At 48.7% G+C, this 66,657-nt stretch overlaps 2 long non-coding RNA genes across 2 annotated transcripts; one reads left to right on the top strand and one right to left on the bottom strand.

Moving 5' to 3' along the window:
* Positions 1-13,928: 13,928 nt before the first annotated feature.
* Positions 13,929-39,397, top strand: LOC144260080 (uncharacterized). The gene is made up of 6 exons (XR_013344996.1): positions 13,929-13,989; positions 20,030-20,240; positions 20,814-21,343; positions 25,837-25,970; positions 26,602-26,753; positions 38,093-39,397. It is a non-coding gene; the product is annotated as an uncharacterized LOC144260080 (long non-coding RNA).
* Positions 39,398-40,268: 871 nt separating this feature from the next.
* Positions 40,269-58,295, bottom strand: LOC144260083 (uncharacterized). The gene is made up of 3 exons (XR_013344998.1): positions 58,125-58,295; positions 56,091-56,189; positions 40,269-41,044 (listed from the first exon to the last, which is right to left on the bottom strand). It is a non-coding gene; the product is annotated as an uncharacterized LOC144260083 (long non-coding RNA).
* Between the last annotated feature and the right edge of the window lie 8,362 nt (positions 58,296-66,657).

Raw genomic sequence — 66,657 nt, 5'->3', positions numbered from 1 at the left:
AATGGTTTAGCATGAAATGGACAATCTTAAAATATCACAAGTAATTGCTTAACATTATGGTTACAATCTCTCCAGGTCTGTCCACACGGCAATGTGAGGCTCAACCCTAACCCCCCTTGAGTCCACACACCAATTATGTTAACCGAGGGCTCAAGCCTAGGGTCCCAAGGCCCTGCAGGGCTGGAGGGTCCAAGTCTCTGTTAAGATGGGACCTGGGGTCTGAGCTTTATTGCTGTCCTGTGTGCACATGTCCCCAGGATGACGCAGGTCCCAGAAGTCTTCTGAATGTATCCCAGAGTTCCTTGGAGCAACTTCCTTAGTCCTCTCTATGCCAACAAGCTGAAATCCATTATAGTTCCTCTAAACCCTGCATTCAGTGGCCACAGTCTGGCTGTTGACTATGTCTAAGAGTTTTCTCTTCACCTGTTCCGAGGCGTATCACAGGATGAGGCATTTGATTGGCGGAACAAGACCGATCGTTGACATAGAGAGCCCTAGATCTCATTTATAAGACAAATGTACAGTTTGGGGTGACGGCCAGGCGGTTTGGATTTCTTGGGGACTAGGCAGTTTGCCCCATTTGACCTTTGCTTTTCTGGGCCTCACAGCAAGTTATTCCAAACTCGTTTAAACTTACATTTTCTACCCCGTTAAAGCTGTAGCTTAATTAAGGCTCCTCGTTGGGATGGGCCTATTGACTCTCATTGTCTTTTCCTCCAAGAGGAAGCCAAAGGTTTGGAAGATGCATAAAGGTGATTGATGGCAATCTGAGAACAGATTGAGACAGAGTGAGAACCACCACTCTTAGTAATATATTTTCAGGAGAGACAAGGTGGGGGAGGTGACATCTTTTATTGGCTGAACTTCTGTTGGTGAGAGAGACAAGCTTTCGAGCTACACACAGCTCCTCTTCAGGTCTGGGAAAGATACTCTGAGCAATCACTCTGTATCTGACCTATCAGTCCTCACCCTCATCCTCAAAGGAAACCTGCACAACACTTTCAAAAGATGAGCCTGGGAGCGTAAATTCACAATTCTGCTAGACACTACAATCATGGGCTGAACAGAGACACGGGTGTCCTGGCTTATTACAACCATCTGTAACCCACGAACCCCTGCTGTTTTACCCGATGGCTGCAGAGTTGTTAATGGGCCACTCTGCCTTGAATGGTCCCTTGGAAGGTGTGTTAACTACCGATGCTAAACAATTTGTTCTACCTGGCATTTAGCTGTGATGCTCGGGGTACCCTTTTAAAAAAAGTGTTGATATGTTGAACATTTTAAGATCTTGTTGGATTGTATCTATGATCATTGTAGGTGACCTTATGAAGTACTGCGATATGTGCTACTGAAATGAAAAATGTGAGGTTGGGAGATGCCCACAGCTGGCCTTTCCATATGGACAAAGGAGCAGCCATCACTGGCCAGACAGGTGTTAATGGCTCATCAAGAAGAATTACTCCTGGGGGAATTCTGCGCCACTGCCCACGTGCAGAATTCATGTGTCCCGCAGAATTTTTTTCCAGAAAATACATTCTGCCCAAGCAGTGCTGCAGTTCTGCCTTTCACCCTCCAGAGGCTGCTTTGGCACCAGAACAGCCGGCAGCATGAAGGCAGCCGTTCCTCTGCCTCTTTCTGAGCTTTGTCCCCGGTCCAGCACAGAGACAAAGTCGGAGATGATTTGTCTGTTACCAGACAGGGGATGCCATTGTGTAGAGAGCTCCCCTCCACCCCGGCTGCCATCACCTTACCTGCACAGTGCGGGCGAGGTCACACCGGCTGGGGCGGGCCAGCGAGCTCTTCAAAACGGCGTCCGCCGTGCCGTTTGATGGTGTGGGTGAGGTCACGCGAGTGGGGGAGGGATCACATCAGGGGGGCAGGGTCACGCCGTTCCCAGAAGTACCAGAACATCCGGTATTCCAGGAATGCGTGAGTGGCCCCCCCTACTAGGAGCTTCCATTTGAGTCACCCGACCCCAATCACCTGACCACTCCTTGACCCTTCCCAGCTGTGTCTAATTACCCCAAACGCCTGTCTGGGGCAGCTGGGAGAGGGGGAGCACTGCCCCACTCATGCTACAACGTTCCAGGTCCCAGGCCTTTGCAGGAACTGTGGACGGGGTTTTTCTCTACCTTCAATCTCCCATAACAGCCCCTTCCCCAGGACCAGCGGCCTCTCTCCCAGTGGCTGCTTCCAGGCCTGCATCCGCTTTTCCCTGGACACATGGAATGAGTAACTACGTCCTCTAGCCTTAAAGGGCCAGACCCCCATTACAGGCTGCATTGCTGGAGAGTCTTTGTGGGGCAGGAGAAAGCTGATCCAGTGGTCAGTGCAAATTCCCTTCTCTGGCTTCAGCGTCCTCAATATTGGCTGTTTGTCAAAATCTGAACATACCTCTAGTAACCCCACCCCCCACTATTAGCTACGGTGTGTTTGACAGCCGTTAATAACCTGTGCAGAGCAAAGCCTTGAGTTCAGACCCTTTTTCTTTTTATCTCTCTAGCTTTGTGAGGTGTCAGACAAACTTGCTGCCATGCTGTGGGATTCGTCACAAACCTGAAACCCCAGGGGCATGTCTCTGCACTGAGCATTGTACGTGCAAAGGAGGAGATGGGGTGCTGCTTATGGACAACAGACTGGCCTCATCTCATCTGTCGATCTTACTTGCTTGAAAACTCCTGGCCTCAGTCCCAGGACTCTGTGTCCTGCGAAAGGCAAGCTGTTTGCCTGTCTCTGATGTGGAAAGAGTGGAGAAAACGTGCATTGTTTGGGGGGGGGGGGTTCTGGCTCAGGTTTGGAGCCAGGCCTTTTGGTTTCTTGATCAGAGGTCAGGGAAAATGATCTTTGCTCCTTTCTGCAGAGGGCGATGCTGTACGAGTGTCTGGCAGAAGGTCTGTCTAGGTGATGCTGTTCCCCTGTTCACACCACAGAACGTGTCGTGTAGTCAGCAGAGCTGGAGTGAGCAGATGCAATTTTTATTTGGCGGTGTCCCTCCTTAGAACAGTTTGCCCCCTGCGGAGGGAACTGCTGCCCCCTTGCCGTGGGGCTGGAAGAGGAGGTGTCCCAAAGCTCCTTGTGTCAAAGCACCGGAGGGGTGATAGACAGAGGAGTCCTGCACTGTGGGTTCACCTCTCTATTATATCACTGATCGGAGCTGAGGTGCTGAGGGGAGAAGGAGCTGGGAGCCCATTCAGCTCCGGAGTGGGGAGCTGGGAGCACCAAGAAAGGTTTATGTCCCCAGCAACAGATGAACCCCTTAGTCTGGGGGTTTGTTTCACAACCTTCTTCTGTGAACAGACGCTTTAGGGTATGAGGTTATATCAGCTCAGTAGATACGCATGTGTATAGAAAAAGCTTTACCGGCATAGGGTGAGTTCTGGCTACACGACTGTATCCAGCTGTGCTGACCTAGTTGTATTTTTTACAGTTATTCAGTAGCTATCACTCCTCTAGGAAGATTTCAGGGGTTGCTTGCAATGGAGCCTGGTCACTCAAAGAGGAAAAACCAGCCTCAATAGGATTTAGGTGAATGAGGCTTCAGGTAGCTCTTGTATAATTACAAGAACTGGTGACGTTATAATAAAAACCTGCAGGATTCTTCTCGTGTTGTAGGGCTCAGCACTACAAATAATACAAACCTTCTTCATTTCCTGGAGGGGGCGCTGTTGCACTTCCCAATGAGACCATCACTGAACTCCAGCAGCTGCTAGCCTGCCTGAGGTATTACCGCACAGCCTTGCATCCGATGAAGTGAGCTGTAGCTCACGAAAGCTTATGCTCAAATAAATTGGTTCGTCTCTAAAGTGCCACAAGTCCTTCTTTTCTTTTTGCGAATACAGACTAACCCGGCTGTTACTCTGAAACCTTGCAGTGGTGTGATTCCTGAATCCAGATTTCTTACAGGTCTTTTGCTTTCATTTAGGCTAAGGTTTCAATTCGGTTTCAGAAGAGGAAAAGAAAGCATCAGGTAATTTGAACAGGTAGGGTATTTATTCCCTACCAACGGGCAGCTGTCTGATTTGTTCTGAAGCCAGATGGTATCATCCTCACTCCTACAAACCGAGACAAAACAGTGTCGTTACTAGGGCACTGTCTCATGAAAGGTTTAACTTGAAAAACGTACTTAAACACATTTGATCTGTGCTCCATTTTAAAACGTGTATAAAGTCCCCGTCTCTGATGGAGCAATGGGGGAAAATCTCCCCTAATCCTGCCCCAGCTTTTTCACCCCTCACCCCTTGCAGGACATTTATCCCCACTCTCCCGCCCCACCAAAACATCCCTGTTTTCCCTTAAATCTCATGTGGCTTCAGGGGACGTTGTGGGAGGTTCTGCACCAGCTCTGAGGGCCTTTCCCTCTTTGCCAGAAGCTGGGAATGGGTGACAGGAGATGGATCACTTGATGATTCCCTGTTCTGTTCATTCCCTCTGGGGCACCTGGCACTGGCCACTGTCAGAAGACAGGATACTGGGCTAGGTGGACCTTTGGTCTGACCCAGTGTGGTGGTTCTTATGTTCTTAAGAACATGGTCAAGAGGACTGGGCCAGATAAAGGGGTTTCCCCAGCCTGGGGAATGCCGGGTTCGGGAGTGGTACCTTTTGAGCAGCGGGCAGATTGTGGCTAGAGCTTGTGGTGGATCCTGCTACCTGCAGCAGCCACGCACCATTCAAGATGATACATTAATATTGTCACCAGCTTTCATTTGAAAGCCCCGTTTTAGCCCCCCTATAACTTTAGCCTGGAAAATGTGTTAGGCCCAAAAAATCCCAGCTTGACTTTGTAAACCAAAAGTTTCTGAGGAGGCTGATGGTGACTCATGAAATGGTGTTTGAATTACACAACATGAAAACATTCCCCCGATTTGACATTTCCACATGTCAAAGTTTCCTTGGCTCCCTCTAGCTCAAAGAGCCGCTTGTTTGTTCTTCAAAGTTCCTGTATTGTTAAATCGCCCTGAGAGCTCATGCACTGGCGATATCTGGTAACAGGAGATTGTACTTAGGCTGTTATTTAATATTTTTTGTTGGGTCCCAGCCTAATTCCTGCTGATAACAAGAGGAGTCGTTTCTCCTGTGCTTCGATGGGACCAGGACTGGGCTCTGTATGTGTGTGTGCTCTGTAATGGGGTCCCTCCTTGGTCCCCTCCGCTTCTCCCTAAACACACTGTTTTTGGGTGATCTCAGGCCTGCCGATGGGGGTGGGGTGCAGGGGGTAATTGCCCAGGGGCCTGGGCGATTTCAAAAGGCCCGGGGACCCCAGGCATGCAGGAATGATTCAAGTAGGGTGACAAGATGTCCCAATTTTATAGGGACAGTCCCAATATTCAGTGCTTTTTCTTATCATAGGATCATAGAATCATAGAATATTAGGGTTGGAAGAGATCTCAGGAGGTATCTAGTCCAACCCCCTGCTCAGAGCAGGACCAATCCCCCACTAAATCATCCTAGCCAGGGCTTTGTAAAGCTGGGCCTTAAACACCTCTAAGGATGGAGATTCCCACAGTATTCTTGTCAGCAAGTTAAGGAAGTATGGGCTGGATGAATGCACTATAAGGTGGGTAGAAAGCTGGCTAGATTGTCGGGCTCAACGGGTAGTGATTAATGGCTCCATGTCTAGTTGGCAGCCGGTATCAAGTGGAGTGCCCCAAGGGTCGGTCCTGGGGCCGGTTTTGTTCAATATCTTCATAAATGATCTGGAGGATGGTGTGGATTGCACTCTCAGCAAATTTGCGGATGATACTAAACTGGGAGGAGTGGTAGATACGCTGGAGGGGAGGGATAGGATACAGAAGGACCTAGACAAATTGGAGCATTGGGCCAAAAGAAATCTGATGAGGTTCAATAAGGAAAAGTGCAGGGTCCTGCACTTAGGATGGAAGAATCCAATGCACCGCTACAGACTAGGGACCGAATGGCTAGGCAGCAGTTCTGCGGAAAAGGACCTAGGGGTGACAGTGGACGAGAAGCTGGATATGAGTCAGCAGTGTGCCCTTGTTGCCAAGAAGGCCAATGGCATTTTGGGATGTATAAGTAGGGGCATAGCGAGCAGATCGAGGGATGTGATCGTTCCCCTCTATTCGACATTGGTGAGGCCTCATCTGGAGTACTGTGTCCAGTTTTGGGCCCCACACTACAAGAAGGATGTGGATAAATTGGAGAGAGTCCAGCGAAGGGCAACAAAAATGATTAGGGGTCTAGAACACATGACTTATGAGGAGAGGCTGAGGGAACTGGGATTGTTTAGCCTGCAGAAGAGAAGAATGAGGAGGGATTTGATAGCTGCTTTCAACTACCTGAAAGGGGGTTCCAAAGAGGATGGCTCTAGACTGTTCTCAATGGTAGCAGATGACAGAACGAGGAGTAATGGTCTCAAGTTGCAGTGGGGGAGGTTTAGATTGGATATTAGGAAAAACTTTTTCACTAAGAGGGTGGTGAAACACTGGAATGCGTTACCTAGGGAGGTGGTGGAATCTCCTTCCTTAGAGGTTTTTAAGGTCAGGCTTGACAAAGCCCTGGCTGGGATGATTTAACTGGGAATTGGTCCTGCTTCGAGCAGGGGGTTGGACTAGATGACCTTCAGGGGTCCCTTCCAACCCTGATATTCTATGATTCTATGATTCTACCTCCCTAGGTAACCCATTCCAGTGCTTCACCACCCTCCTAGTGAAATAGTGTTTCCTAATATCCAAACTAGACCTCCCCCACTGCAACTTCAGACCATTGCTTATTGTTCTGTCATCTGCGACCACTGAGAACAGCTGAGCTCCATCTTCTTTGGAACCCCCTCTCAGGTAGTTGAAAGCAGCTATCAAATCCCCCCTCACTCTTCTCTTCTGCAGACTAAATAACCCCAGTTCCCTCAGCCTCTCCTCATACATCATGTGCCCCAGCCCCCTGATCATTTTTGTTGCCCTCCGCTGGACTCTCTCCAATTTGTTCACATCCTTTCTGTAGTCGGGGGACCCAAACTGGACGCAATACTTCAGCTGCGGCCTCTCCAGTGCCAAATAGAGGGGAACGATCACGTCCCTCGATCTGCTGGCAACGCTCCTACTAATACAGCCCAATACACCATTGGCCTTCTTGGCAACAACGGCACACGGCTGACTCATATCCAGCTTCTTGTCCACTGTAATCCCAAGGTCCCTTTCTGAAGAACTGCTGCTTAGCCAGTCAGTCCCCAGCCTGTAGCAGTGCATGAGATTCTTCCTTCCTGAGTGCAGGACTCTGCACTTGTCCTTCTTGAACCTCATCAGATTTCTTTTGGGTCAATCCTCCAATTTATCTAGGTCACTCTGGACCCTATCCCTACCCTCCAGCGTATCTACCTCTCCTGCAGCTTAGTGTCATCCGTGAACTTGCTGAGGGTGCAATCCATCCCATCATCCAGATCATTAATAAAGATGTTGAATAAAACTGGCCCCAGGACCGACCCCTGGGGCACTCCGCTTGATACCATCTACCAATGAGACATCAAGCCATTGATCACTACCTGTTGAGCCCGACAATCTAGCCAACTTTCTACCCACCTTATAGTCCATTCATCCAGCCCATACTTCTTTAACTTGCTGGCAAGAATACTGTGGTAGACCGTATCAAAAGCTTTGCTAAAGTCAAGATATATCATGTCCACGGCTTTCCCCATATCCACGGAGCCAGTTATCTCATCATAGAAGGCAATCAGGTTGGTCAGGCATGACTTGCCCTTGGTGAATCCATGTTGACTGTTCCTGATCACTTTCCTCTCCTCCAACTGCTTCACAATGGATTCCTTGAGGACCTGCTCCATGATTTTTCCGGGGACTGAGGTGAGGCTCACCAGTCTGTAGTTCCCTGGGTTCGCTTTCTTCCCTTTTTTAAATATGGGCACTATATTTGCCTTTCTCCAATCGTCCGGGACCTCCCCTGATCGCCACGAGTTTTCAAAGATAATGGCCAATGGCTCTGCAATCACATCCGCCAATTGCTTCAGCACCCTCAGGTGCATTAGATCTGGACCCATGGACTTGTGCACGTCCAGCTTTTCTAAATAGTCCTTAACCTGTTCTTTCCCCACTGAGAGCTGCTCACCTCCTCCCCATACTGTGCTGCCCAGTGCAGCAGTCTGGGAGCTGACCTTGTCTGTAAAAAGAAAAGGAGTACTTGTGGCACCTTAGAGACTAACCAATGTATTTGAGCATGAGCTTTCGTGAGCTACAGCTCACTTCACCTTGTCTGTGAAGACCAAGGCAAAAAAAGCATTGAGTGCTTCAGCTTTTTCCATATCATCTGTCACTAGGTTGCCTCCCCCACTCAGCAAGGGTCCCACACTTTTCCTGACCTTCTTCTTGTTGCTAACATACCTGTAGAAACCCTTCTTCTTACCCTTCCCATCCCTTGCTAGCTGCAACTCCAATTGTGCCTTGGCCTTCCTGATTACACCCCTGCATGATCTAGCAATATCTTTATACTCCTCCCTAGACATCTGTCCAAGTTTCCACTTCTTGTAAGCTTCCTTTTTGCATCTAAGCTCACCGAAGAGTTCACTGTTAAGCCAAGCTGGTCGCTGGCCATATTGGTTATTCTTTCTGCACATCAGGATGGTTTGTTCCTGTGCCCACAGAAAGGCTTCTTTAAAATACAGCCAGCTCTCATGGACTCCTTGCCCTGTCATATTAGCTTCCCAGGGGATCCTGCCCATCAGTTCCCTAAGGGAGTCAAAGTCTGCTTTTCTGAAGTCCAGGGTCCGTATTTTGCTATTCTCCTTTCTTCCTTTTGTCAGGATCCTGAACTCAACCATCTCATGGTCACTGCTACCTAGGTTGTCACCCACTTCTACTTCCCCTACCAATTCTTTTATGTTTGTGAGCAGGAGGTCAAGAGGAGCACGACCCCTAGTCGGTTCCTCCAGCACTTGTCAACAGGTCATCACCGAGCTGTCTACAGTGATGCTCAGTTCCCTTTGATGAGTTAGTACAATTACCCTAGGAACCTACAAAATATGTGAGGAGTTTAAATCTTTCCCTCCAGTGAGCATCACTTTGCATTTATCAACAGTGAATTTTACTCATTGCCTGTTCCTACAGCTTCTTTAGGTCTCTCTGAAGTTCCTTACAGCCCCCTCTGATCCTGACTAATCTAAATAGCTTGTTGTCAGCTGCAGATTTTGCTCCCTCCCTGCTCACCCCTCCCACCAAGCAGATCATTAATAAATATCTTAAACAACACAGGACCTAGCATGGAACCTTCTGCCATGATGGAACTTGGCCTTTGGTCCAGCATGGACTGGGAGTGTGGACTCTGCGCACTACCCCCTCTGGAGGCTGCACTGTGCTGTTTACACAGCTATTGTTACCCACACTAGCTGGAGTCAAGCTACCTGGGGGAGGGGAGCCCATGCACAGCGTTTGCTGTGTGCACAGACCCTCAGACTTCCAAAGGGCCTTTGACAAAGTCCTGCACAAGAGGCTACCAAACAAGCTAAGCAGTCATGGGGTGTCGCAGGGCCAGTGCAAGGATATTTTGCGCCCTAGGGGAAACTTCCACCTTGCGCCCCGCCTCTCCCTTCCCCTCCCTTCCCCCCAACAACCTCTGAAAACTAGTAAACTTAGCATTATAAACAGCCTGTCAGAACGGGTAACGGCTGTTGTAATGTTTCTTAACATTAAGAAACATTACAAGGCGTTTCAATTATTTGCCCTTGTCTTTGATGGTGTCCCATTCAAGGTCTTACTATTGTGCAAAGCTAAACACTTGAGGCTTGCATTGCATCACCAGCCAGGTTAGGCAGGGTGACAAATCCCCCTTGCCCCAAAGGGCCATTATCCCCTGGTGACTAATTTCTACTCCAAGTCTGTAAAGCAGACTTTTAAGGTAAATACATTATTCCTTCAGTATTACCCATGCACACATCTCACAAAGATTCTCACTCTTGACAAGTTACCAGCCTTGTGTAGATCCCTTCCAGGTTCTTCTTTGTGGGTAAGTGCCCTGTAAGACACGTGTGGGGTGCAGTCAGTTTGTCAGGCCTGTGGTGACAGCTGTTTGTGAAGATCAGGGGGCCCTTTGCCAAGGGGTGCTGGTGTCACAGTGGGCTTGGGGTGGCTGACAGTATGGGGCAGGGCACTGAGGCTGGTGGGGCAGGTAACACTCACTGGGTTGGGGGGCAGGCGGTGCCAAGGATAGGGCAGGGGCAGGTACCTGTCAGTCTCCAGCACTCGGGCTGGGCAAGGGCCAGCAGCCTCTTCACCTCGGAGTCTCCCCCGCTTGCCTGGGGGCCACTGCTCCTCTCAGGCTCCCCGGCTGTGGTCGCCCGGGAGGAGGCGGGCGGGGGGTGCCGCCGCAGAGGAGACGCAAGGGGCCGGGCTCGGCTGGGGCCCCGCACCTGCCGGCCGAGAGCGGCAGGAACCGGGCGCCGTTCAGGGGGAGCCTGGCGGCCCGAGCCCAGGGGGCAGCAGCAGCCTCCACAGCAGCAGGGGCAGGCGGGGAGCGTAGTCGCCCTGGGCTCGGGCCACCCGGCTCCCCCCGAGCGGTGCCCGGTTCCTGCCGCTCTCAGCCGGGGAGCCTGAGAGGAGCAGTGGCCCCCGGGCAAGCAAGGGATACTCCGAGGTGAAGAGGCTGCTGGCCCTGGTGCGGCCCGGGCACTGAAGACTGACAGGTACTTGCCCCTAAGCAATACTGTAGAAAAAATTGGGGGACACTGCTTTTTGGCGCCCTCAAATCTTGGTGCCCTAGGCAACCGCCTAGTTCGCCTAGTGGTTACACCGGCCCTGCGTTGTCGTGGATCAAACACTGGCGAGGAGAAAGAAAGCAAGAGCAGGCTCCGATGGCTCTCCTCTGTCCAGGGAACATGTCGAAGAATTCTGAGACGAGTGGGACGTGACGTTTGTTGGCAGAATCCATGCTGGTTAGACCCTGTAGGATCATGACCTTCCTGATGTTCTTCTTTAATGAGTGATTCAACCAGTTTGCCAGGTGGAGCTGCAGGGCGTATGGGTCTATAGCGTACGCGCCGTTGACTCTCTTTAGTACGTCAGCTTGGCTCCACCCATGTTGTAGTTCCAAACTTCAGCCTGAAGAACTGTGGGAATATTGCTTCCCGAAAGGGGCAGACGCTCGGTGAGATCAATCCCAAGATGGTGAGAACACCTGGGGGGTGGGGGTGGGGGTAGGGGTTGGGGTTGGGGTTGGGGTTGGGGTTGGAGGGAGGGAGGAAACAGAACCATTTGAGCTTCAGAGGCAAACAGAAAACCACCATGAGTGCTAGGAAACGTAGATGCCATGTGATTTATAGGGGGCTTCATCTCACGACCCATTTAGTCAAAAATCCCAAATATGGACCATTAACCCTGCCTGGCACACCCAGGGGCACAGTAATTTTCAATCTGATTCAGCAGGTACATTGCAGAGCACTTAGAAAATTCTCTGTTAAACAGTAAGTGACTCTCAGCCGTGGCTGCCGCTGTAATTAAACAAGTCTTCATACACCCCTGAGAAACTGCCCACATTGGTGACAGGAACCAGCTTCCTGGTGCGACAGACCCAGAGCCCAGGGTTCAGGGATTTGCAGCGATGGGTTCCCGAGCTGCGGTGGAGCAAAGGACGGCGCACACGTCCCTGTTTTGGCATCGGACCCCCCCTTGCCACAGATGACATCATGAGAAAGGGAGACTTTTCCCCTGGCTCCCCTGTACAATCTGCTCGTAGAGGTTCACGTTTCTACGGCTGGTCCATACCTGTGTCTGCACAGCCTCTTCTCCCCACGGGCCCAGGAGATCCCGCATCTCCTGTCTGCTCCAAGCAGGAGGGCAACTGGCGTGTGGAGCCGGCAGGGTCGGCTGGGGAGCTGCACACCCCGGGTCTCCCCAGGCTGGACAAGCAGGAAAAGGCCTTTCAGAAATTCACAGGGCTTTAGAGGAGTTGTGGGCTTCCGGTCTCCGGGGACTCCTGGGCAGTGCAGTTCACATGATTATATCAGAAAGGGGATTAAAACTCAGTAAAAAACCCACTGAACAAACCCAGCTACGTTCAGTTACAGGAAATAATGCACCATTTATAAAAGCATTTTCTTTTAAAAACCAATAGTCTTGGCTTACATTGTACCTAACCTTTCATTTACGTGCGATCACTGTCGGGCATCGTGGGACAGCTGCTGGAGGACTCTGAGCATGGGCAGCGGGCATCAAAGGCAGGGGAAAGCTGAGCTTCCCCCAAACGGCCTGCGTGGGCCCCCCCACACTCCACCTCCAGGCTCCCTCCTGCTTCCCACCCTCCTCTGCTGCAGATCTGTCCTTCCCCTGTGTCTGGGCCGCTGGGCTATTGGTGCCGGAACGGTGTGGGGGGGGCAGAGACCTTCCACTTTTCACCAGGACAGACCCCGCGGACCCCGCTCCTTTCCCCTCCTCTTCCCCCGAGGCCCTACCCCTGGCCAGGCCAGCATGGAGACCAGCCAGGGAGCTGTGGCGGACCGTTCACCTGCCCAGGGTGCCGGGGTGGGGGGCAGAGAGTGGCCCGTGTCCCAGCCCTCCAGGCTCCCCGCCCAGCCCAGGGCAAGTAGAGGGTCTGCAACTCCATGTTGGCTCCCCACGTCTGCCCCAACCTGGCTCCATGGATGGGGGGTGCTCGGTGTTGCAGCCCGGACAATGTAAGAGCTGGGCAGTCAGCTGTGAGGGGCCATGGAGTCGTGGACCCTCTCCCTGCACTGGGCGGGGAACCTGTGGGGCAGTGGAGGGTCTGCCGCGGCTCCCCACAGCTGCCCATCCAGCTCTTAGCATGGCCAGACTGCAGCTATGAGGCCCCCCCGCTGGAGCCAGGTTGGGGACATCTGCACGGCCAGCTGTGGGACATGGGCGCGGGGCTGTTTTGCCTCCATCTCAGGCGGGGGGTGGCCCTCAGCCCCATTTTTGGAAGGGCTCAGGCTCCCTTGCCCTGGGCTGGGGCTGACAGGGACTGGCCTGCAGACAGGGAGTCCAGGCGGCTGGAGCCAGGGCTTGCGCTGCCCACCCTCCTGGTGCTTGGGGGTCTGGGGCCATGCTGCCCGCTCAGGCTGGGGACCGCTCTGCCTGCGCAGCGCTCCATGGCGGGGGGTGAGGAGGGTGCAGCACCCCTACACCAGGGCTGGAAGTGCTCGGGCAGCCCAGGGCTGGCAGAGGGGGGGTCTCTGGGCTCCCTCAAAGGAAGGGAGGCAGGAGGGGAGGGCCCTGGGCAGAAGGAGCAGGACAGCCAGGAGTGGGGCGTAGCCTCCCCAAGCCTGCAGTTTATCCACCGCCCATGCAACAGGACGACAACTAACTCAGTGTCTACACTCACGCTGTGTCGGCCTCGGTCAATTGACCCTGGCTCAACACTGCTCCAGGCGGTGGTGTGACTGTGTTGCTGTAACGGGGCGCTGACTTTGGTGGGACACAAATTTAAGTGTGGACACATGCACACCAAGTCAACCTGACTTTGTAGTGCAGAGTCAGACCAGTCAGATGCCGCCCCATGTGTGTGGAATGGGGCCGAGGGAGGCGCCCAGCAAATGCTTGGGAGACACTTTCTGTTTCTCGGAAAACACAGAAACACACAAACAAGCCCTGTTCCAAGAATACAGTGGCTCAGCCGGCTTTACCTCCTCCCCTGCCACCAAAGCAGCTAAACAGTAACTAAGGGAAAACACTGCACAGAAATAATTGCTCTCAAAGGGCACGAATCGAAGTGATGCTGGATGATGTTCAAGAGGAAAATCTGGCCAGAATCAGTGACAGCATCGAATGGGGGCAATTAGTAGAAAGAGGGGGTAGAAATGGCTCCCCGGTGGTGGAGGGAGTGGAACGACCAGCGGCGATACAGTGGGGATGGGGAGTGGCAGGAAAGCCCTTTAACGGTGGAATATGAAGCATAATGACGCTGCTGATGCAGGAAAACGTTTTAGATACACGGCTAGTTCCTGCCCCTCTGGTTCTCGCTCACCGGAGCATTGAGACACATGGAGTCCATCACTCTCCCGACGTTCACAAGCAGCCATTTCAGGTCAGCGAGATGCCGTTGGCACGGCAAGCTCTCTGCATGCTGCCAAAGTGGTTTAAAGCCAGGCCTTGCAGGTGTCTGTCGGGGGTGGGTGTGACCGACCCAGGACGCAGCCGCAGGGGACACCATGTTGGAGCAGGGAGGTGTTTGCTGTGCATACAGCACTGGGGAGACTGTGCCTGGGGCACTGTGCTCAGGACAGGGTGACAAGTGTGTTTGGAGTTTGATCCCTGGGTCCATTTCTCTTCGTTCCTGCCCCAGTGGCCGGCTGCTCTGTAGCGTCATCCTGTCATTTTCCATAGTGTGAGCCGCATTATTCCCCAGGGAGATGCTGTTATAGCTCCTGATAAGGTGGTGGAATACTGCTTTGCGCTTGTATTTGGGACACGGAGACAGGAACACTTTCGACTCCGATCTCGGCTCTGTCCCACTGGAGTCACAGGCTCCTTTCTGGGATTTGACGGTGCTTTGTGCCCCCCGATTCCACCTTTTGTTTAGGGTCGCTGAGTCTGGGCTCGGGCAGGAAAGGCCTTAGTTCTGCACGTCTTTGTGGCGAGGTGTCTGCCAGCGCAACAGTTCTGTGCAGGGGTCTGTAGCAGACCCGCTGTGGCTGTTGTTAATTTCTTCCTCCCACTGACTGGTCTAGTGTGTTTCAAGGGCTGCTGGAGCATTCTGAGCAGCTTTTCATTCCCATGCTTTGCTCTGCTCCTTGGGGCAGGGGCTCGCTGAGCCCAGGGAAGATGGTAAATAGGAGAGTGGATTGTGTTTTCATGTGGGTTTAGTTTTCATCCTCTCCCGCTGTGCAGGGGGGCCAGTCGCACTCGCTGCTTTGGTTGTGGTTGCACCAGAAGTCAAATATTTGTTCTCTGTCTCAGCCCAGCTGTAACGCACAGTGGCTGCTGCAGGGCCTGTGCTCAGCGGAAAGTTGGGGGGTGTAGGGAGCTGCTACCAGGGAGTTCTCCAGGGACGGCAAGGGAGGGGGGGAGCTGCAGCATTTGTGTTTGCTACCTGAGAAGACCCGTTATGCTCCAGACTTAGTGCGTCTCCTGCCTCTTTTCTTGCTGGGACTCCCGGACCTTTCTCTTGTCCGTTCTGTCCGTCTCCATGCTGTCTGCCCATCCACGCTGGCCCTCCGGGCCCTTGGTTTGCAGTCGGATGCAGCCTTGGCTTGCGGGATTTTGTGTAACGTGTCCTCCCTATTCCTTTTCTTTCTCCTCCTCCTCAGGGTCAGGCGTTCTGCAGGCGTGAAAGGGGGTGAGGATAAGGGAGGGGTTGGGGTGAGGTGAAGCAGGATGGAGAGGTGGGGAGTGAGCCCAGGGCAGACTGAGGAGAAAGAGAAGACAAAGAGATGAGAAAAGGGAAAGGAAAAGCTAGAAAAACAAAAGGAGAACTTGTGGCACCTTAGAGACTAACACATTTATTAGAGCATAAGCTTTCGTGAGCTACAGCTCACTTCATCGGATGCATTCAGTGGAAAATACAGTGGGGATTTTATATACACAGAGAACATGAAACAATGGGTGTTACCATACAGACTGTAACGAGAGTGATCAGGAAAGGCGAGCTATTACCAGCAGGAGAGCGGGTGGGGGGCGGGGGGACCTTTTGTAGTGATAATCAAGGTGGGCCATTTCCAGCACTTTACAAGAATAGTAGGAGGGGAAATAAACAAGGGGAAATAGTTTTACTTTGTGTAATGACACATCCACTCCCAGTCTTTATTCAAAAACAAGAGGAAGCTTGGGGGAGGTGGGCTGAGAAGAGAAGCCGAAGGGGGAGAGCAAGAGTGTAGGATATGTACTGTGCAGAACGTATATTTTAGGGGCTGGGTCATGTGACAAGATGCCTGCTTGTCTGGCAAGGAAAGAGACCAGCCAGCTGAAAAGCTGAGCCAGCAACCGGATCAGATAAACAACTTGGTCAGCAACCCAATCAGGTGAACAACTGAGTTAGCCAATTAATCTCAGTGTTAGGCAGAAAAGTGTTCATACAATAGATAATGAATCGCTTTGTAACAGTGTATTAAAGCTGAGCATCTGAATGTGGGGGTGTGCTCGCATTTAACCCTGCGCTCTGCCCTGTTTCGGTGGGCTGATCACTCGCTGAAGCAGCAAAGAAATGACATACTTCTTCAGCTCAAGAGTCAGTCTGTGAATCTAGCCATTCTGGGTAATGGGAAAAAGAACTGGTCAACAAAGAGGTAGAGTGGGATTGTGAGCCTGGCACCCTCTCCCCTCCTGCAGCTCCCAAACCTTCATCGCTACCATTTATTAATTATTTGTCTAACCCTTCTGCCAGGTGAAGTTGGCGGCAGCCAGGGCCAGGTTCACTATCTAGGGGTTCCCCTTTCAACGATACAACACAGAACCGGCTCGAGCCCCCCCACAGTGGAAAAATTACACACCACCCAGGAGCCTCTGAGAGACAATACTTCCCCACTCACATGCACGGAATCTGAGTGTAGGAAAGAAACATTTAATGAAAGGAGGGAAGTTACCTGACATAAATTAAGGAAAGTGCCACAAGGGGGGATTCATAATCATAGCACTGGGAGCAGGACGCCCACCCCAGAGCACGTGGGGAAGAGTCTTCTGCCTCGTCTTCTTGATTTCCTCTTCCGTGCCCTTCTCTGCTCCCTCACCATACCCCACTCACAGTGGTTGTCCTTGATCAGTAGAGGACCGAGGGTTCAGAGGTGCCTCTGTCTGAGTTCACATCCTGCATATGGAGGAAGGCATCCTGCTTGCTCTGCCATCTGAGCACTTGTTCTGGCTGGCTATCCCACTAGCCACTGTTCCATCCCCTCACTGCTTTTCTGGCTACTTGCCTCTCTACTGTGATCTCTGCAGGCCAGTCTCTTGAGAGTCTATCCAACTTTTAGCATAGAAACCTGAGGCAAGCTGGTCAGAAATGCTATCCCACCACAAGTGATTATCAGCTCTTTTGAGTACTGTAAAATGACAAAAGGTCTATCTTTGAACAATACGGAGAACCAGGTTAAACCAAACCAAGTATCCTTAGCGAGCATTGACATTGCCAGACAGGAATCTCTCTCTCTATCTTCCCTTACTGTTACATGGCTCTGGCATTTGAGCCCCTGGCTTAGCAAGTTCTTGTCAGCTGAGGGTGCCCCCGCTCCATCCGGACCTGCACAATTTTGCTCTCCTTTACTCATACAATAAGGACAACAACTTTGATAATATTTCACTACCCGCATTCAGTACTACAGTGTTTTGTAACCCAGCACCAGCCAAAGTTCATCACTTTGAACAACACTGCTCTGTCTGGTGGATACCTAGGCAGAGTAGGTGTGTTCATGTAAATACAGTTTGCTCCTGAAGTCTCTCCCGCTCCCCAGCTAGCTGTCAGTGGAGAGTTCATTCAGACCCTGCTTACACCTGTATTCCTGTAATGTCCAGGGGCCCGAACTCAGATCGGGGGCCCACTGTGCAGTCCTATGCAGATACAGTAAGGCATGGTGCCTGCCTCACAGAGCTTACAACTTCAGTGCACAATAAACCGTCCACCATGATCTTCTCTGACCCCTTCAACTGCCCCCTCCCCACCAATGCTTTTTCCTGGCCTACCATCAGCATGGAGAGAGGTGGTCTCTAGTAACATAACTGGTGAGGTTCCTTTGTAATTATTTGCTCTCCTTGGCCCATAAGTTAATAAAGGTTAGAAGTAGCAAATTGTAACAGGATAGAAAAAAAGAACATCACCCAGTGTCAATAACTGCTACTGACAAGTATTGGAGAAGTAGTCATGTTAATCTGTATCCACAAAAACAACGAGTCCAGTAGCGCCTTAAAAATGAACTGATTTATTTAGGCATAAGCTTTTGTAGGTCAAAACCCACTTCTTCAGATGCATGGAGTGAAAATTACAGATACAAGTATAAGTATACTGGCACATGAAGAGAAGAGAGTTACCTTACAAGTGGAGAACCAGTGATGACAGGGTCAATTAAATCAGGGTGGATGTGGTCCACTCCCAATAATTGATGAGGAGGTGTCAATACCAAGAGAGGGAAAATTGCATTTGTAGTGCTTCATATTCCACTGTTAAAGGGCTTTTCTCCCAATTCCCATCCTCATTCCCTCCTGTCTCTATCACTGCTGGTCGTTCCACTCCCCTCCACAACCTGGGAACTATTTTTACCCCCTCTTTCTACTAATTGCCCCCATTCGATGCTGTCATTGATTCTGGCCAGATTTTCCTCTTGAACATCATTCAGCATCACTTCGACTCGTACCCTTTGACAGCAATTATTTCTGTGCAGCATTTTCCCTTAGTTACTGTTTAGCTGCTTTGGTGGCAGGGGAGGAGGTAAAGCCGGCTGAGCCACTGTAATCTTGGAACAGGGTTTGTTTGTGTATTTATGATTTCCAAGAAACAGAAAGTGTCTCCCAAAGAGTTTGCTGTGCACCTCCCTCGGCCCCATTCCACACACATGGGGCAGCATCTGACTGGGGCCTGGTCTGCACTAGGGTGACCAGATGTCCCGAATTTTTAGGGACGGTCCTGATATTTGGGGCTTTGTCTTATATACGCACCTATTACCTCCCACTCCCATCCTGATTTTCCACACTTGCTGTCTGGTCACTTTAGTCTGCACGACAAAGTTAGGTCAATGTAGCCACCTTGCGTCCACCTAGGTGTGCATGTGTCCACACTTAAATTTGTGCCCCACCAAAGTCAGCCCCCCGTTACAGCAACACAGTCACACCACCGCCTGGAGCAGTGTTGAGCCAGGGTCAACTGAAGGAGGTCGACGCAGCGTGAGTGTAGACACTGAGTTACTTGGCGAGGGGGGGCAGGGGCAACACAGCCCCCCCCAGCCCGGAGTGCCAGGTGGGCAGGCAGCTGAATGCAGCCCCCAGCCCCAGTGCAGCGGGCAGGTGGGCAGGCAGCATGGCCCCAGCCCCCCCCCCCCCCACAAGCGCCAGGGGGGTGGGCAGCGCAAGCCCCAGCTCCAGCTGCCTGGACTCCCTGTCTGCAGGCCAGCCCCATCAGCCCCAGCCCAGGGCAAGGGTGCCTGATCCCTCCCAAAAGTGGGGCTGGGGGTCCCTGCCCCCCTGCCTGAGATAGAGGCAAAAGCAGCCCCCTGCCCATGTCCCAGGCCCCCCACCCAGGGCAGGCTCCTCACAGCTGCCCGTGCAACTCTCCCCGCCCTGGGTCCAGCGGGGGGGCCTCGGAGCCGCAGCCCGGCCATGGTAAGAGCTGGATGGGCAGCTGTGGGGAGCTGCGGCAGAACCCCCATTTGCCGACCAGGGCAGGTAGAGGGTCTGTGACTCCATGGCCTCTCACAGATGACTGCCCAGCTCTTACATTGGCCGGGCTGCAGCTCCGAGCACCCCCCATCCATGGAGCCAGGTTGGGGCAGACGTGGGGAGCCAACATGGAGTCGCAGACCCTCTACTTGCCCTGGGCTGGGCGGGGAGCCTGGAGGGCTGGGACATGGGCCACTCTCAGCCCCCTCAACCACGCACCCCGGGCGGGTGGAGGGTCCGTCTCGGCTCCCCACAGCTGCCCAGGCTCCCTGGCCGGTCTCCATGCCGGCCTGGCCGGGGGTAGGGCCTCAGGGGAAGAGGAGGGGAAAGGAGCGGGGTCTGTCCTGGTGAAAAGTGGGAGGTCTCTGCCCCCACTCCCCCCCACACCGTTCCAGCACCACTAGCCCAGAGCCCCGGACACAGGGGAAGGACAGATCTGCAGCAGAGGGTGGTGGGAAGGAGGAGGCAGCCTGGGGAGAGAGTGGGGGGAGGGCACAGAGGCCATTTGGGGAGGCTCAGCTTTCCCCTGCCTTTGATACCCGCCGCCCATCTCAGAGTCCTCCAGCAGCTGTCCCACGATGCCCGACAGTGATCGCACGTAAATGAAAGGTTAGGTACAATGTAAGCCAAGACTATTGGTTTTTAAAAGAAAATGCTTTTATAAATGATGCATTATTTCCTGTAACTGAACGTAGCTGGGTTTGTTCAGTGGATTTTTTACTGAGTTATAATCTCCTTTCTGATATAATCATGTGAACTGCACTGCCCAGGAGTCCCCGGAGACCGGAAGCCCCCATCTCCTCTAAAGCCCTGTGAATTTCTGAAAGGCCTTTTCCTGCTTGTCCAGCCTGGGGAGACCCTGGGTGTGCAGCTCCCCAGCCGACCCTGCCGGCTCCACACGCCAGTTGCCCTCCTGCTTGGAGCAGACAGGAGATGCGGGATCTCCTGGGCCCGTGGGGAGAAGAGGCTGTGCAGACACAGGTATGGACCAGCCGTAGAAACGTGAACCTCTACGAGCAGATTGTACAGGGGAGCCAGGGGAAAAGTCTCCCTTTCTCATGATGTAATATGTGGCAGGGGGGTCTGGTGCCAAAACAGGGACGTGTGCGCCGTCCTTTGCTCCACCGCAGCTCGGGAACCCATCGCTGCAAATCCCTGAACCCTGGGCTCTGGGTCTGTCGCACCAGGAAGCTGGTTCCTGTCACCAATGTGGGCAGTTTCTCAGGGGTGTATGAAGACTTGTTTAATTACAGCGACAGCCACGGCTGAGAGTCACTTACTGTTTAACAGAGAATTTTCTAAGTGCTCTGCAATGTACCTGCTGAATCAGATTGAAAATTGCTGTGCCCCTGGGGATGCCAGGCAGGGTTAATGGTCCATATTTGGGATTTTTGGCTAAGTGGGTCGTGAGATGAAGCCCCCTATAAATCACATGGCATCTACGTTTCCTAGCACTCATGGTGGTTTTCTGTTTGCCTCTGAAGCTCAAATGGTTCTGTTTCCTCCCTCCCTCCAACCCCAACCCCAACCCCTACCCCCACCCCCACCCCCCAGGTGTTCTCACCATCTTGGGATTGATCTCACCGAGCGTCTGCCCCTTTCGGGAAGCAATATTCCCACAGTTCTTCAGGCTGAAGTTTGGAACTACAACATGGGTGGAGCCAAGCTGACGTACTAAAGAGAGCCAACGGCGCGTACGCTATAGACCCATACGCCCTGCAGCTCCACCTGGCAAACTGGTTGAATCACTCATTAAAAAAAGAACATCAGGAAGGTCATGATCCTACAGGGTCTAACCAGCATGGATTCTGCCAACAAACGTCACATCCCACTCGTCTCAGAATTCTTTGACATGTTCCCTGGACAGAGGAGAGCCATCGGAGCCTGCTCTTGCTTTCTTTCTCCTCACCAGTGTTTGATCCACGACAACCCTTTGCCTCTCACCCCATGACTGCTTAGCTTGTTTGGTAGCCTATTGTGCAGGACTTTGTCAAAGGCCCTTTGGAAGTCTGAGGGTCTGTGCACACAGCAAACGCTGTGCATGGGCTCCCCTCCCCAAGGTAGCTTGAATCCAGCAAACGCATGTAACAATCGCTCTGTAAACACCACAGTGCAGCCTTCAGAGGGGCTAGTGCACAGAGTCCACACTCCCAGTCCATGCTGGACCAAAGGCCGACTTCCATCATGGCAGAAGGTTCCATGTTAGGTCCCGTGTTGTTTAAGATATTTATTAATGATCTGCTGGGGCGGGGGTGGAGGTGAGCAAGGAGGGAGCAAAATCTGCAGCTGACAACAAGGTATTTAGATTAATCAGGATCAGAAGGGGGCTGTAAGGAACTTGAGAGAAACTTCAAGGTTTCTCTCAAGGGAGGGATATCTCAGTGGTTTGAGCATTGGCCTGCTAAACCCAGGGTTGTGAGTTCAATCCTTGAGGGGGCCATTTAGGGATCTGGGACAAAAACTGGGGGATTGGTCCTGCTTTGAGCAGGGGGTTGGACTAGATGATCTCCTGAGCTCCCTTCCAACCCTGGTAATCTATGATTCTAAAGAAGTTCTAGGAACACGCAACGAGTAAAATTCCCTGTTGATAAATGCAAAGTGATGCTCACTGGAGGGAAAGATTTAAACTCCTCAGGTACTTTGCAGGCTCCTAGGGTAATTGTACTAACTAGGAACTGACTAAGGGCTGTGCTCCTCTTGACCTGCTGCTTACAAACAGGGAAAAAGTGGTAGGGGAAGCAGAAGTTGGTAGTAACCTAGGCAGCAGTGGCTGTGAGCTGGTTGAGTTCAGGATCCTGACAAAAGGAAGACAGGAGAGTAGCAAAATACGGACCCTGGACTTCAGAAAAGCAGACTTAGATTCCGTTATGAACTGATGGGCAGGATCCCCTGGGAGGCTAATATGAGGCGGGAAAGAGTCCAGGAGAGCTGGCTGTATTTTAAAGAAGCCTTATTGAGGGCACAGAAACAAACCATCCCGATGTGCAGAAAGAATAACAAATATGGCAGGCGACCAGCCTGGCTTTACAGTGAAATCTTCGGTGAGCTTAGATGCAAAAAGGAAGCTTACAAGAAGTGGAAACTTGGACAGATGTCTAGGGAGGAGTATAAAAATATTGCTCCAGCATGCCGGGGTGTAATCAGGAAGGCCAAAGCACAACTGGAGTTGCAGCTAGCAAGGGATGGGAAGGGTAAGAAGAAGGGTTTCTACAGGTATGTTAGCAACAAGAAGAAGGTCAGGGAAAGTGTGGGACCCTTACTGAATGGGGGAGGCAACCTAGTGAGAGATGATGTGGAAAAAGCTGAAGTACTTGAAGTACTTTTTTTGCCTCGGTCTTCACAGACAAGGGCAGCTCCCAGACTGCTGCACTGGGCAACGCAGCAAGGGGAGGAGGTGAGCAGCTCTCAGTGGGGAAAGAACAGGTTAAGGACTATTTAGAAAAGCTGGACGTGCACAAGTCCATGGGTCCAGATCTAATGCACCCGAGGGTGCTGAGGGAGTTGGCTGATATGCCTGCAGAGCCATTAGCCATTATCTCTGAAAATTCGTGGTGATCAGGGAGGTCACCAGGACGATTGGAAAAAGGCAAATATAGTGCCCGTATTTAAAAAAGGGAAGAAAGAGAACCCAGGGAACTACAGACTGGTGAGCCTCACCTCAGTCCCTGGCAAAATCGTGCAGCATGTCCTCAAGGAATCCACTGTGAAGCAGTTGGAGGAGAGGAAAGTGATCAGGAACAGTCAGCATGGATTCACCAAGGGCAAGTCATGCCTGACCAACCTGATTGCCTTCTGTCATGAAATAACTGTCTCTGTGGATATGGGGAAAGCGGTGGACGTGATATATCTTGACTTTAGCAAAGCTTTTGATACGGTCTCCCACAGTATTCTTGCTAGAAAGTTAAAGAAGTATGGATTGGATGTGTGACGGGTTGGATCATAGAGACCCCCCTTGGGACTGCCACCCGATGTGCCAAGACTAATTCTGCCCCTGCTTTCCTATCCTGTCAGCTTAGGACTTCAGTGCCTGCCTGGTTTGAGCCAGACCCGCTAGCCTGCTGCAAACCCAGACCCAGGTCTGAACCATGTCCCCTAACAGCTGTAGGCTTAACTGAAAGCAGCTTACAGAAGTGTTCCTGTCTTTAACACTCAAATGCCCAACTCCCAGTGGGGTCCAAACCTTAAATAAATCCGTTTTACCCAGTATAAAGCTTATACAGGGTAAACTCATAGATTGTTCACCCTCTATAACACTGATAGAGAGATATGCAAAGCTGTTTGCTCCCCCCCCCCCCGCCCCAGGTATTAAATGAAGTGAGCTGTAGCTCACGAAAGCTCATGCTCAAATAAATTGGTTAGTCTCTAAGGTGCCACAAGTCCTCCTTTTCTTTTTGCGAATACAGACTAACATGGCTGCTACTCTGAAACCTACATACTCTGGGGTAATTAATAAGTAAAAGGTGATTTTATTAAATACAGAAAGTGATTTAAGTGGTTACAAATAGTAACAGACAGAACAAAGTGAATTACCAAGCAAAATAAAATAAGACACGCAAGTCTAGGTCTAATCAAACTGAATAGAGATAAAACCTCACCAGTTCCAGTAAGCTCTCTTTTACAGACTAGTGTCCTTCTAGTCTGGGTTCAGCAATCACTCATACCCCCTGTAGTTACTGTCCTTTGTTCCAGTTTCTTTCAGGTATCCTTGGGGTGGAGAAGCTCTCTCTTTAGCCAGCTGAAGACAAAATGGAGGCGTCTCCCCGGGGTTTAAATAGACTTTCTTTTGTTGGTGGAGACCCCCTCCTCTCTCCTATGCAAAGTCCAGCTACAAAATGGAGTTTTGGAGTCACCTGGGCAAGTCACATGTCCCTGCATGACTGAGTTCCTTACCAGCCAAGCCACCTTCCTGGGAAAGCCCAGATGTGGATTGCTGTCTCCATGTTCATTGTTAGCTTAAAAAGGGCTTCTTAATTGGGCACTTACTGAGAATAGTCTTTTCTCAAGAAGCTGACCAACTGCTTCACTAAAACATACTCAGAATTAAACAAGTATGCAGCCAATATTCATAACTCAAATACAAAAATGATACATGTACACAAATAGGATTAATAAATTCAGTAGATCATAACCTTTACAGAGATATGTTACACGGCCTATGTAGCATAAAACACATTCTAGTTATGTCATATATACATTCATAAGTATATTTCCATAAAGCCTTATGGGGGGCACCATCACAGGATGAATGTCCTATAAGGTGGATAGAAAGCTGGCTAGATTGTCAGGCTCAATGGGTAGTGACCAATGGCTCGATGTCTAGTTGGCAGCCGGTATCAAGCAGAGTGCCCCAGGGGTCGGTCCTGGGGCTGGTTTTGTTCAACATCTTTATTAATGATCTGGATGATGGGATGAATTGCACCCTCAGCAAGTTCACAGATGACACTAAGCTGGGAGGAGAGGTAGATACGCTGGAGGGTAGGGATAGGGTCCAGAGTGACCTAGACAAATTGGAGGATTGGGCCAAAAGAAATCCAATGAGGTTCAACAAGGACAAGTGCAGAGTCCTGCACTTAGGATGGAAGAATCCCATGCACCACTACAGACTAGGGACCGAGTGGCTAAGCAGCAGTTCTGCAGAAAAAGACCTGGGGATTACAGTGGACGAGAAGCTGGATATGAGTCAGCCGTGTGCCCTTGTTGCCAAGAAGGCTAACGGCATATTGGGCTGCATTAGTAGGAGCATTGCCAGCAGATCGAGGGAAGAGATTATTCCCCTCTATTCAGCACTGGTGAGGCCACAGCTGGATTATTGCGTCCAGTTTTGGTTCCCCCACTACAGAAGGGATGTGGACAAATTGGAGAGAGTCCAGCGGAGGACAATGAAAATGACTGGGGGGCTGAGGCACATGACTTATGCGGAGAGACTGAGGGAACTGGGGTTATTTAGTCTGCAGAACAGAAGAGTGGGGGGGATTTGATAGCAGCCTTGGGGAAAGAGCTGATCAACCTGACTTCAGCCCTGAGGGGAGAGAGGTACCAGCACTTCAGTCCTCTGGTTCACGCACTGCTCTGTTTCCGATGCTGTGGCAGGTTGAGAGCTGTCAGGTTACCCAGAGTTCCTATAAAGCACATCTGGAATTGTTTTCCAGGCAGAGGTCGCTTGCTAATCAGGATCCAACTCCAGCCCACCACCCCACACAAATTGCACAGACCAATAATGAAACTGAAATAATTGATTCTATCTCTGTCTTTCCATAAGCAAAAAGAACAGGAGGACTTGTGGCAACTTAGAGACTAACAAATTTATTTGAGCAAAAGCTTTCTTGAGCTATAGCTCACATGCATCCAATGAAGTGAGCTGTAGCTCACGAAAGCTTCTGCTCAAATAAATTTGTTAAAGCTTTCGTGAGCTACAGCTCACTTCACTGGATGCATGTGAGCTATAGCTCAAGGAAGCTTTTGCTCAAATAAATTTGTTAGTCTCTAAGTTGCCGCAAGTCCTCCTGTTCTTTTTGCGAATACAGACTAACACGGCTGTTACTCTGAAACCTTTCCATAAGCACTTTGTTTCTATCAGTGACATAACAGAAGCATCCCTATAAATTGGCATCAGTCCTGTGAGAGCTCCAGTAGCCTGGCCGGAGGGCACAGCAGCTGGAAGGCGCTCCAGAGGCTGCAGGAGGAGCAAACGTTCGTTCTCCAGGCACAGAGGTATTGTTGGTTGCTTGTCCTTCACTTGGTTGTAATGTCTGACTAAAGAATGTGTATAACTGAAGATCTGTCACTGAAAATGCTCCTGGATTACAGGAAGAAAAAGGTTTTGACTGGCAGATCTCTCTCTCTCTCTCTCTCTGTCTGTACAAGATCCAGCTAATAATTTCCAGGAGAGATGGAATCACCCAGAAGGTGATTCTTGAGAGCTTTGATTGAACTTGGTTAATCATCTCATGCTAATTTGAAAGCTTCTCAATAAATTTAGTATCTTTAGCATCATATTGCAGAGGATGCCCCCTTCCCAAGAGATACGATAACCATGAATTCACGGTGTTCAGGTTTTTCTGGCCTTTAGGTCATTCCCTGGTGATAACTACAGCTGGTCAGATATTATGTGTCAAATGAATGACGAGCTTGTCACATTTTTGGCTGGTGAATCACTCATGACTTCTGCAAGTGTGTTCATGATTTGTAAACTATTCAGAATACTCCGGATGAAATGCTTTCTGGCAGCATATGTGTTTGAATCCTCTTTGCTTTGAATGTTATTCATTCCAATAAGTTTTCAAAGAATATTCATTTCTGCAAAAACTTATTAAGCTTTTGTGATTTGTGAACCTTTTACTAGATAACCAGCAGTTGCCTGAATACTTGTAACGAGTGATATAACTTCATGAATTCTAACCAGTTGAAGTTGGTGCTTTTAGTCAAAGCTCTGAAATACCCCGGACCCAGTTATCTTGGAGACCAGCCTCTTTAACAGTTGTGACCAAGTATCAGGTAAGATCAGCTGGGTGGATCTCAATGGTGCTGAGTCTATACTAGTAACTGAAAACCCCAGGCTGTCACACAGATGTAATTTGGAAAGTCATGTGTAAAAAAGCCAAAAATGGTTGAAAACTTAAACATTGGACTGTAACAGACTGTGAATCCCAGTGTGAATGGAACCGGGTGATATCTGGAACAAAAGAAGCTCTCAGCCAGGCTCATAGGAGTTTCCATCACTTCACACTGGCTCAGACAGTCTAGATTTCAGAGTGATGTCTGAAGCCATGGGCAGTGGATGCATTGGTGCCAACTCTGTGGGTGCTCCGTGGCTGGAGCACCCAAGGGGAAAAATTAGCGGGTGCTCTGCACCCACTGGCAGCCAAGCTTCCCCCCTCGCATGCCGCATCCCCACTGCCCCCAGCGCTTCCCACCCACCCCCCCGCCAACTAACAGCTGTTTGGCGGCGCTTAGGACTTTCCAGGAGGGAGGGGGAGGAGCGGGGATGCGGCATGCTCAGGGGAGGAGGCAGAGAAGAGGCAGGGCAGGGATGGGGACTTGGAGGAAGGGGGTGGAATGGGGCTGGGGTGAGGGCGGTGCAGGGGCGGGGCCAGGGGCTGTGGGGGGCTGTCGAGCACCCACCGGGCAGAGGGGAAGTCGGCACCTATGAGTGGATGAAGCTCCCCAGCCCAACTTTTCTGTCTGTGGCCCTGCCCATGCTCCACCTCTGCTCTGCCCCAGGCCTCACCCCTCCCTCTTTCCCCCTCTTCTCTTCTCTCCCCACCCCACTCACCCCTTCCAGCCAAATCCCTGAACCCAAATGAAGCAAATGATGTTTGAAAAAACCACTCCTCTGCCATTTCTTTCTAGAGAAAATGGAGCGTGTTTCCCACTGCATGTCAGATGGTGAGGACTGGACATGCAGAAAGTACCTAATTAAAAGCACTTTAAATTTGGGAATAAGAAGTGTCAGTCACAGGTTTTTTGATATACCCTGAAGTTTGTCAGAGGTTTATTTGCAAAAGCTTTGTAGTAAGGGTGAGTCAGCTGTCCTGCTGAACACAACGTTAAATATTATGGGATACATAATGCAGCTCTTCTCTGTTTTACATTTTCTTAATCAGTATTTCTAAGCTGGTTTTATATTTTAAATGTACTCTTAAGCCTTCAGAAAGGAATCATTCCAGAGTACTACAGATTTAACTTACTGAAACAAAGACATTATTTTAAATTCATCAGTCACAGAGGTTTAGTGTGTTCATAACAATATTCACTGCTTTTAGAAAAAGGGACACTAATTTAATTTGTGTGATCTCCATAACAATAGACGTGCTTATGAAATTTCACCGACTTCAAAACATATGTTTCCAAAGATTTTAGGCATAACAAAGGATTTTCTATCTTACTAAGGTACTGATTTCACTGGAGGGTTCTCTTAAAACTAGGTTCACCAAATTGTCAGAACAGTAAAGAAAGGTAGACAAACGAGATTCCTTATCTGGAAGAAAAGGGGTGTTGTCCCTTTAAGGGCTCTCTTCCACAGGAGGTGACGGGAGAAAGATTACAAGGATGAACAGGACAGGACGACTTTGGAAGCAAGTTTTTTAAAATTAAAACGTGTATTTTAGAGAAGGGTGGTCTTTTGAAGGATTTATTTTAAAAACGATATGTCTGAAGATCCAAGCATTTAAGGCTAAAGATGAATATTCAGATTGTGCATCTAAAAATCTATGCAAGAATTTTTTTAGAGATGTGATTTAAAATCTTCAGCAACACACTAATGAAATATTTTTAAAGCAAATTTTAAACTAAGGTCCTGTAGGCTGACATGTTCTGAGTAAATATTGCAGCAATACACAACTGTTTTTGGTGGTCAATTCAGAAACTGATAGTATATACCTGCCAAGAACTTGATGACAACATCATTAAGCCAATGATTTTTCTTCAAGGTCTCTCTTGCCCAGGTTTTGGACAGGGTATTGAGGCATTGCTGTGCTCAGGGTTGCACATCTAGTCTATGTAGGAACCGGTTTTATTTTCAAAAGGGAGTTAGGCAGGTAGGAACCTAAATGCTATTGTCTGGGCCTGGGTCACTCCAGCCATTTTTTAGCTCCAGTAGGTGAGACCCTTCAGAGAAGATACATTGCTTGCTAGGAGCTGCCGTACAGGGCTCTGGAGCACCATTTAAAGTTGGGGGGGGGCCTCAGTTCTCCCCTCTCCTCCTCAGCATGTAGGCCCAGCAGCCTAACAGAGAACATTGTTTTAAATAATAATTAATGTAAGTAGTAACAAGCATAATGTATTTTAATTTAGCAAAAAGAACTAGTTTCAGTAGTATTAAGAAGGAGTTGTTTTGGTAAGCTTTGTTTAGCTCTGTAAAAAATCTTTGCTCTGCAAGAAGTCTTGCTTTCGAAGTTATTTCCTGTTCTGCGGGTGAGGAAAGGACTGTCCGGTGTGCTAACGGAGAAGAGATAGGAGGCGCCAAGTGGGCAGGATAAACAAAGGGGAGCAAGAATTCGACAGGCGCCGACCAAACTGCCAGGGTCGTTCGAAGGGCTGAGGAAGGGCAAATTAACAACCCTAAAGCAAAGGCAAACACCCCCCAAACTAAAAGAAAAGTAAAGCCAAAAAAGCAAAATAAAAATTATACTGCAAAAACTCCCCCAAACAACCCAGCACAAAGTTAATTCAAACCAGCCTTCACTACTTTCTAATTAACAACTCCAGCGTAACACAGCAAGGCCCCATAAACTTGCAGGGGGTCTTGTTATGCTCAACAGCCTAATATTGCAATAATCACTAAAAGCCAAACAAAAAGCACTAACAATGATGCATCTCAGCCAGGAAATGGCGCCCCAAGCGATTCTAAACGTACCCCCAAAAAGCTTAAAAAACAAAATCTGCTTAATGTAGCTGTGACGAAGCAGGACTGTTCTTAATGTTTCCTCTGAATTGTGTTGGGGTGCCTCAGTTTCCCCTATGCAGTTCTTAAGTATCTAGGGGTTGGAGAAGGGTGTATGATCATTGCAGAGCCCTAGAGGGCAGGTGTGTGCAGGGGTCTGGACACAGAGAATGACCATCACCCTGTTTCCTGGCAACTGATGGCCTGGCCCTTCCCCCCTGCAAGGTGAGAGCTAAAGGGTTGGAGAACAAAGGAATCAGGTGACCTCCTGGCCTGGGAAAGGGACAAAGCCCAGAGGAGGGGGGACTGGAGAGAGTTTCAGTTTGGGGCAGGCTGGGGACATGGAGTGAAGTGCAGACGTGGTTGTCTGGCTCACTGGCCCCCAGAATGGACCCAGCTAAGGGGTTCTGTTCTCTGCACCTACAAGCTCTGTTTTAGACCATGTTCCTGTCGTCTAATAAACCTTCTGTTTTACTGGCTGGCTGAGAGTCCCGTCTGACTGCGGAGTTGGGGGGCAGGACCCTCTGGCTTCCCCAGGAGCCCGCCTGGGCGGACTCACTGTGGGAAGCGCACAGAGGGGCAGAGGATGCTGAATGCTCCGAGGTCAGACCCAGGAAGGTGGAAGCTGTGTGAGCTGTGTGTCCTGCAGACAGGCTGCTCACAGAAAGGAGACTTCCCCAGAGTCCTGCCTGGCTTCATGGGGAGCAGTTCCAGCACATCGCCCGGGGACTCCGTGACAGTAGCCCACCAATTTATGCACAAAGGTGTAAAACAAAACAAAAACAAAACACTAAAACATTAGAGCAAGTAGCTAAATGAGCAAATATAAAAACATGGGTACAAAATTCTGTTCGTTGTGCGAGGAATAAAGCTCGCCCCCACATTGGCAGCTAATAATCCACCAGCAACAACTTAAACCGTGGCACAAAATTCTCATTAATTTCATGAATAAATTACCAAAAAGTAAAAAAAGGTTTCCATCCCTACTAGTCATTGTGAATTCCTTTTCAAAATGAGGAAAAGCTTTCCCTAAAACAACAGCACCAGAACCGCTGCTAAAAAGCTTAGTACAAAAGTGGTCTGTAGGTACAGAGCCCCCAAGGTTATAAACTCAAATAACGGGGGGTGCATTCATCAAAATAATCTTTACCATAATAACGCATGCCTTCAAAATTAAACAAAAATTTCATATCCCATACCGCCCTCCATCCTCAAAACAGGTAAAAAAAATAAATTGTACCATTAAAAAGGCACTGCAAAAAGTGATGAACCACACCAATAAAAACTGGCCTAAAAAGCTGCCCTTACTCTTGGCTGCCATCCGCAGCTGTGACAGGCTAAAAGCAAAAATTCAGCCGTATCAAATTCTGTTTAAGCAGCAAATGAGGTTCATAATTAATCCCAAATGCCTCATTAAAAATGATAAAAAACACCCTACGGCAACACAGCATAACTACTTCCAGTGGCTTAAACAATCGCAAATAACAAAACTACCTTATAATACAAAGTAAACCAAGCCATTAAATAAATACAAAATTATATAAGCAAAAAGCCACTAATTCTAAGCTATAAAAGGACCAAAACCAGGTAATAGCTCTAAAATTAAAAAAAAAATTAAAAAAATCATATGCTAAACTCCAAATAAACAGGCCCCTATTCCATAATTAACCATCTTAGCCCACTAGTGTACCATATTAAAAAAAAATAAACAACCAGCAAACTCAGATGGGTTCATATTTTACAAATATAATTGTTTTCCAAATTAGTTTGTGTTTAATTGTTACGGGCATGGACTGGAGGTGTATACCTGCCAGTCAAAAGTCCAAGGAACGTGCAAATTCGTGCACCCCAATAAAAGTTTATTTGCACACTGCTTAATCCCATGAAAAAAGTCCTGCCAAAAACCTGCTACATGCAAAAATGCTGTTATTCTTGGAAATGTTTACACATTTTGGTGGTTCAGAAACAGCACACGCACACTAAAGCATACAAGGGTTTAATTTTACAAACTACAATAAAATCCCAAAAATACCCATGCATAACAATACTCTGTATGGGCCTTTTGCAAAAATCACATTGCAAGTCCTGGGTCAATATAACCAGCGAAAATCATAACAGCATAATAAAGGTAACAACCCCTAAGGGGCCATTTGTACATTTTAAATTTCTTTTATAAACGCTTTGGACCCAGTCCACTCACCTTCCTGTCTTTCACACCAAAACCACTAAGGTGCGCAGTTACAGTTGCAAAAAAACGTAACAGTGCTCACTTTAAACAGCCCGCCAATTATAAAAAGGCCTTATCCACACTTGCTTAAAAAGCAACCACCAATTAAAGCATATGTAGCACCCATAACAGCCACCCTACATATTGTAGTTAATTAAATAATAATTTGACCCTCACACAGCCCAAATGTGCACCAACGGCACCCCTTTATTCAAGGCTTGGTACAACTCCTTACAACAAACATCTCTCCCGTTTCATAAAAAAAAATTTAAAAAATTAACCCGTACGATACTAAAAAGCATGAAAGCTGGTACAAAAATATTAAATTTGTAAACTTAATAGCATTAAAAAAACCAACGCTAGCGCAGAACAAGCTTTACGCCGCATAATAATACATTACCCGATTAGTACAGATGGGGTAAATCCACGAAATCTACAATGGCACACTTAAAACCACATCAACCATACACTTTAGGCTCAATATGCCACTATGCAAAACACAGCTAATAAAACAGCTACAGCCGTATGGTGCTCTAAACAGTTGTAAGCCATTGTCCTAACAAATAAATTAATTAATTAAATTCAAGCCACAAACGCGTCTGCCTTAACCTCCCTTCTCAGCAAACATAAAAACAATCTTTTTCTCCCTTATGCTCCAAAATGGTATAAGCCGATAAAATCACACGTTACATGGCTTTTCCTTTCTCCCTCCCACTTCCCTGGTTCTTCTAACGCAGACAGAGAGCCACAAACCAGAAGTCCAAGATGCAGACAATTCAACGTTTATTGGGGGTATTTCCAGCAAGCATGATTCCGAAGCCCTTCGCACCAGTCGGGCTTACCCAGCTCTGATGCTGCGGAGCATTTACCTCGTGTCCCCCTGTCACGGAGTGTGGGGGAGTCCGGGGCCTGCACCCCTCTTCCTGGGAATCACCGTGACTCTCAGCCAGCCAGTAAAACAGAAGGTTTATTGGAAAACAGGAACACAGTCCAAAACAGAGCTTGTGGGTCCAACCAGGACCCCTCAGTCAAGTCCTTTCGGGGGAGCAGGGAGCTCAGACCCCCGCCTTGGGGTTCCCTGCGTTCCACCACCCAACCCCAAACTGAAACCAAAACCCCCCCAGCAGGCTCCCTCCTGCAGCCTTTGTCCAGTTTCCTGGGCAGAGGTGTTACCTCCCCTCCCCCTCCTGGCTCAGGTGACAGGCTCTCAGGTCTCCCATCCCCAGGGAAACTCCCCTGCCACATCCCCAGGTCAACACTCCCCCCTCCCTGCTGCGTCACACCCCCTTCCCAGCTCTGACGCCCCAGAGTCTTGCCTGTGTCCCTGTTCCCATTCCCCCCCCTTAGCAAAACATGATTCCAATTTCCTCCCCCCACTTCCTGTTTGACCTCAGTCTATATGGTAAAACTTGATTTCTGCTTAGCCAATCATTTTACTGAAATGTCACTAACCAATCCTAGCATATTGTAACATAATTCTCTGACCAACTATATCCCACTATCTTAATTGATTTATACCTAGCAAAATTAATTATACGGCAGACAGAAACAATTAAAGATCCAGACAGAGACCAGACAAGACAAACAATAGAAAAGTGGGGACCATAAAGACAAAACAATAAAGAAATGAGGGTTTCACAACCACAACCGTTGATAAGTGAGTTCTTGGTAGGCAGAAAGCTCTCACACTGCATTTTCTTTAAACCTTCTAGGATCTTGTCTTTCTCTGGAGGTGTTAGATGGGATCGCCTTCTTAACAGCAAAAAAAAAAAAAAAAAAATTAAAAAGAGGAGCCCACGAAAGCTTAGGCCCAAATCAGCATATTAGTGTCTAAGGTGCTGCAAGGGCTCCTCATTGTTTTTGCTGATACAGACTCACACGGCTACTGCGTAACAGCCTAATTTTACCTTCTTTCAGCGTGACTGGTTTGGGATGTGAGGAGGTGACCGGTCGCTTCCCAGCTTAGGGCTGCCCCTGCTGCTTAGCCTAAGAACAAGGCCTCAGACTAGCGCAGTGAGAGAAGGCCCACACACAGGCAGACTGTGATATTGATTCTTTGATTTTATACCCCTGTAACTAGCTAAGTGATAAAAATACACCTAAGGTCTTAAAGTTTAGGCCTTTACAGACAGGCCTGAATATCTATTTTCTAACAATACGTGCAAACAAATACCCTAACAAAACACATCACCATACGCAACGCGTTCAACCATCCACACACCTACACACCATGTGGTCTTTCCAACACCTCCCAACTCTACAAAAAAAAGGCAGAGAGCCCTGTGGCACCTGACAGACGTCTTGGAGCAGGAGCTCTCGTGGGTGAATGCCCCCTTCGTCGGCGGCATGGCACGTATTCACCCACGGAAGCTCCTGCTCCAAGACGTCTGTCAGTCTATCAGGTGCCCCAGGACTCTCTGCCGCTTTTACAGATCCAGACTAACACGGCCGCCCCTCTGATTAAAAAAAAAAAAAAGCATATCTAAGCCCCAAAATTAATAAAAATATACATAAATAAACAAAATTATTAATCACCGTAACTATAAAAAATAAACTACCAGGCAATAAATATGCCCCATCTTGCCAATTTAAAAAAAAACCCTTGCTCCATGCATAATAAAAAATTAGCAACATATTACTAAAACACGTTCAATAACAGCACCACCAAAATACATCATAAAAATATATTTAAATTATTAAATTAAAAAAAGATATAGCAAAAAATATCTACTCAAAAGCCACCTGTACAACAGTATATATGTAATATAACAATACGACAAACCCCTACCATAACTCATTATGGTTTCCAGTTCATAAAAATAAAAATATTAACCTAACAAATTTCAGCAATGCGATAAGTTTTCATTTCTCTTTGGGGTTAATTAAATTGCCTCATACCAATAGCTAGCAAAAACCAAAGAAATCAGTCAATTACCTGCAGCAACCCAAACATAAATACTAACACAAAGCCTCGCCATTCTGCCCCAGAAAATAAAATTCTAAAAGTATCCACACGACCCCAACAAATAATAATATACCATTGGTATAACATCTTCAAAGGCTGGTATTATATTATAATCAACCCTATAATTATTTTGTATTAATTAGCACGTTTGTTATAATGTGTTGTGTATGCTGTAAAATAAAAAAAAGTATCTTAAATTAAAGCCACAAGCCTAAATTGCTTCACAATACATGGCTTTAAAACAATTAAATAAAATGTGACCCATTTAATATATTAATATTAAAGGGTCAAATTAAAAACTCACGGTAGGCCCAAAAGCCTAGCAGGTTACAGCGGAAGCCCAAAGGCCTAACAAAAGGTGTTTTAAATACTAATTGCAATCATTACTGTAAATAATAACAAAGATGCTGTATTTTAAATTAGCCCAAAAAATTAATAATAAAACATTGTTCTAAGAAAGTGCATTTAGCTTTTGTTTGGCTCTGCTTGCTTCTGTAAAGAACTTTGCTCTGCAAAAGTCTTGCTTTTAAAATTATTTACTTTTTATATAGATAAAGAAAAACATAGAATATGCTAACAAATAAAAAAAACACCAAATAAACAAAAGAAATAAAAAAGCAAAAATTCAGAAAGCACCAACCGATCTATCAGGGTCATTCAAACAGTTAAAAAAAGCAAATTTACACCCTAAAGCAAAGGCATCCACCCCCCACCCCCCCATTAAGTAAAAATAAAGCCAAAAAGGCAAAATAAAAACTATGCAGCAAAAACTCCCGGCAACCCCCCAGCACAAAGCTAATTCAGAACAACCTTAATTACTTTCTAATTAACAACTCCAGGGTAACACAGCGAGGCCCCATAGACTTGCAGGGACACGTATTCCTATAAAAAGAAAAGGAGGACTAGTGGCACTGTAGAGACTAACCAATTTATTTGAGCATAAGCTTTCGTGAGCTACAGCTCACTTCATCGGATGCATTCCTGTAGCTCACGGAAGCTTATGCTCAAATAAATTGGTTAGTCTCTAAGGTGCCACAAGTCCTCCTGTTCTTTTTGCGGATACAGACTAACACGGCTGCTACTCTGAAATGTATTCCTATAAATATGTATCGCCATAAAACTTCCCATTCCTTCTGCATCAACGGCAAAGGGCCACCCCCCCCATTGAAATCCGCCCTTCCCCCATCCCAGCGAATACCGAGCAAACCCCGCCCTGCGCAGCCACAGACGGAGCGTGGGGAGCAGCCTGCAATGGGCTGGGGGGCGGGGGGAGAAGGGGCTCCTAGCCGGGACAGCGGAGATGAGGGGGGGACAGGTCAGTGCCAAGCAGCCCCCCCACACCCTGCCGCCAGCAGCCGAGAGAGGGGACAGCTCAGTGCATTGGGGTGGGGGGCCCCCGATACTCCCCACTGCCAAACAGCCCCCGCCTTCCCCCCCAGCCAGATGCTGAGGGGGATGGAAAGACACAGTGGGGGGGAGAGGGGCTCCCCCCCCCTCAAATTTCATACCCCCTCACTGGCCTACTCTCTGCTCAGCCAATAGGAATGCAGAGCTGTATCTGGCAGAGCCAATAGCAGGGCTGGGAGCCTCTGCAGCATCTTTGCATCCCTGAAACAAGCCCACTCCGGGGGAGGATCCCAAGCTCTGGGCTTAGGTCAGAAGTCGCCTGGTGCAGATTTCATCCTGCTCTGACCCCACCTTCACACTGCGACATGTTCAACGGCAGGAACGAGCCCCTGGCTGGGACACCAGGGGACGCAGGCCTGCTCAGGCCTATCCAGGGGATAATTATCCCCACAGCCAGCCCAGCTTTGGAAGGATCCGGCTGCAAGAGCAGCGCTGCTGAATGACCCCCTGGAATCTTTCCTGCTGCGAGAAACAAGCCTGAGCGGCCCTGTCACTAAAAGCTGTGTAGCGTAGAGTAGACAAAACCTTAGTGCAGGGGTGAGCAAACTTTTTAGCCCAAGGGCCACATCTGGGTGGGGAAATTGCATGCAGGGCCATGAATGTAGGGTTGGGGCAGGGTGTTGGGGTGTGGCAGGGAGTGTGGGGTGTATGAGGGGGCTCAGGGCAGGGGGTTGGGGTGCAGGAGGGGTGCAGCAGGGGGTTGGGGTGCAGGCTCCGGCCCGGCGCCACTTACCTGGAGTGGCTCCGGGGTGGCAATGGTGCGCAGCAGGGCTAACGCAGGCTCCCTGCCTGCCCTGGCCCCATGCCGTGACGCTCCCAGAAGTGGCCAGCACCATGTCCCTGCGGCCGCGGGGGCAGAGGGCTCCACGCGCTGCCCTCGCCTGCAGGTACCTCCCCCGAACTCCCATTGTCTGTGGTTCCCCATTCCCAGCCAATGGGAGCTGCAGGGGGGTGGAAGGTACCCGCAGGCGAGGGCAGCATGCTGAGCCCTCTCCCCCCCGCCACCGCCCTAGGGGCTGCAGGGACGTGGTGGCAGCTGCTTCTGGGAGCAGCTCGCGGCCCACAGCACCACAGGGGTGGCAATCCCACGGGTCAGATCCAAAGCCCTGATGGGCCGGATCCAGCCCGCAGGCTGTAGTTTGCCCACCCCTGTCTTAGTGTCTACTGTATCAATGTTCTACCATATCCGAAATGATGCAGACAAGTGTGTCCTAATTCAGGCATCCAACAAACACAAACAAAGCAAAACAACACACAAAGTTTTCGGAGGGGTAGCCGTGTTACTCTGTACCAGCAAAAACAACGCGGTGTCCTTGGGGCATCTTAGAGACTAACAAATTTATTTGGGCATAAGCTTTCGTGGGCTAAAACCCACTTCAGCAGATGCATGGAGTGGAAAATACAGAAGGAAGATATATATGCACAGTACATGAAAAGATGGGAGTTGTCTTACCAAGTGAGGGGTCGAGACAATTCAATTAAAGTGGGCTATTATCAACAGGACAAAAAATCACTTTTGTAGTGGTAATCAGGGTGGCCCATTTCAAACAGTTGACAAGAAGGTGTGAGTAACACTAGGGGAAAATTAGCATGGGGAAATTAGTTTTTAATTCTTGTAGTGACCCATCCTCTCCAGTCTTTATTCAGGCCTAATTTGATGGTGTCCAGTTTGCAAATTAATTCCAGTTCTGCAGTTTCTCGTTAGAGTCTGTTTTTGAAGGTTTTTGTTGTTGAAGAATGGCCACTTCCAAGTCTGTTATTGAATGGCCAGGGAGGTTGAAGTGTTCTCCGACTGGTTTTTGAATGTTACAATTCTTGTTGTCTGATTTGTGTCCATTTATTCTTTTGCGTAGAGACTGTCTGGTCTGGCCAATGTACATGGCAGAGGGACCATGCCACAGTGTTCACCAGAGTTCAAAGCAGTTTCACTTTCTTCATCTTTTGTCATCACTTTGTACCAGACAAGCCAGAAGAGAGAACTCTGTTTACAGCACTCCCCTCACTGAGACCAAGTGCACAAAACCAAAGATGACTCCATTACAACATAAATGTGGAATGCTGTTAATTGTGTAACTAGAAACGCTCCTCTAAGGCAGAGAGGTGTCAAATAACTCCTGGAGACCCAAGCTTTCTATTTAAATAAAAAGCAAATCTCTAGCCCTTTGCCATGCAGAGAAACCTCAGAATGTTCTTCTGTTTATGTTCCATCAAAACTGAAGCAAATCAGAGAAGCCCTTGAAGTTAAGAGGTCACCATAGTGAGAATAGAAATTTGTTCAAATACTTTTTTGGGGGGGAGGGCAGATCCTAGCTGGAGAACAGAGAGAGGAAGATATTTAAAAGTTCATTTTCCCATCCCACCGCCTGATCTTCCTCACCTCCACTCTCATCCCCTCCATTCTGAGAGCAGACTGCGCCATCTGGTATAGTTGAGCTGATTTTAACCTTAAAAACAATGAGGAGATGCATCTGAAGAAGTGGGCTTTTTCACTCATGAAAGCTTATGCCCAAATAAATCTGTTAGTCTTTAAGGTACCACCGGACTCCTGGTTGTTTTTGTGGATACAGACTAACATGGCTACCCCCGATACTTGATTTTAACCTTGACTCTTCTAAGCTCTAAAATCTGCACAGCTACACAGATTGCCTTGAAATATGGTGTGCCTCATGGGATTGTGGGGTAGGGGCAGTGGTCCGAATTTGGGGTCATTTGACCTAGAGGTTCAAGAGATACAGCTCCCTGAAAAAACTTCTAGACAGCTGTTAAGAAAGCCATATTTGAAATGGGAAAAATACATTACACATAATGTAATATGTGTGCAATAAACATGGCTAATAAGTAAAGTTCAGTTCAATCTATCAGGATATGATGTACTCCGGAGAGACTGAGAGGCTACCAGAGGATGTGCGGGGGGGTGAGGGGGGGCAGTCTGTATATTTATAAAAAAGGAACTTAGCTATGTTTAAATGGATGTGCAGAAACCAAGTTTTGAATATAATGCTATTGAAATTCCCGTGCAGAACAAAAATACTTATAAATAGATGTATAATGTTTATAATCCATATAAAAATTTGTTATTTTAGAACTAGAAAAATTAGTTAATTCATAATTTGTGGAGACTTTAACAGTCATAATGAGCTATAGGGAAGTAAGAAAGCTTGCATCTGATGAAGTGGGTTTTAGCCCACGAAAGCTTATGCCCAAATAAATTTGTTAGTCTTTAAGGTGCCACAAGGACTCCTTGTTGTTTTTGCTGATACAGACTAACACAGTTACCACTCTGAAACCTGACCTAAAAGGTAAATGCTTAGAACAATTTATTGATGTGCATATTGGTGGTATTGAATACAGGAGCACCTACTAGGGGACCTTTTCTGTTCTGGATTTAGGAATTGCAACAAATAACACAGTTAGTAAATGCAGCTGGGAAATTCACAAGGAAGAGGGAATGGGAAATGATCCCTTCCCTATGTTTATTGAGTAGGAAGGCCGGTGAAATGTGATGAATATTTATGCAGTAACTGTACAAGTGACAGCCTAGGAGAATTCTATAACATGATATACCCTGCTACTCGCTGCGCCACTGCGACATTGCCCAGGGTACAATCTGGGGAGATGGACAGCTGTGTCCCCTCAAATCTCCAGTCTGGGGTGGCTTTTACGCTGCTTTGCTGTGAGAGCCACCACTCCTGGTCTGCTCTCACACAGCCCCCAGCATGTAAATCCCTCCCAGCTATAGCGTCTGAGTGCTATGGCCAGCCACTCAGGAATTACATGGCACCCGCAAACTCCCGGTCCCAGACGTTCCCCTGGAAATGTGCCTCTTGTACTGCCCAGCACCCTCCTGGACAACACAAGCTCGTATGAAGTCCATCATTTCATTAACAGAAAATAATATGCAGAAATCCTGTTATCCCAAATGGAGTTTCCCAAACACTTCAGTCCAAACACACCGGTTTAGATCAAACGAATTTATTAACTACAAAAAAGGAAAAAAAATTAAGTGATTACAAGTAATGAGGCATAAAAGTCAGAATTGGTTACAAGGAAAATAAAAGGTAGAAAACAACATCTAACTTAACGAGCTAAGTGAATTAAAAACAAAGGTCAGCCAGGGCCCCTCCCACCATCCAGTGTTACTCTTCTTGTCATTCGGGTGTTGTTGATCCCATGAGCAGAGAGAAAGGGAGGAATCTTTTGGGGGCATCTGTTCCCCTTTCTTATAGTTTTCCCTCCTCTTTGAGAATCGTCTCCAGCTGGGGTCCAGGCGACAGTCTGTTGGGACAGGAACCTCCAGCTGTTACTTTGCCAAGATGTAAATTTCTCACTCACACCCTTTTCCTGCTGAAGAACGGCCACTTAATCAGGTTATGGTCCATTTGATTGTTTTGACACCTGGCTGAGGGGTTGGCTAGCCTTTTGTCTCTGGGAAACTGGTTTGAAGCTGTTTCCCCAGACTTGAAATATATCTTTATCACCGAGTGCATAGGCTTGGTGCTCCAGAACCGCTCTGAATGATGTTCAGACAGGTCTCTCTTGCAGTGTGACAACCCCTCAGGGCTTATGCTCACTAGGGCAAGAAGCCCCCTTGGCTTCAGCGCCTCCCGGGTCTGACCTCAGAACTTTCAGCACCTTGTTTCATACCGTGAGCTCCCCACAGTGAGTCCACCTGGATAGGAAACCTGGGGAAGACTTACATGCACCCCAAAGGCTCACACAGCCCAGCTCCACATCCAGTAGTGACTCTCAGCCAGTGTGGGACACAGACGGGTTATTAGTTGTCGGGACCCAGCGCAGAACAGAGCCTGTTAGCACAGAAATTAGGAACATTCAGCAAAGTCCATCTTTTTTGGGGGGGATCCAGCACTCTCCACCCTAAGACCCAGGAGACTGACTGTCTTTCAGCAGCCCACCCTCAGTCATATCCTGTTGCCCCTTCTCCATCCTTTGTCTCTTTCCCGGGCAAACTGGTCAGCTGACCTCCACCTCTCTTTTTTCTCCAACTCCTCCAGCTGGCTCTTGCAGAGGATGGGCCCCAGCCATTAGCTGCCTGGAAACAGAGTGTCTGGCCATTGTCTGAGCCCAGGCAGCCAGCCGGCAGTCACACCTGCTCTCTAGGGATCTCTGCAAGGATCACACACCCTTGTCCCACCACCTAGATACTTGTGCAACACATCAGTGAAACTGCGGCACACGCAGAGCATTCATACAAAAGATTAAGATAATTCCCACTTTGTCACAGTCTCGTACAGTAGAATTTTATAACTTTACATACAATGATGCCACAGATATTTTACCAGGACAATAATGTTCAGGAGATTATACGTTTGTAAATGTTACTTAACAAGGCACACTTAGTACAATATTTATCATAGTCTTGTGAAAGGGGTCAACATAGGAATACAGACTGTCACAGTAATGGGTATTTTCTTTGGTTTGTTTCCAAATGGCTGATTCAGAGAGTGAAGTTAGTCCTTTACTGTAACTGTAGTTGGGATGCGTAAATAAAATAAAATAGAGACATATCCTAGGAAAAGAGTGTGGGGTTACAGTGTTACTGCTGCTGAATCCTGGGGAAGTGTTTGAATTATAAAATCAACTGAGCGTATAGTGCTTAATAGCAGACCCCAAACAGCAACCCTCAGAGCAAAAAAGACAAAAAGGCTTATTAAAGGGAATCCTACTCAGAGAAATAAACGGAAGAGACAAGGCTGTTCTAGCTGCTTCTGGCTTCCCATAAAGGCTGCAGCTTCAGCTGTGTGAGTAACCAGCTGCTTATCCCTTGGGACCAGCAAAAGCGCTGCATAGCGACTGCTGCCAGTCCAGAGTGTGCACTCCAGCTTCTATTCGAAGCCGCGAAAGACACTGACTAACATGAGAGCAGAAGCCTCAAGTGAGAGCCTCAGACTTAAGCGCTGCTCAGGTGCCCCCCGGCAGGACAGAGCTGAAACTGCCATTGGATATCACTGACCGGGCACTTCGGTGCTGGGAGTGACTGAACCACGTAAGATCAGCAAAGGAAAGCAGCAAAACCCTTTGGGGGCTCCACGGGGATCCCAGTACAAGTGTCTGCAGGAATGTCTATGAGAGGCCTGGATGATAATCAGAGAGCCCTGCTTTTAAAGTGTGGTCCCCGCCCCGTCCCCCCAAGAGATGTGTCACGCCTTAAGGAGCAAAGAGGACATAGAAGAAGGGAAAAGTGAGGTGGGGGAAAGGTGCTCCTTTTCTGGTGCAGTGGCAGGGGTGGTGGGGGGGGTGCGGGGGCTATAGCCACCCTAAAATTTGCCTTAGCCCTCCCGTAGCCACCCCTCCCTGCGCAAAGGTCAATGTTACGGGAAAGTGAAGGGGGCACGGTATCGGCATTGCCACCCTTACCTCTGCGCTGCTGCTGGCAACGGCGCTGCCTTCAGAGCCGAGCCGCCGGGGAGCAGCCGTCGCGGCCGGACCCCAGCTCGGAAGGCAGCGCTGCCGCCAGCAGGGCCGGATTAGCTCTTCTGGGGGCCCGGGGCCATTAGAGTTTGTGGGGGCCCCGGCCAATGGGAGCTGTGGGGGTGGAGCCTGCAGGCAAGGGCAGCGCGGGGACGGACTAGCTTCCCGGCACTCACGGCAACGCGGCTCCAGCCCAGGTGGGGAGGAACAGCAGCCTGCGGGGCCACCTCTCCCCCACCCGCGCCAGGCAGGTCTGAAACCCAGGGTCTTTAGTGGCTGCAGCCCAGGGCCTGGGGTAAGGGGGCCTCACAAAAAGATCCGCACTTTGGGCCACCCGGAGGTCTTTCCGCCGTGGGCCCCTTAGCCCGGGTCCTGGGCTGCAGCCCCTGCGTTAATCCCGCCCTGGCCGCCAGCAGCGGTGCAGAAGTAAGGGTGGCGTACACATCAGACAACTTTGCTCACATTTAGTCGACGGTGCTTGTCAAGGTTCCTCCCCCACTCTGAACTCTAGGGTACAGATGTGGGGACCTGCATGAAAAACCTCCTAAGCTTATCTTTACCAGCTTAGGTCAAAACTTCCCCAAGGTACAAAATATTCCACCCGTTGTCCTTGGACTGGCTGCTACCACCACCAAACTAATACTGGTTACTGGGGAAGAGCTGTTTGGACGCGTCTTTCCCCCCAAAATACTTCCCAAAACCTTGCACCCCACTTCCTGGACAAGGTTTGGTAAAAAGCCTCACCAATTTGCCTAGGTGACTACAGACCCAGACCCTTGGATCTTAAGAACAATGAACAATCCTCCCAACACTTGCACCCCCCCTTTCCTGGGAAATGTTGGATAAAAAGCCTCACCAATTTGCATAGGTGACCACAGACCCAAACCCTTGGATCTGAGAACAATGAAAAAGCATTCAGTTTCTTACAAGAAGACTTTTAATAAAAATAGAAGTAAATAGAAATGAAGAAATCCCCCCTGTAAAATCAGGATGGTAGATATCTTACAGGGATATATTACTTTGTAATATAAGTATATAATAAGTAAGATATCTTAGTAATATACTTAGATACTTACTATATCTTATTATATTATAATAAGTATAATACTTATATAGTATAGTAATATACTTAGATACTTACTATATCTTAGTAATATACTTAGATATCTTACAGGGATATAGTACTTACAGTAAGGGATATCTTACAAACCAATCCTGCGCTGGCTGAGTTCACCAACAATTTCCCTTCACTGTTGCCCAGTGCTCTGTGTTTACACTAGACAGTGAGATCACTGACGTCCCCCAGTCACGTCAGTAGCATCAAAATGACACACAGAAGAGCGAAACTAGCCCTTTTGCCAGGCTTCTGCACGGACTAGTTACTGTTGGGAATCAGTTTCTGGGCCCTCAGTACGATGCACCTGAGTGTGTGTCAGGAAGTGACACAGAACCATGCTCACAAACTCATACTTCCAGTGTGATGAACCAAACTCTCCTGGTCGGAGAGGTGTGAAGTCCTCAGCCAAGGAGAAGCGTTTGAACCTGCCCCCTGGAGGATTTCAGTGTAACGGAAGTTATTTCTTGCAGGTGAGACACAGAGGAAAGTGTTTGGACATTAAATCATGGCCAGGTCAGCTGACACCATTGAGATGTCGGCTCTGGGCCGCCCTTTCCAGCTGGGGATGCTGTACGACTGCCGCAGTGACGCCCTCATCCCAGGTAATTCCCCCCAGCTGTAACCCCTGAACTCAGGAGTGAGAGGAGGAAAGGGTCACCGTCCGAACCCCTTCATACCTGAGAATGAGCCAAGTGCACTGTGAGTGGTCTGGTTATGGGTATTATGGAAATGGCCCCGCACATTCCCCAGGGTCCGGGTCTGAAGTAACTGGATGGGGCAGGAGGTACCTGCGTTGGGCTGGTGACCTGCCATTAGTCCTAGGTCATGTAGAACTAAAACATCTCGTGAGCCTGATTAAATTAAACTACCCGCTGCCCACTTGGGAGGGTTTATTTTCTCCTGATCTTTTATCGTGTGGCTGTGCCTTAATATCTCCACTCACCAACCAAGAGACTCTAAACGTCCCCTCCCTGGCAGTTAGTAACCTAAGAACATAAGAATGGCCGCACTGGGTCAGACCAAAGGTCCACCTAGCCCAGTATCGTGTCTTCTGACAATGGCCGATGCCAGGTGCCCCAGAGGGAATGAACAGAACTGAGCAATTATCAAGCGATCCATCCCTTGTCATCCAGTCCCAGCTTCTGGCAGTCAGAGGTTTAGGGACACCCAGAGCATGGGGTTGGATCCCTGACCATCTTGCCTAGTAGCCACTGATGGACCTGTCCTCCAGGAACTGATCTAATTCTTTTTTGCACCCAATTATAACCTGTCTTGGGACGGACTCTTAACTGGTCACCCCCCCATCTATCTTGAGGCCACCCCAGTTCCAGCCACCCAACAGCTGCTCTGTGCACAAGGAGGCTAATTTTGGGAGATCACAAATATCTTGGTGGTGTTTGACTCGGATGCCAGGCAGCCACTTTCTCCCTGACTCTTCTCCACTGCCCCCGTCCTCTGAGGAGCTCTCCCACCCGACGGTGCACCCTACGGGACCTCCAGCAGGGGCGCTGGCTCTGCCCTATGCATGGCCATGTGCCGGCCTCCTCCCCAGTTCCTCGCAGGCCGAGCCTTTAGCAGAGCTCCCTTTGGCATGAGAGGAGTCACTAGTGCGGCTGAACAAACATCCAGCATCTCCGCTCCCACGTGGAACTGCAGTCCCAGTCCCTGGGCGGCTCCCACTCCACGTGGACCCAAGAGTTGAACTTGACACTTAGGACCGTTCCCTAACTACTGAGTTTCAGCCAGTGTAGAGAACCAGCAGGGCAAGAGAGCAAACTCTTCTCTTCGTGCGCACACAGCATGTCCCTGCTGAAATCCATAACCCGCCTGTTGCTGTACTTGCAAGGTATTTGCACTAACAGAGCAGCGATGTAAGGTCCATGCAAAAGGAGGTTTCCCCTTTACCAGGAATTAATTTCTGCTCATTGTGTCGTTTCTGGCTACGGTCCCGTGAAGTGCTGTGTACAGGAGCTTAGAGAACCCGACCTTCAGGACGCGTTTGTGAGGAAAGCACAGTCAACGTGGAGGACTGAAGAGAGCCTGAATGTTGCACGCTCTTGGCTCTCTCCCTCTTTATGTTTGATCACTGAACACAGGCTCCAGGGGCCAGATTTTTAAAAGGATGCACCAGGCTTCTGAAAATCCCAGATCACAGAAACCCCCTTGGGAACTGCCAACTGATGTGCAAGACCACTTCTGCTCCTGCTTCCCTGCCCAGTCAGCTTAGGACTTCAGTGCCCTGCCTGGTTTGAGCCAGACCCGCTAGCCTGCTGCAAACCCAGACCCAGGTCTGAACCACGTCCCCTAACAGCTGTAGGCTTAACTGAAAGCGGCTTACAGAAGTGTTCCTGTCCTTGATGCTCAGAAGCCCAACTCCCAATGGGATCCAAACCCTGTTTTACCCTCTATAAAGCTTATCCAGGGTAAACTCATAGATTGTTCGCCCTCTATAACACTGATAGAGAGAGAAGCGCAGCTGTTTGCCCCCATCCCTGCAGGTATTAATACCTACTCTAGGTTAATTAATAAGTAAAAAGTGATTTTATTAAATACAGAAAGTGATTTAAGTGGTTACAAGTAGTAACAGACAGAACAAAGTGAATTACCAAGCAAAAAATAAAATAAGACATGCAAGTCTATGTCTAATCAAACTGAATAGAGATAAAAACCTCACCAGTTCCAGTAAGCTCTCTTTTATAGACTAGTGTCATAGAATCATAGAATATCAGGGTTGGAAGGAACCTCAGGAGGTCATCTAGTCCATCCCCCTGCTCAAAGCAGGACCAACCCCAACTGAATCATCCCAGCCAGGGCTTTGTCAAGCCTGACCTTAAAAACTTCTAAGGAAGGAGATTCCACCACCTCCCTCGGTAACCCATTCCAGTGCTTCACCACCGTCTTAGTGAAAAAGTTTATCCTAATATCCAACCTAAACCTCCCCCACTGCAACTTGAGACCATTACTCCTTGTTCTGTCATCCGCTACCACTGAGAACAGTCTAGATCCATCCTCTTTCAGGTAGTTGAAAGCAGCTATCAAATCCCCCCTCACTCTTCTCTTCCGCAGACTAAACAATCTCAGTTCCCTCAGCATCTCCTCATAAGTCATGTGTTCCAGTCCCCTAATCATTTTTGTTGCCCTCCGCTGGACATTTTCCAATTTATCCACATCCTTCTTATAGTGTGGGGCCCAAAACTAGACACACTACTCCAGATGAGGCCTCACCAATGTCGAATAGAGGGGAACGATCACGTCCCTCGATCTGCTCGCTATGCCCCTACTTATACAGCCCAAAATGCCATTGGCCTTCTTGGCAACAAGGGCACACTGCTGACTCATATCCAGCTTCTCGTCCACTGTCACCCCTAGGTCCTTTTCTGCAGAACTGCTGCTGAGCCATTCAGTCCCTAGTCTTTCGCGGTGCATGGGATTCTTCCGTCCTAAGTGCAGGATTCTGCACTTGTCCTTGTTGAACCTCATCAGATTTCTTTTGGCCCAATCCTCCAATTTGTCTACGTCCCTCTGTATCCTATCCCTACCCTCCAGCGTATCTACCTCTCCTCCCAGTTTAGCGTCATCTGCAAATTTGCTGAGGGTGCAGTCCACACCATCCTCCAGATCATTAATGAAGATATTGAACAAAACCGGCCCGAGGACCGACCCTTGGGGCACTCCACTTGATACCGGTTGCCAACTAGACATGGAGCCATTGATGACTACCCATTGAGCCTGACAATGTAGCCAGCTTTCTATCCACCTTATTGTCCATTCATCCAGCCCATACTTCTTTAACTTGCTGGCAAGAATACTGTGGGAGACTGTGTCAAAAGCTTTGCTAATGTCAAGGAACAACATGTCCACTGTTTTCCCCTCATCCACAGAGCCAGTTATCTCGTTATAGAAGGCGATTAGATTAGTCAGGCATGACCTTCCCTTGGTGAATCCATGCTGACTGTTCCTGATCACTTTCCTCTCCTCTAAGTGCTTCGGAATTGATTCCTTGAGGACCTGCTCCATGATTTTTCCAGGGACTGAGGTGAGGCTGACTGGCCTGTCGTTCCCAGGATCCTCCTTCTTTCCTTTTTTAAAGATGGGCACCATATTAGCCTTTTTCCAGTCGTCTGGGACCTCCCCCGATCGCCATGAGTTTTCAAAGATAATGGCCAATGGCTCTGCAATCACATCCGCCAACTCCTTTAGCACTCTCGGATGCAGCGCATCCGGCCCCATGGACTTGTGCTCGTCCAGCTTTTCTAAATAGTCCTGAACCACCTCTTTCTCCACAGAGGGCTGGTCACCTCCTCCCCATGCTGTGCTGCCCAGTGCAGCAGTCTGGGAGCTGACCTTGTTCGTGAAGACAGAGGCAAAAAAAGCATTGAGTACATTAGCTTTTTCCACATCCTCTGTCACTAGATTGCCTCCCTCATTCAGTAAGGGGCCCACACTTTCCTTGACTTTCTTCTTGTTGCTAACATACCTGAAGAAACCCTTCTTGTTATTCTTAACATCTCTTGCTAGCTGCACCTCCAGGTGTGATTTGGCCTTCCTGATTTCCCTCCTGCATGCACGAGCAATATTTTTATACTCTTCCCTGGTCATTTGTCCAATCTTCCACTTCTAGTCTGGGTCCAGCAATCACTCACACCCTCTGTAGTTACTGTCCTTTGTTCCAGTTTCTTTCAGGTTTCTTTTGGGGTGGAGAGGCTCTCTCTTTAGCCAGCTGAAGACAAAATGGAGGGGTCTCCCCAGGGTTTAAATAGACTCTCTCTTGTGGGTGGAGACCCCCTCCTCTCTCCTATGCAAAGTCCAGCTACAAAATGGAGTTTTGGAGTCACCTGGGCAAGTCACATGTCCCTGCATGACTGAGTTCCTTACCAGCCAAGCCACCTTCCTGGGAAAGCGGGAATACCTCATGGGCCCAGGTCTGGGCGGGCTAGTGCTGGGGCCGGAGACCGAGGCAGCAGCATGCGGCACTGGCAAAAGGGGGCCACGTCTGCGGGCTGATGGACACTGAGCCAGGGTTGAGAGAGGTGGGTGGCACTCAAGCCCTGGCAGGGTCCCCTCTTCCCCATGGGCATGACCCACAGCCTGTGTGCCCCAAGAGCCTGCTGAAGGTGGGGGGAAGCGGGCCCCTCATCCCTCCTGCCCCCCCTCCCCAGGGCATCAGATCCCTCCTACGCCCCCTCTCCTTCCTGCCCCCCCTCCCCAGGGCCCCATCCATCCTGCCACCCCCCGTCATTGCCCACCCACCCAAAGGTGGGGCCCACCCCATTTTCCTGTCCTAGCTATGCCACTGGTTTAGCCATCTAAAGACCTTCAAAAATCCGGCCCTACATGTCTTTGCTGACAGCAAATAGCTGCAAATCCCGCTGGCAGACATGTCTCTCCTTCCCCTCTGTGGCTGGTTCAATTTGCAGAAGTCAGTGGGAGCTGTGCTTTGTACATATGAAGTTCTATAAAACCACTAAAAGCGCTGAAGAAAACTCAGGCCCTGGGCTTCTCAAGTCAGACACCCAAATGAGTGGATGTTTTGTCCTTACTCTCTGTGCCTCAGTTCCTCACCTGTAAAATAGGGATATTAACACCTCTCTGCCTCCCAGGGGTGCTGCGAAGAGAAGTGTGTGAATGTTTTTGAAGCACTTGGATATTATGGTGATGGGCACCCAGGAGGAAACAAACAGTTCTGTAGTCAGTGCAGAGTTTGAGGAGTGTCCAGTAACTAAAGCCTGGGGTCACACTTTGAAAACCTACCACAAAACAGATTTTTAATCTGAGTTATTTGCTTTCCTGATGTTTGACTGCTTGGCTTTGCAACCTTCACATTCTTAATGTAAAAGGTTTTTTAATTTAAGTTTAGAGATATTGTACTGGAGAGGGAGCTAGTCCAGCGGTTCTCAAACTGTGGGCTGGGACCCCAAAGTGGGGTTGCCAGGGCTGGCTTAGACTTGCTGGGGCCCAGGGAGGAAGCCCTGGGCGCGGGGCTCAGGTTACAAGCCCCTGCCTGGACTTTGGCCCCCCTATCCGGTGCAGTCTGCCTCGGGCTTTGGCTTTGGCCCCTCCACCAAGGGCAGCGGGGCTCAGACTTTGGTTTCCCCCCTTCCTGGGGGCATGTAGTAATTTTTATTGTCTTAAGGGGGTTGTGGTGCAATGAAGTTTGAGAACCCCTGAGCTAGTACAATCTGTTAGATACTTTGGGATCCATGAGGATGATGATATTGATCCAAGAATAAGTGCCCAGTCTGGAGCCTAAACCTCCTTTAAGGCCCCAGCTCAGGAAGGTCCTTACACATGCATGTGACCTTAAGCCTCACTGAAGTCAGTTACGACTTGTGCTGTGACTGAATGTGAACATGGTGACCCAGATGGGGATGCATCTTGCAGTCCCCAGCTCGAAAGGAGCCCTTTCTCCTTTAGGCACAGGGTCCTGTTATTTGTGTATCAGACTCTTCCGGACCGTGTATTTTTTGATACCTCATTTTATAAAATAACAAAGTTTGGTAGACAGAGCTACCAGAATGTAACTGTTGGTTCCTCGTGCAGGTTCTCTGCTGTCTGAGACACACCACAAAGGGGTGAGAGTTCTAGCATGTGTGTGTATTTCTCTGTGAGTTCATCAGGAAGGGAGAAAGGGATTGGTGATAAACAAAGCTAATGCCAAGTGCATTGCATGCCACACAGAACTAGCTGTCTGCAGAAATCTTACTGCATGTTACAGCAATAGGCAGACAAAAGAAGTGAGAGCGTGGGCATGTCTAGCTACAACGTAACCAAAACTAAGCTCAATTGAGCTGTAGCTCACGAAAGCTCATGCTCAAATAAATTGGTTAGTCTCTAAGGTGCCACAAGTACTCCTTTTCTTTTTGCGAATACAGACTAACACGGCTGTTACTCTGAAACACAATTTAGTTTACCATAAACTTTTGAAATCTACAGTCAATCTGTGGAACTCTTTGCCAGAGGATGTTGTAAAGCCCAAGACTATAACAGGGTTCAAAAAAGAACTAGATAAATTCATGGAGGATAGATCCCTTAATGTCTGTTAGCCAGGATGGGCAGGGATGGTGTCCCTCGCCTCCGTTTGCCAGAAGCTGGGAATAAGCAACAGGGAAAGGATCACTTGATGATTCCTTGTTCTGTTCATTCCCTCTGGGGCACCTGGCACTGGCCACTGTCGGAAGACAGGACACTGGGCTCGATGGACCTTTGATCTGACCCAGTCTGGCCGTTCTTATAAGTGCATGTACACATAACAATCTCATTATCAGCTCCTGAAACTGCCCTAGGTGCAGCAGGCTAACATAAAAATGTCATTTTAATCATAACTTTGCATAGTCAGGGTGTGGGCGTCTATGTTAGACTTATCAATGAATGAATGCTAATCTATGTTTATTCTCACACAGACACAGTGAGTGAAGCATGTTACCAGATCAGACACTTTGTTCGGGGCCATTCCGCTCTTATTTTAATGTGAGAAAATGTCTGGCAGTTACAGAACAGAAAGGTTTCTTACTCTCTCTGCCATTGACCATGTGTCTGTCTGTACTATTCTAGGCATCACTTTATGGGACCTGGAGACACTTCAAAATGATGTAGACGCAAAACCACAATCCAAGACTGAATTTCAGATTGTTGCATCTGACACCACGGAAGACAAGGCCTCTGCCCTCAGTGTCACAGCATCGCTGAAGGCCAGTTTCCTGCTTGGCCTGGTGGAAGTGGGTGGATCTGCAGAATATTTAAGTGATACCAAGACATCAAAACATCAAGCCCGTGTTTCTCTCCAGTACTCAACTACAACACAGTTTAAGCAGCTGACTATGAGCCATTTAGGGTACCATAATATCTCCTACCCTGACGTGTTTGACCAAGCCACGGCCACCCACGTGGTCACGGCTGTGCTGTATGGGGCACAGGCTTTCTTTGTCTTTGATCAGGACATTTCTTCATCTGAGAACATACAAGAGATACAGGGAAAACTCCAGGTTATCATAAAAAAGATACCCCAGGTTTCCATCGAAGGGGAAGGAGCTCTCAAAATGGATGACACAGAAAAAAAACAAGCTGAAAAACTTAGTTGTAAGTTTTATGGTGACTTTGCTCTTGAGAACAATCCATCTACTTACCAAGATGCCATGAAAACATACTCCACCCTCCCAAAGCTGCTGGGTGCCCAGGGGGAGAAGGCCGTGCCAGTGAGAGTCTGGCTGTACCCGCTGACCAAGCTGGATTCCAAAGCTGCTCAGCTGGTGCGTGAGATCAGCACAGAACTGATCTTTGATGTTCAAACCGCCCTGGAGCAACTGACAGAATTAGAGATGCGATGTAATGACGGGGGGAAGAATCCAATTGCCTCAACCTTCCCCGAAATCAAGAGGAAAATCCAGCAATTCAAAGATCTGTGTAAGCAACACAGACAGACTTTCCAGAAACAGCTAGCAGGAATCTTACCCTCCATCCGTGGAGGAGGAAAAGAGGAAGGGGCCCTGGTGGACATTTTAACGTACAAAAACCAATCACCATTCAACACCCAGCAACTCAATGAATTTCTGGATAAAAAGGAACGAGAAATGACTTTCATCAATTCCTATCTTTCTGTCCTAGAGGATGTGGAAGTGGTGTCCTCCCGGAATAAACTGGATGAAATAGTACTTGACCCCATGAATGACTTTGTCGTCGCCTTTATGTTCACTTCATTACACGAAGAGGAGCCATATTTATCAGATTTAAAACTCTGCCTTCAGACCCAGTTTATGAAGAATACCCAAGATCCTGCATCAGCCAGTTCTGTCAGCAAGAAATCCAAACTGTGGTTTGAGGACAAAGAGAGAAACCAAAAAGCCCGAAAATCTGCAAAATCCATTTCAGACTTTGCCCGGGTCAATAAATCTCATGGGAAAACTCGATTCATTGTGGCCTCAGTCCCAGATGAGGACAATCCTGGAGCTTCAATTTACCTCTATGAAAATGGAGACCTGGTCAGCACTAACTATGAACTTCCATCGAAGCCTCTTTCTCTCCTGACAGATGGAGTCAGACATGACCATGTGCAGCTCACATTTAAACCAGCAGCCTTTGGGAGAAAGGAGATAACCGGCTATCGGGTGGAGCACAGAATGGTAGGGCAGGAGAACTGGATGGCTGTGGATACAAATGATAAAGAAGAGACATTCACAGTAACGGGACTCCGTCCAAACACCGAGTACCAGTTCCGATACGCTGCAGTGAGCAAACCAGGGCTCAGCGAGAGCAGTGACATGAGTGATCCTGTGAAGACTCTTCCCCCTACCAACCCCCCTGGAAAGCCAGTAACAGATACTTTAGAATCATCTGCCATCACCCTTACCTGGGAGTGTCCAAATATTACTGGAGATGGAGTTGTTATAAAGGAGTATAAGGTGGAATATAAAGAGCAGGCTGGCCGTAGAAATCATAAGGAGAAAGTCAAATGGCTGGAACGAAGGACTGGAGAGAGAACAGAGTTCTGTACCATTGATGGATTGAGGCCTCAGACACCCTACAGATTTCGAGTGTCGGCTGTGTGTGCAGATGGGGCTGTGAGCGACCCAAGTGAGGAGATGCTGATTTCAACACCAGAGGGGAAGGTATCAAAGAAGCAGCCACATCATTCCCTTAAGGAAAGTCCTGTGACAAGAGACAAGCAACCTCCAACATCACCAACAAAATCACAGACAATAACACACAATTTTGTGAAACGAGGGTCTCTGATAACAGAAGGGCCCCTGTCAATTTATACCCTTCCATTAGAGACGACACCATTAGGTCCTAATGCATCTTACATAAAGAACAGGCTGGGAAAAGAAAACCTACAGATCACTAACAAAGTCATTATGGTTCTGGGAGCAACTGGGTCAGGAAAAACTTCACTCATCAATGGAATGATCAACTATGTCCTCGGTGTGCAATGGGAAGAGGAATTCAGGTTCAAACTAATTCACGAAATTACAAACAGAAGCCAAGCCCAGAGCCAGACATCTGAAGTGACAGCCTACGAGATCAATTGCAAAGAGGACTTACGGGTCCCCTACTCCCTGACTATAATAGACACCCCGGGATTTGGCGACACCAGAGGGATAGATCAAGACAAAGAAATAACAAGGCAGATCCGAGAGTTTTTCTCCACCCCCGGGGCCATTGATCACATAGACGCCGTCTGCGTCGTAGTTCAAGCCTCGCTAGCTCGTTTGACACGTGCCCAGAGGTACGTGTTTGACTCCGTGCTCTCTATTTTTGGGAAGGATATAAAAGACAATATACAAATCCTGATCACCTTCGCGGACAGACAGACGCCCCCTGTTCTGGAGGCCATTAAGGAGTCTGATGTGCCATGTTCCCAAAATGCTGAGGGCATGCCCATTTATTTCAAATTCAATAACTCTGCTCTGTTTGCGAGCAATACTGGAGCTGATGAGGGCAGGTGTAATGTCGATGCAATGTTCTGGCACATGGGAGCCATGAGCACGAAGACATTTTTTGAGACTCTAGGTAATTTAGAAACAAAAAGTTTAACATTGACAAAGGAAGTTCTCAGAGAGCGGAAGGAGCTGGAGACGGCCGTGCAAGGGCTGCAGCCGCAAATCAAAGCTGGCCTGACAAAGCTAGAAGAGCTAAGACAGACTGAGCGAGCTCTGGAACAGCATCAGGGGGATATGGAGGCCAAAAAAGACTTTGAGTATGAGGTAGGGAAAACAGTGCCAGTGAAACTAGAGGTTGTTAAAGATGATTTAACAAACTGTCAGACTTGTCATTACACGTGCCACTATCCCTGTGGTCTTGCTGATGACAAACAGAAGAATAGGTGTTCTGCGATGGACAGGTCTGGACACTGCACTGTTTGCCCAGGTAAATGTCAGTGGAATGTTCACTTCAATCAAAAGTACAGGTGGGATTATAAGGTAGTAAAAGAGAAACAGACCTATACACAACTGAAGGAAAAGTACGAGAAGGCATCGGGTGAGGTGATGACGACTGAAAAGATATTTGAGCAGCTTTTTCTGGACTACACAGAAGTAGAAGATATAGTGCTAGAGCTTATTGAGAGATCATCTCTCAGCCTCCAACGCCTGCAAGAAATTGCCTTAAAGCCAAACCCGCTGTCCACTCCGGACTACATTGACCGGATGATCATGTCAGAAGAACAGGAAGCAAAGCCTGGGTACCAGGAACGCATAAAATCACTGAGTAAAGTGAGAGAAACAGCTGTGATAAAAACCAAGACCGCCAATAACGAGGAATTGCTGCCCATAGAGTTGGAAATATATAGGAAGCGCAGTCAAAAGCGATCTAGATTTCAACGAATGTTTGATGCAGTAAAACACTTGTTTAAATAATAACGATGATAATATTTAGAGCTTATTACATTTTTCAGGCCTGATTCTCCATTGCATTGCACCTTGTGTTGTCACTTACAGATCTGCATAGTGGGTTCAAATTGTATGTCAACTGCAGCCAGGTCAGAATGGGATCCACTCTGCTCACGTGTAAACACCACAAGGTGCAGGGTAAGGGGGAAATCAATCATTTCATCTTTAAATTGATACACAAACAGGAACTTTAAGAAACCTCACCCCAACCTTTAAATCTGAAATTCATATCTGAACCAGAAAGTGGATGCATTTTTTGGCCAAGGCCACAGAGCCAAGTTCATCCTTAGTGAATCTCCACTAAGTTAGGTTTCAGAGTAGCAGCCGTGTTAGTCTGTATTTGCAAAAAGAAAAGGAGGACTTGTGGCACCTTAGAGACTAACTAATTGGTTAGTCTCTAAGGTGCCACAAGTACTCCTTTTCTTTCCACTAAGTTAGAACAAGATCCATTTTCAGTTCTCCACTCATTCCCAGGATGAGTTCCAGCGGATCAAAGTCTCTTTTAAATGCTTGAAAAATGCAGCACTTCCAACAGCTCCCATAGACTCAGTGGGAATAGCTGCCTCTCCCAACTTGAAAATCAGGCCACTCATTTTAAAACACTAGTCTGGGACTTGGGAGAACTGGGTTCAATTCCCAGCTCTGCAACAGACTCCCTGTGTGACCTTGGGCAAGTTCCTTAGGCCCAGATCCTCAAAGGTATTTAGACTCCTAACTTCCATTGATTTCATGGTGACCATTGATTTCAGTGGAACTTAGGACCCAAATACTTTTGAGGATCTGAGCTTTAGTCTCTGTGTGCCTCAGTTCCCCACCTGTATAACAGAGATAATAGCACTTCTCTGCTTCACAGAGGTGTATTTATCCTCACCACATTAAAAACTGGGTGCTCAGATACTCTGGTGCTTAACTTTAGGCACCTACCTGTTTCAAAATCTTGGCCAATCTCTGTAACACAGATAGGCCCCCCACTTCTGACTTTGATGAGGGTTCCTTTGTTCCCTACAGAGTCCAGGCTTCCCTCTGGATAAAGAAACAGGTTTTTATTTTCAAAAACTGAATGATAAGAGAAAGGTTTCTACGCAGAGGAAAATATTCGTGAACTGTCTTTGATTTAGCAAACGTGAAATATAGTTTGAGAGTTTTTCAGAATCTCAGAATATGTGACGGTCATTCCAGTGCAAGGCTCTGCCCCTCCAAGGCCCTGCTGGTTTCCCCCAATAGGTACCAATTTTTTTTTTTAAATTACACAGCTGCTCTCGTTCACCTTCTTTTTGGGATTTACCTTCCCTGACACTCCAAATCTTTCCTTATTTTTTGCTGGCTTCCTTTCTCTCTGTATCCCATGTCCTCCTGCATTTTGCAGCATGTTCTTTTGTTTTCTCTTTCTCCTTTTTCTCACTTGTTTTCAGTTCCGCATATCTGCTCCCTCCAACTTAGGCGTGGCCCAAAAAGATTTTTTAGGGGCCTCAGAGTTCTCTCCTGCTTCTAGTTCTTCCCTTCCAGCTGCCCCTGCAAAATCACTTCTGCTGCATTTGCGTCCTCAGTCTACGTTTCTCCTCCCACCCACTCCCATACAACTCTTTTGCCCTACTCCAGTCGAGGTCTCTTCCAGGGCTGGATTAACGCAGGGGCTGTAGGGGCTGCAGCCCAGGGCCTCAGGCTAAGGGTTTGGCCCACAAAAATAAAGGGCAGGCTGCCTGCATTCCGCGGCCACAAGCCGCACCTGGAAGCGGCCAGCTGCTGGCACTTCTCAGTCTGCGCCCCCTGGCGGGGGGGGAGGCGGCTCCACGTTCTGCCCCCACCCCAACACCATCCCCACAGCTCCCATTGGCTGGGAAGGGGGAAGGGGGCGGTGCTTGCTGGAACTGGCAATGCATGGAGACACACTGTCCCCCTTCCCCCAGGGACGCACACAGACGTGCCAGCAGCCGGCCACTTCCGGGAGTCATGTGGGGCCATAGCATGCAGGTAGCCTGCCTGAGCCCTGCTGCACCGCCGGCCGGGAGCTGCCTGTGGTAAGCGCCTCCCAGTCAGAGCCTGCACCTTGCACTCCCTCCCGCACCCCAACCCTCTGCCCCAGGTCAGAACTCCCTCCTGTACCCAAACTCCCTCCCAGACCCCACACCCCCTCCTCCACCCCAACCCCCTGCCCCAGATCAGAACTCCCTCCTGCACCCAAACTCCCTCCCAGACCCCACACCACCTCCTCCACCCCAACCCCCTGCCCCAGCCTCACAAAATCTAATAGCCCCAGGCCCACAGGAGAGTTAATCCGGCCCTGGTCTCTTCCCTCCACTCCTGGCTTGGCTAGCCTGAAATTCCTTGCAGTGAGGTCTTCCTTAGCCTGACGATGCTCACAGCTCCGCTGCCATTGAGCTGCTGCTGTTGCTGGTCCCTGAGTGCCTCTCAGGTGTGCCATGGCGAGTGAAGGTCCCAGCTGCTCTCCTGCACAGGTGATGAGGGGATGAGTTGCTGCTGCCTTCTGGTGACACGAAGAAGGTGCTATAGTGTCTGTAAGGTGGCAATGCTAGACCTGGCAGCTGAGAAGGTGAACAGATGTCCAGAGCTTCTCTGGAAACCATGGAGAAAAACCTAGTCTCCTTAGACACTTCAAACCAGGAAGGGCCTGGCAAGCCAGGGCACCTAGATATGTCAGTCCTTCCTGTGCAGAAGTGAACAGTGATTAATGTTTTTAATGTTTGCCCCAAAATAATCCCTAGAGCAGATCCTTTAGAAAAACATCCAACCTTGATTTAAAAATTGTCAGTGATGGAGAATCCACCACAACCCTTGGTAAATTGCTCCAGTGGTTAATTATCCTCACCATGAAACATTTACACCTTACTTCCAGTCTGAATTTGTCTCGCTTCAAATTCCAGCCATTGAATGTTAGACCTTTCTCTGCTTGATTGAAAAGCCTGTTGTCAAACATTTGTTCCCCATGTAGGTACTTACAGACTTTCGTTAAGTCACCCCTTCATCTTCTCTGTTAAACTGAATAGTTCTGACTGTTGTTGCAGCCGTGTTGGTCCCAGGATATAGAGAGACAAGGTGGGGGAGGTGATGTCTTTTACTGGACCAACTTCTGTTGGTGAGAGACGAGCTTTCGAGCTTACACAGAGCTCTTCTTCCGGTCTCGCCAAAGAACGAACAGAGGCAGTGAAAGAAGACGGAAGTGGCAAACGGCCGGAAGTGTCACTTCACATGTCACAGGACCGGTGCATATGCTGATGATAACGACAAGTGCCATTGTTCGGCTGTGAGCGGTTCTGGAAATTGCAGGGTTTGCCCTGGTAAATGTCTGTGTGGAACACTTGCTTCAACCAGAAGTACAAATTCAGATGTGAAGTCAGAAAAGAGCCGATGCAGAGCTGCAGGGAAAGTACAAAAAGGCCCTCTGGTGAGGGGGGGACGAGAGAGAAGGGTCTAGAGGGGCTGTGTGAGGAACACGCTGAAGTAGAAGCGACAATGCTAGAGCTTATTGAGAGACCAACTCTCAGCCTCCAATGCCTGCGAGAAATTGCCTTAAACCCAACCCGCTGCCCACTCCGGACTACACTGCCCTGATGATCATGTCAGAAGAGCAGGAAGTGAAACCTGGGTACCTGGAACACGTAAAATCGCTGAAGGAGGAGACAGATCAGGCTGTGATGATAACCAAGATTGCCAATAAAGAGGACTTGCTGCCCGCAGAGATGGAAAAGCACAGGGAGCATGAAACACAAGAGACGGGAATTAGGAAAGTAAACGGGCACCTTAAAGAAGGGTGCGATGCGTTAGCAAACTGGTGGCCTGATGGAAAATAGCCTACAGTGAATCCCCTCACACCTGAAACATGAAAGCCTGTAAAACAAACACACTTTTCAGCTTTTCTTCAGGAATGGGGACTTCTGCTATTTTTACAGTCCAGCTGTATAAATCTTTGGAAAATGGATCGTTATGTCATCGATTTTAAAGCCAGAAGTGCCCATTAGATCAGGGGTTCTCAAATTTTTTTTTTCTTAAACTGGGCCGCCCTTTGAAAATATTTCAGGCTGTGATGACTCCTCCCCCCCAAAAAGGTGGGACTCATCCCTGCAACCAGCCGGCGCCGCTCTCCGGCCACCCAGCTCCAAAGGCAGCACTGCCTCCAGCAGCAGCACCGAAGGAAGGGTGGCCTGGTCTGGGACAACCTTCCGAGCAAGGTGCCCGGCCAGCAGCCACCGCTCTCACAGCCTCCCCCACGATAGCCTTGCAACCCCCACCCCCAGTCTGAGAAACGCTGCATTAGATCATCTACTCTGATTTCTGTATAAGATAGGCAGGAGAATCCCCTGCCCAGTTACTCTTGTACTGAGCCCAATAATTCTCATTTGACTAAAACATCTTCCAGAAAGGCGCCAGTCTGGACTTGGAGATGTCAAGAGATGGAGACTCCACCACTTCCCTAGGCAGCCTGTTCCCATGGTTAATCACCCTCCCTGTTGAACATTTGTGCCTTAATTGTAATGTGAATTGGTCTCACTTTAACTTCCACCCATTGATTCCTTTTCTGCCTTTCTCTGTTAGATTAAAAAGCCTTTAGCACCCCATATTTTTCCCTGTGAAGGTCCTTATATGCTGCAAACATCTCCCAGTTTTCTTTTTGGTAAACTAAACAGATCAGTCTCCTTAAGTGTCTCACTGTAATAAGGCATTTTCGAAATTCCTTTTGCAAAGCCCATGGCTTGGTCTACACTTAAAAGTTATGTCAGCATAGCTCTGTCGATGGGGGGGGGGGTGAAAAAACTCACACCCCTGACTAATATAGCCATGCTGACAAAACCCCCCATGCCAACGCAGTGATGTTGACAGAAGAGCACTTCTGTCGACCTAGCTAACGTTGATCGGAGAGGTGATGCTCCTACACTGACAGAAAAGCTCCCTCTCCCGATGTAAGCTGTGTCTACACTAGAAGGCTATGCCAGAAGAGGCTCTGTAGTATAGACATAGCCTGTGTCATTTGCTTCAATTATCACGTCTCCCTTGATGGGTACCTGTAAACCAGGGTACCTAGGAGGCTGGAGCTCTGGAAAAGTGTGCTTACGCTCCTGGGAGTCTGGAGGAGCCAGTACAGTCCTAGTCGAAGGGCCTATGTCGTTGGATTGCCGAGTCTCAGCTCTCAGAAGAGGGCATTAGACAGAAACCCACAGCTAGAATCAGTGCTTGGACCCTGTTCAGACTCAGGAAGCTTAAAAACCCAGGGGTCCAGTGTGCAGGATCCAAATGAAGAACATGGTGAGCGTCCAGCAGGGGCAGCTTGACCAGGGCTGTTACAACACCCAAATCCATTTCATGGTCACAACCTTCCAGGATACAGTCCCCCTTTCTGTCGGTAGACACTGCATTCTCTGTGCCTAGTAACATAGCTTTGCTTTTGGCTGTACGAAAACACATTTTGTTTGATTGGGCCCAGCTCTCCAAGAAATTCAGATCTCTCTGTACATCTTCCCTGTCCTCAGCATTACGTACCAATGTTTGTCAATGTTTGTCAATGTTTGTCAATGTTTGTCAATGTTGTTTGTCATGGGCAGATTTTATCAGCAGTGATTTTATATTTACTTCCAGATCATTACTAAAAATATTAAATAGTGTCAGGCCTAAAACCAATCCCCTTTGGGACCTCACTAGAAACACCTCTCTTCAATAAAGATTCCACATTGACAACTTGTTTTTGTGGAGCTTGGAGTCTCCCACATCCTGAGTGGGTCCCCTAACCACTGGGCTAAATGACATAAGGAAGTCTTCCCCATTACCCCTGCTCCCTCCCCTGGCAGTTTTGTGCAGAATGTGGCACATACCTAACTCATTCTCACAAAACGTGGCTTAGGCGCCAAGCCACCTTACTCTAGGAGAGGAGCTCCCAGGTTTGAATTGCTGGCCGAGATAGGGGTCTCCATGCAGCCTGGACTTAGCTGCCTATCTCTGTGAGAAGGGCAGGGCTCTTATCAGTGTAGCCAATTAGTTCATTTTATCATTCATTTATTGTGTGCTATGATTAACTCATATGTTATGTCATATACAATCACTGTATTCGAAATAGAGTTCAGTTGTCGGATCACAGAGGTATAAGACTGATAACTATTTAGACGTAATAAATATGCATTAGGTATATAAGTAAAGCAGGGCTGAAACGCAAGACCTACAGGCTGAGGCTTGTAAGATATCAGCTTAGCCGTACTAGGCCATAGGCTTAAGAGATGCTTGACGTAAGCACATGATCAAAGAGTGTCCCTGTGATGGGTTATCACCCCTGGGATGCAGTCTGGGAGCTGTGAGGACTGCACCCCTCTAAGACACACAACAGGGTGGGGAACACAGCCAGCCGTACACAGGCCTTGTTATCACCCAATACAACAGCCGGTGGTACCACTCACCCAAACTGGGGTATCTGAGTGCAACCAGCAGACACCTGCCGATCTCCCAGCTCCACAGGCATGCGCACCCCCTTTGGGGTGTAAACCCAAAACTGTACTGTCTTGCACTGCACAGAGATCTGAATAAAGTAAGCTCATAAAGTTCGCCCCTCCCTCAATGTGGAGAGGCAATGCCACAGCCTTGAGCCAAGATTTCCAAGCACTTCACTCCAGATTTGCTGGTTTAGATAAAGCGTAAAACAAGTTTATTAACTACAAAAAGATAGATTTTAAGTGATTATAAGTGATAGCAAACGGATCAAAGCAGATTACCTAGCAAATAAACAAACATGCAAACTAAGCCTAACATACTAGAAGGATGGGATTTGAATGAGCAATTCCTCACCCTGGCTGATGATACAGGCAGGCTTGCAGCTTCTCAGGGCACAAGTTGCATTTGTTTTGCAGCTTGGGATCCCTCCCCCCCTTCCAAGTCCTTTTTCTCTGGAGCTTCTCGCAAGTGTTTAGTTGTGGAGGAGTGAAGAACAACAGATGATGTTACTCCCTGCTTTATAGAGCCTTAGCCTATAGTGGGAACCCTTTGTTCTCTAAACAGTTCCCAGCCCAGTCTCTGGAAAACTACAGGCATTCAAGATGGAGTTTCGTGTCATGTGGCCTGGTCACATGCCCTTGCAGACCTTACTGAGTCATAGCAGCCATTACCCACAGGCTGTCTGAGCGTCCTCAGGAAGGCTCACTGGGTGGGGGCTAAGCTTCTCCTAAGTCCTATTGTTTTTCCTAATGGGCCATTACCCTGCATGAGCCCTTCACCACCAGCTATTTAGACTGGAAGCATCTTGCCTAGTGGGTGTCACCCAGGTGTGGCTACATGTGAAATACAGATACATAGTCAATATTCATGTCTTCAGATTCAAAAATGATACATGCATACAAATAGTATAATTATATTCAGCAAATCATAACTTTTCCAGTGACACCCTACATGTCCCATCTTATACAGACTGCATCATAATTATGTCATAATCATATTACTATGACAAATATGGGGTGTAGTGTCACAGACCCTAGGCCACAAGACTACTGGAGAGATGTGCCTACAGATGATGTTGTGAAAAATTGATCGCAACGTACTGTTTGAGATCATGAGATACCTTGTTGTAACATCTTTTCAAACACAGGTCCTGACCGTAGGGTACGTGTTATGTGTAGATGCTAATGAAAATAAGAACTACAAACAACCTATGAAAAACAAGGCACCCCAATATTCATGGGGTGCAGAAATACAAAGAAGGAAAAAGAGGGTTGACATGTTTATGCACATGTGTTGAGTGTTAACTGTAGTCCAAATTACAATATAGAAGAGGGCTCCCAATTGGGTAAAATGGGTTACCTTATGGGAAAACTCCAGCAGGAACCATTCTTCTATTGATGTTCAATGGGTGAGGAATCCATCAGATGCTAAGACTAGCTTTAAGGATGTGACTATGACTGTATTTATAACTTGGGCATGGGTACACTTGGGATTTATATATGCTTGAATAATTGTAACCTTGCTTGTGACTCTAAGAAAACGTGTGATACAGACTAAACATGGTGATTGTGTGTGTGTGCGTCACTCTCCATGGTCTTCCTGTGCTCCGAGAGGCTCTAAATCTGAAGCAGGTAGCAGAGGTGACTGTCCCTCTGTTCAGCTTGACACTGTGGCAACCAGAGCAGGACCCAGGGTGATGTAATACCCCATTACTAAATTCAATTTAAATAAAATAAAAGGCTACATCAGCATCTCCCATTGGTTAGCTCAGGGGGCTCCCCGCCTAGCACACTGGCTTTTGTAGCTCTCACTCTTGGGCAGCTCTCTCTCGCTCTCCCCACCTATTATACAGTGCAATACTTTTTGCATTAGAAAATGATAATCTATAAATAGAAACTGATAGTGTTTTACTTTGGCTGAATGAACCCTCTCAGGCAGCTCCTCTTTGGACAGGACCAGTTCCCCAGAGCAGTGTGACACAAAGCTTTGGAAAAACTTCCTCTCCTGGAGACTCAGGGGGCTGCAGTTTGTGTCCTGACACACTGGGTCCATGTGCTCTTAAGCATCCCATGGTCTGGGTAGGCTGCAGCTCTCCCTTTCTTTGCCTCTCTGGCACACTGTCTGTTACCTCTTCACAGAAATGGGGCCACATGGCCCAGCTGTCCAGGCACCCCACCCCCATCTTCCCAGTAACTTCAGCGCACCCTTTCCCAGAGCTCCAGCCTGGTGGATGCTCAGTGTTCACAGGTCACCTCTCCAAGGACAGATGATAGTTGAAAGCAAAGAGACACGGGCTTTGTGAGGGTTCCCAAAACACTATCACTCTTTATCTAGCACACGAACTACACAGATCTAGACAAAGTAATAAACACGTCTATACACACTTCCCTGCCTCAGCTTCCTCACCACTCTGGAGCAATTTGAGCTTAGACCAGAGTCCTCTAAGGAGTCCAGGATCCTTCCTCTCCTCCTGCACATGGCTTCTCCTCTGGAGCAGGGAGTCTCTCAAGTCTCTTCTCTCTTTCAAATGGCCAGTGAGAGAGACTTTCTTTCATAACCTCCAGCCCCCTTTGCCAGGTGACTCTCTGATCACCATAATTAGGTGATCAAAGACCCCCCCACACACACACACACACTAAGTGATCTCTTGCTTAGGTTACCACCCTCCCCCGTCACACAGATAGCTACCACCCAGGGCAAGGCAGTCTTTCTAGTCTGAAGTTCGCACTTGAAAGACTGGCTTGCCCTGGGTGGTAGCTATCTGTGTGATGGGTCGAGACCCCTGGCATGTCATTTGAGCTGCTTAGACACCACTGAGCCTCCCTTCTCTACCAGCCTGGGCCCCCCTATTACCTGGTCTTGCTGAGCCAGGCCCTCCAGCCTCCTCCAGCCAAGGACACAGGCAGGGCTGCATCCAGCTGCAGAAGTACAGACACTGAGAACAGATCTGGGATTTACTCCAGCACCTAGGCGTTTACCCCCCTTGGGGTACGAACCCAAATCTAAATGAAGTTTGCCTCTTTCCTCAATGTGAAAGAAGATCTACACAGCCTCTTGCCGGCCTCTAGGAAATTCACAGCTACAGTGCAGGCCGGCAGAGTTCACCCTGGCACGTCCTTCTTAAGGGGAGACTCTTTCACAGCATCACAGAAACATGGGGCTGGAAGGGCCCTCGAGGGGTCATCAGTCCTGCCCCTACGCTGAGGCAGGGCCAAGGTAACGCAAACCAGGCCTGACCAGGCTTTGTCCAACCTGTTCTTAAGCCCCTGCAGTGACAGGTGATGCTCTGGGGTTCACCCAGCCCAGTGAGGGGTTGTCACCCCTGCCCTGTAACCCTGAGTGTGTCTGCACTGTGCAGCTTTGGCTCAGCGCCCTGGCACCAACAACCTGTTCACAGCACAGTGCCCTCACCCTGGCGTCTGCCAGCCTGGTTACTCCTGTCAGGGCGACACCGGCCGCCCTTCCAGCCCTGAGTCTCCCCAGCACGGTCTCTCCCGCAGAGTCCAAACCCCCTGCCTGGACCTCCCAGCAGTTCTCAGGCTGTCTGCCTCCAGAGAGAGCTGCTCCCCCACGCCGGCTGGCTGAGTTGGGGCTGGGGGGTTAACCCTGTAGTGTTTGCAATGAAACAAGGGCACCTGTATGAACAAAGAACAGGCCCGTGAGCAATTTCAAGTGAGAGAGAAAGGGAGAGGAAAGATTACAAAGAAAACAAACCAAACACACTCTCTAGTGGCTAAAACTGCATTCTAGCAAGTTACAATCTTTGCCTCAGGAGGCTCACAGAGGTGTGAGCTGCTCCATTCCTATCCATGGATGTTCCCATCCCCTGCCCCGTATCAGTGCCGGAGTGCCTGTGCCATGCATCGAGTATGCCTGTTCTCAGCTCCCTACTCCCATCTCAGGGCTCTGTGCCTGGGGGATGCATCAGCCATACCTGTTCTTTGTGCCCAGTAAAGATCAGATCCATCATGCCTTCTGATGCTGGGCAGGAACTCAGTGAGTCTCTCCCAGTGGAGAACTGATTCATCAGTGCTGGGACACTGGTGTCTCTCTGGTGTCATTTTCAGTTTGGCAGCCAGTCCTTCCCAGGTCAGCCCAGCACCACACCATACCCCAGACAAAGCACTGCCCAGGAAAGGGTGCCAGGGTAGGAATTGGGAAGGGGGCTGCTGAATGGCTTTGGGGTACACATGTGGGGTGTTGAACTTCCTCAATATTGCACACGCGACTCCACTTTTTACTTTCAGCCTAAATCAGGATAAAGAGTTGAAATATCAAAACTTTTCACTGAATGAAAAGTTCAGCAATGAAAGATAACAATCATCAGCTATGTTAAGGGTTGTTACAAAGAGCATGGTGATCAATTTTTCTCTTTCTACACTAAAGGTAGGAGAAGAAGCAAAGGGCTTAATCTCCAGCAACAGAGATTTAGGTTGGATATTAGGAAAAACTTTCTAACTATAAGGGTAGTTAAACTCTGGAACAGGCTTACAAGGGAGGTTGTGAAATTCTGATCACTGGAGAATTTACACACCATGAGAATACACACACACAGATCACTGGAGCTGTTTTAAGAACAGCTCGGATAAACACCTGTTGGGGATGGTCTTGGTTTTCTTGGCCCTGCCTCAGCACGGGGTGGGCTAGATGACCTCTCGAGGCCCCTTCCAGCTCTACATGTGTATGATTCTATAGCAATATCCCCAAGCTGAAATATTTTGGTTTGTTGAACTGATCCAAAAATGTGTCATTCTGAATCAGTTCCACATTAAATCACATTTGCCCCTGGAACTGCATGGGAGTTGTAGTCTGGATACCTCATGCCCCCATTCTCCCCAATGGATTGGTCTCCCTGGCCAGATTACATCATGGGAGATGTAGTCCGACTGTCTGCCCAGGAAGCCTGGCCATGGGTGCATGAAACACCGAAATGACAACTCCTATAAGGCAATATGGCCCCACAGGCATATGCCGCTTAATGGTGAACTGATTCACACAGCCAGGCTGAATCTACTTCCTGAGCAGATGGAAGACACAAAACATCATCTCCATGGACACACCA

Source organism: Eretmochelys imbricata, chromosome 2 (assembly GCF_965152235.1).
Source record: "Eretmochelys imbricata isolate rEreImb1 chromosome 2, rEreImb1.hap1, whole genome shotgun sequence".
Lineage (NCBI taxonomy): Eukaryota > Metazoa > Chordata > Testudines > Cheloniidae > Eretmochelys > Eretmochelys imbricata.
This window is presented reverse-complemented; position numbering and strand designations above follow the sequence as displayed.